We start from the raw sequence: 72,089 nt of genomic DNA, 5'->3' as shown, positions 1-72,089 counted from the left end.
AAGTCACTAAGTTGCCCAGATGGGATTCCAACTTGCAATCCTCCTGCCTCACCCTCCCAGGATACTGGGATTACAGCAGTGTGGCACCATGCCTGGCTCCAAACCCTCTGGTCACCTGCCTAATTCTTTGGCTTAAATGTGAAACCTTTCCACGACCTTTGACCCCACACTGCATCACTGTCTCCCATCCTCTTTGCTGCAGCCTCTGTTGATCTTCAAGTGCACCAGTCCACCCCAACCTCTGCTTCCCGTTCCCCTGGCCTACAGTGTGCTGCTCCCAGATAGTCACAGCTGAATTTAATTCACACTCAGCTCACAATACCTTTTCAGAAAGCCTCCCTGGCCACCTTGTCTAGAACACCTTCTCTGTTACCTCCCCACCTTGTCCCAGAGCGTGCATTTTCACCTGACATTGACTTGTGGATTGATTTAATCAATTCATAAAAGTATAACTCCTCTATATTTTGTTCATTAATGTGTTCACACCCCTCCAGATGAGTTCCCAGCACATAGTAGATTCTCAATTAATACCTGTCTATGAACAATTCTTGCTTGAGTACCTCCTATGTGGCAGGTGGTACTTCTCAGAGCCACCCCATGGCAATTAGTCCCAGTCTAGAGTTGGGGAGGCAAAGGCTAATACACAAGCCCAGGCTCAGATGCCAGCAGTTCTGATGGTCCCCCAAAGTATGCTACAACACCACCCCTAAACTTACCTATGGTTTCATAACTTGTCATCCTGCTCTGTAAAGCATTTTCTCACGTTCATAGTGGCTCTCAACAGTCTTTGTGGGTGGCATTTCTCAGGACTGCTATCTGTTCTCTCACTGGGAGCTCTCCCATTTGCATTTCTTCACTTTGCTGCCTGGGCCAATGAGGCACCTCCCCTGCAGGGTGGTGGAGCTTGTGATGCACTCTGCCTCTGCAGGTTCACCATTGCCACCAATAACACCCTAAAGGAGCTGTCCCTGTGGGTGTAGCAATGCTGCTTCCAGGACAGGGAGCAAGCCTCAGCCCCAGTGGGTGAGGGAGAATCCTCTGAGAGAGCCTGGGTCTGGCGGGTGGGTGGGCAGTCTCCTCTCATCAACATCAGAGAACAGCTGTGACCAGGACTCCCCAGGTCCTGACACCAGGGCTCCATGTGACCAAAGCTTGATTTGTCTTCAGGGATAGATCTCAACTGGCAGATGAGATGCAGCCTGGAGACAGGCAGGGGTGACAGGCATCATCCTGGCTGGCCTGCTCCGAAGACTTGTGCTGCTTCTGCAGCCTTGGGCGCTGTGCCTGATGATGGCAGCTACTGCTGCTTACTGAGCCCTACTGTGGGACTGAGCCAGGCGGTGACGCCTGCCCTGGGTGCCAGAGGCCTTGGGTTTAATCTTCATGTCCTCAAGGACAGCTGAGGAATCCTGTAGCTATTGAACCAAAACCATCTAAGAAATGGACTCGCACAGCCTCTGGTGCACTTGAATGAGATGAGAAGTGTGAAGTTACGGTTTTCAACTGAGATATAATTTAGAGGCAGTAAAATTCACCTCTTTTTGGTATCATTCTCTTTCACTACAACTGCCATAATCAAGATGTACAATAATTTTGTCTCCCCCAAAAGTTCCCTCACCTCCTCAGTAGTTAAACCATTCCCCCATCTCCAACCCCTAAAAATCCATCTGATTTCTGTCCCTGTCATTTTGCCCAGAATGTCATAATGGAGTCACTTGTGGCCTTCTGATTCCAGCTTCTCTCACTTAGTGTAATACATTTGAGCTTAAGTAACGGTTCTGTTCTTGTCGGTAATTTGTTCCTTTTCATTGCCACCTACTATTCAATTGTATGGCTGTTCCATTGTTTAGAACTCACCCATCAAAGGTCATTTGTGTTGTTTCCAGTCTTTAGCAATTATGAATAAAACTGTTATTAAGCATTCTTGTTTATATTTTTAGTGAACGTAAGTTTTCATTTCTCCAGGGCAAATAACTAGGAGTATGATTGCTTAACTTTTTAAGAAACCGCCAAATGGTTTTCCAAGGTCCATGTACCATTTAGAATTCCCACTGGTGATGTGTGAGAGTTCCAACTTCTCTGCATCTTTGGCAGCATTTGGTATTGTGAGGTTTTGGTGTTTTAAAAGTTCTAGCCATTCCTGTGTACTAGGAAGTTGTTTTTGCAGTGTGAATCACTAGTTCCCAGTGGCCGCAGGCAGTGTTGACATAGGAAACCGGGACACTAATGGTTGCAGTCAGTGTTGACATAAGAAAGTGGGTAGAAAATTGGGTTCTAATGTCAAACCATCTGGGTTCAGATCCTAAATTGTTAACTCTTTAATTTTTAGGTTTCTTATAGAAAAAAAATGAAGTTGTTAAAAAATTCAATATGAAAATGTATCACAAGTGCCTGACTTTGCCCAATACTAAGGCATTACTATTACTATTAGGACTGTTGTCTACCTTCCTCCATCTCCTCCAAACATCAGACTAGGTGTCACTGTTTTTTAGATGAAGACACTGAAGGTCAGAGAGGTTAAGATCTCCCTGGTGGCCTTACAGCTAATTAATGTGCAGTGGAGGTAAGATCGGAATCCAGCCTGACTCTGTATCCTTGCTCCTTTGCCCCACTCCCTTGCTCTGTTGGTTAGAAAAGCTTTTGGCTCCTAGAACAGGAAATTCATCCTGTAGAGGCTGAATCCATCAGAATACCAGTTGCTCACTTAATAGGGTAGAACTCCCAGGCCACTCATGGGGACTCTCTGGTCACTGTGCCCCACTGGCCCTAACACATTGGTGTTTCTTGCTCTTGCTTGACACCTTGTCAACACATTGACTGCTGAAAAGTTGACCCCACCCAACCCACCCTATCCCCCTGCCCTTTGTAATGGGACTTGGGGGTTTTCCTTTCGAGAGGTTGAGGAGTCTATTCCTCACTGGAACCTTGGTTGACCTTGTGATATGCGTTGGTTAGTAGAATATGGTGACATTGACTGTGAGTTCCAGAGTCCTTGTGCATTTCTGCTCTTTTTTGGAAACTAATTATGCCATGGGAACAGATCTTAGCTGATTGATGACAGTAAGTGGCTCAGTCATCCTAATTGTTCCATCAATTTAGCCAGGTACAGGATGTGTGGGTGCAGCCTTCCTAAACCGATCAGCTTGAGGCTAACTTGCCAGCTGTCAAAATGTACTCAATCAAGACCAACAGGTACAGTCAAGCTCAAAAACCACCCAAGTGCCCCCAAAGACTTGTGAGCAATATAAATGGTTGTTATATACTAATTTTGGGATTGTTTGTTATACTGCAATAGCTAACTGATACCTACCTCATGGCTGCCATGTGGTTACCTCAGCTCCAGGAAGGAAGAAATGAGAAGAGGAAGCAAGTCTTCTTATGCTTGTCCTTTTTTTTAAACAAGGAAACAAAGATTTAGGATCTCAGGCAAGTAACTTTTGAGAGCAATATGCTTCTCATCTGTAAAATACAGGAAATATTACCTGCCTTGTGGGTGTTTGGTGCAAACCAATAATGTGTCAGTTAAAAGTTAACTATGGAGGGCTGGGGATTTAGCTCAGTGGTTTCACCACCTGCTGCGCAAGTGCAAGGACCCGAGTTTGATCCCCGGTACCAAAAAAAAAGAAAAAAAAGTTAACTATGGTGTGTTCTGTGAATGTGAAGTCTGATTATTATCCTAGGAAAGCTGCTCAAAGAATTGGACATTCATTTGTATTTCTGACCCACAGAGGTACACAATAGCTTGGGTGGATGTAACTACTGTATTAGTTAGCTCTCACCACAATAATGTTGCTTAGCAAACCACTTCAAAACTTAGTGGCTTACAACAAGCACTTATCTTCATGACCACAGTTCTGCAGTTGACTGACCTTCAGCTGAGTCAGGCTGAGCTAGGCTAGCTGAAGGTCAGTCATTAATATCCCTCAAGATATTCCCCCCTGCTTTGGACACACTTATCCCATTATTCTTGACACTTTCTGAAGCAGTTCTAGAAATCTTTTTTTGTGTCTTTAGTTGTACTGTCATGGCTGCCTTGATGTTCCAAATCTATTCAAAACGTTTACCTTTTGTGATAATTTTGACTTTGAGGAAGACATAGAAGTCATATGGTGCCAGATGTGGTGAAAAAGGTGGATGAGGACACACTGAAGTTTTTTTTTGTTTTGGGGGTTTTTTTTGCAGTCCCGGAGATTGAACTCAGGACCTTGCACTTGTGTGGCAGGTGTGGTGCCACTGAGCTAAATCCCCGGCCACACACTGAAGTTTTAACAAGCCTACCTTTCTGTTGGAAGACTCCTAGCAGTATTATTCACTGTATTTTTAATCATACCTCCTAAAGACACTCAGGAAAGAGGCCTTTCAGAACTGCTTCAGAAAGTGGCAAGAATGATGAGATAAAAGCATATTTAAAGTGAGAGTTTTGAGGAGGATTAATGACAATGTGTCTCTTACTGTAATAAATTCTTAAAAAATTAAATATTCACCCTATATTTTGATCACACATTGTACACATGGAAAATTTTCTTGTTGGAAAAATGGGGGACCTCTTTACAAATTAAAGCAAAGCAAAATAAAGAGAGCTAATGCAGAAACTGAAAGATCTAACTTGAAATTTCTGGCCAGAGAGGGAGTTGGTGAACCTCTCAAGAATAAAGCATGAATTATTCCATTGGGAATCTTCTCCAATGCCTGGCACAGTTCTTGGCATAGAGCCAGGGCTAATTAAACATCCATGGATTCACACTGAATTCGACAGAGCCAGGGTCTTCTCCACCAAAGGTTCCATAAGGCTTTGGCTAGTTCAGCTACTACAGGTTTCTTTTTTTTTTTTTATTATAAAATTTTTTTTGTTAAATTCTTTTATTGGTACATTGTAGGTATACAACACAATTACATTTCTCATTGGGAATTGTACCTTTACATAATGCATCTTGGTTCTTATTTTTTCCCCATTCCTAGCCCTCCTTCACCCCCTCCACCCTTCCCTATTTACAAACACTTTATTTCCATTTTTTCCATTTCTCATCATTTTTCCTTTCCCTTCTTTCCTTTCCCCTGCCCCTCCCACTAACCCTACCCCTTTGGACCTTTTCTTCCTATTTTGCATTATCAATTATTCATTCTAATCATTGGTACATTTTTCGTATACAATAGAATGACATTCATCATTGGAAATTTGCACCTTTACATAGTCTCTCTTGGTTCTTATTTTTCACCCTTGCCCAGCCCTCCCTTCAACCCCTCTATTCCTCCCTATTTACAAAGCTTTTGTTCCTATTTTTCCATTTTGTCATATTAATCCCATTCCCTTCTATCCTTTCCCCTAGCCCTCCCACTTCCTTCCCCTTTGCCCCTTTTCTTCCTATTTCTTACCAGCACTATTACCACTATTGCAGCACTATTGGCACTATGGCAGCAGCACTACTGCCATCTTGGGACAGGCGATTCTCTCGTTGGGGCTGTCTTGTGCATTATAGGATGTTTGGCTGCATCCCTGGAAGCTGCCCACAGAATACCAGTAGCATCTTCCCAATTGTGACAATTCCACATATATCCAGATGTTGCTGAATCACCTCAACTAAGAGCTACTGATACAGAATGAAGAGGCTGCAGAAACCTCCCACCACAATGGTTCTTAGAAAAATGCCCGAAGCACAGAAATATAATTTAAAATTATAGAAATAACAAGTTGCTGTCACAGTGATACATCAAAAGAGCTGAGCTGGCTCTTTATACTTTCAGCTAAGTATAACTTGGAAGTCAGTTTTGCAAGTTTGGGAATGCTCTGTGCAGTTTCTCACAGTTTGAACACTAGAAAGGAGAGCAGATGTCACTGTGGGGCCATCAGTTATCTTGGTAAATGCACGGGACTTCCACTGGGCAGACAGTATTCCATGCTTTCATTTGACAAATGTTTTTTTGAGGGCTATGGGCTAGGGAGTGCTCTAGGTCCTTGGGAGAGAACAGAAAACAAAAAAAAGTCCTCGGCTTCATGGGGCTCACATTTTAGTAGAGGAGAAAATGACAGACATAAATAGATAATGTAATATAAAAGTGGTAGCTATAGATGCTCAGAAGGAAATAAACTGAGATTGACATAACAGAAGGTGAATGCTGGGAGTGGATTTGAACAATGACTGAGCAGGTAGAGAAGTGAACGTGTACAGCTCTGGAAGAACATTCCAGGTAGGCGACACAGCACTTTTTGCTTTTCAAGTGGCACATTACACAAGATTCAGAACTCATCTTCTCATCTCTCACTTCTGCATCTCCTCTATTGATTTTTAGTATTTATTTATTCATTTGTTGTAGAGCTGAGGACAGAACCCAGGGCCCCACACAAGCTAAGCAAGCACTCTCCCACCGAGCCACATCTTTTATTTTAAAAAATCAACTGAGATTATTAAAATCAAGAGGCTGCTGCCAAAACTCTTTTGTCCAAAAACTTCTGTCAGATAGGATCTAGGAAGTCACTCTCTGCTTCCCAGCCTCAGTTTTCCCCTTTGTCCATGATGAGGGTGGATCCAGATGCTCAGCAGGTCTTATAGAAAAAGGGGTTTTTGGTCCAATGTGGGTTTAAATATTGGCTTTACCAATTCCTACCAAGGCAGTTCTGAAACAGTGACTTCACCTCTCTGAGCCTTGTGTTTTAAAGCCACCCTGGTGGGGTTGGACCAAATGTCCTGCCTCTACTAGGGGTCTGAATCCCTTTTTCCCTAAACTGTCAGACTCCTAGAACACAAGAGATGGGAATACTATGAGAGGAGTTTATGAATGGGCATGAACAGCCACAAAACCAGGATGAAAGAGGTCCATCTTACCACGAAGATGGCCTGATTGAGGCTTCCTTGGCTCTTCAGAAGGGCCCTCAAGATTTGCAAGTGCTCGGGCCTAAATGATTCCAAGGGAGACTTACGTGTCAGGAGACACAGGAGCATCTAGTCCTCAGCACTGCTGAAAAGCAAACAATGTACACTACGTCAGAAACTTACACGGAAGGAACTGGCCTTCCACTGGACTTTCAGCAGGTCTAGGATCTGGGAAAGCACGCATTTTCTTGAAAATAAAGACCAACCATGGCTGCCATGCCTGAAGCAGACTCCTGTCAGAGGAGGGACTGATGAACTCTGTGCCTCAGTCTCCTCCCCAGGACCTGGGCCCATAGCAGCACTTGCCTTAGATGGTGTAGCAAGGGCTGCCATGTCCTAGCAGAGGGTACACACTTGCTGGACTATAATCCCTTACACTGGGTTTGTGGCAGTCTCTGGGTTAAATGCATTCTATTAATCAATTCAATTAATTTTTTGTGGTTCTGGGGATGAACTCCAGGGCCTAAAGCAAATGTTCACCACTGAGCTAAGCCCCCAAGCTCCTAAATGCCATCGAAAATGCCTCAAGATCTGCCGCAGTGCTCGCATTTTGCCCCTCAGTGAGGTCTCATTAACTCTGTTCCCAAATGAAAACACAGGCTCAGAGAGACTGTTCTGAAAGATGCCGAGCTCTGAGCCTCTGGCATTTGTAGCAGGAGGGTGACACAGTGGCCACCTTGTATGGTCAGGATTAGCGTAAATGTGTACCCTACAGGTGACCCTTGGCCCAGTCCCCAGTACAGGAAGCCATCTGTCATGGAGCAGTTGCTGTGTGCTCTCATTACTAGAGATCTCAGTGCTGACCATGCACTCAGCTGCTTCATCACTACCCAGGACTCTGAGGGGGCACAGGTGGCCTTACTGCAGGCTGAGCAGAGGTTGCAGGGGTGGAGGCTCAAGCCCTGCCCAGCCCTCCTTCCAGATGCTCTGGACAGATAAAGAACCTGCCTGGGCCAGCCCTACTGCCTAACTGTCCAAGGTGTTCCAGGTGGAGAAATTCCACCTGGCAGGCCATGACCTTGTCCCTTCCCTGTGTGGCAGGGAGGGTGAGGGCCACAAGACACACACAGGCATGCGCGCGCACACACACACACACACACACACACACCATGCACACTCACATACTGTCTCACACGCACATCCTATATGCACTTTCACATATTCACACACATAGAAACTCACACACACCACATACCATAGACTCTTATACACAGATGATACACAAACCATATATCTACTGTCTCTCCCTCCCTCCCTCTTATTTTGCTGTGTGGACTCCACAGAGCAGACAGTGCTTGCCTTGCCTTTCCATGTGGCTTCTGAGTGCAATGCAGTAGCTTAGTGGATGGACGGATGGGTGGATGGATGGATGGATGGATAGATGGATGGATGGATAGATGGGTGGATGGATGGATGGGTTCATGGAAGGATGGGTGGGTGGATGGGTGGATGGATAGAGGGATGGATGGGTGGATGGATGAAGGGTTGGACAGACAGATGCATGTGAGAATGCCCAGCCTGTGTATGTTGTGCCTATGTGTGGAGACCATGCTACAGGCCCTGCCTGCACAGTGCTTGTGCTCTCAGGCCCCATAGGCCAGCTGGGGAGAAAGGGGAGAATGAGTCACAACAGCCTGGAAAAAGGGGCTCTGGCACCATGGCCCCCATTCCTCCAGAACAGAGCTGGGACCAACAACTCCGGAGATGGTTGCATCTCCTTCCTCTGGGGGCAAACGCAGTGCAGGCCTCAGGTGAGGCAGTGAGCTGCCTGCCCTGGCACGAGCCTGAGTGTGGCCACCTCCTGCAGTGTTGTGCCCGGCTCCTCCCCGCCCAAATGCTGGTTGAGAAATCTCACTGGCCCACGGGCTACCAAGCTGCGGTGGCTGTCTCTGGAGCTGCCACTTGAGTTGTGGGACAAAGCAGAGCCATGAGGCACTGAGAGGAGGAGGTGGACAGTTTCATACTGATGGTGTGTCAGGGCCAAACCCAGGCCAGCTTATAGATTGCTCAGCTGGTGACTGTGATGCCACTAGCCTTCTGCTGAACAGACTGCTCAGAGAGTGCAAGTGACTTGCCATAGATCACACAGCAGGGGAGAGGTGGCCAGAAGGGACCCCTCTCCTCTGCCTTTTGGCAAATGTGGTTAAGGGATGGTGAATGGCAAAGGGTCCAGGACCACTCTCCAACTGACACACACTGGGGTTCAACTTGTGGACATGTAGTCACCTGAATCAAACATGATGATGGGGGAAAGGGGGTTTTCTAGAGGACTGCAGCCCTGCTCAGCTGAGCCTGGCTGATGCCTGGCAGCAAGCCCTGACCCTGCAGTGTCAGGCTGAGATGCCCACGCCTGGAGAAGAGGCCCAGACTGGGAAGTGTGTTGCAGAGCCATGAGCCAGTGTTCTCCCATCACGGAGCACAGCAAAGAAAGTGAAGCCAAAACACAGTCGCAGACCCAAGCAGAGTTTCAGGTGCCCAGGTAGTATAGTGTATCACAATAAAGAACCCACTGGTGCTCACACTTGGTGTCTTGTAGGCAAAACAAGCAGCCATGTGACTTTAACTCCCCTTTACACCTGACCCCGAGCCCCAGTCCCCTCCTCCACACAGCCGCCTGACTCTACCAACACACCCAAGACTGAGGGAATAAAACCCCCAGGGAACCCTAGGCCTAACGCTGAAAGTCAAGTTGCCAAAACAAACTTCTTTTGTCTTTCTTAGTTTTTTCTGTTTAAATAATAATCTCAAAATGAAGTCATTGTCCTCCCCTGCCATCCCGCCAGCCTTGTGGTTAAGAGGCAGCTGTCTGGAGGGGCCCCGGGGGGCTGTGTCACTGGGGTCCCACTCCCGGGCAGGTCCCCCCACTTTGGCATTACCTGCCCTTTTCTGGCCCTCTGCTCATCAAAACTTAGCCATGGGTTTCCCCACGCCTCTCACTCTTTTCCCCACCCCTGCACGTAGCCCCGGGGTACAGACTCTGGAGCACAGTGAAAGGAGCACTGAGAAAGGAGCACCCCTGAGCGAACTGTGTAGCTGGCCATGAATGGTCGGGTTCTTCCACCCTGGATGGAAAGGGTCCCAGGGAGCCAGGAGGGGCCCCATGCAGGGAGAGGAGCCAGAGTGGATTGGGGCACTGGGGCCGAGTCAGTCACCCTTCTGCTGATGGGAGTGATCACACTTCACCTCTCAGTGCAGGGAGCAGGAAAGGATGCAGTGAAATGCTCATAATAGCTCCAGTCCAGAGTAGGAGTTCACTGTGGAAGGGCTTGGCTGGGGCTCCACACTTAGCCCCACATGGCACTGTGAGGTGGGCCCTATGACCATCTCCATTTTACAGAGAGAAAACTGCCTGGCTAAGTGGTTAAGCAGGACCTGCACCAGAGTGCCACGGTCACATGAGGATGAAGTCTTTGCAGCTCCGGAGCTGACCCTGATGGCAGGTGTGGGTGGCAAGCCCACCCCCCATGGTCAGCAGGCACTGAGGAAGAAGGGAGGGAGGGCACCCTTGGCCCCAAAGCCTGAGGCCAAAATAATACAGCACAGACACACCTGCATGTGCACAAACACATGCGCCTGCAAACACTGCAAACACAGGCACAGGGACACACACAGGCACTGTGCTATGGACACACACAGACACACATAGGGAAACATGAAGGCATGCAGTCTCAGCACACAGACACAGCAAATGTGCACAGCTGAGCATCCACACATGTGCACAAGTATACACATGTACACACAAACAAGCACACACAGACACACACACATGCCAGCAGGCAGTGAGGGCTCTCGTGAGCCAGTCCTCAACAGATGTAGGGGCTTTCTGGGCAGCAAAGGAAGGGCCACTGTTTTTATTAGCTGCCAGTCTCTGCCCAGGGGTGGGAAGGTCCCAGATGGGTAGATAAAATTGGAGTCCTGGGGTGGGGTGTCTGGTTGCCTCTGGAGAGTGGAGAGCCAGCTGGCCTTGGGCCACAGGGGTGCTAAGCTCTGCAAATAGGGGCCCAGCCCAGCCAGCTGCTGCTCTCTAATCTCTCTGAGGCACTGGGCAAGTACATGCTTAGGGCTGGTCCAAGCTTGAGGCGGGAGAGGCAGAGGCGGCCTGGGGAGCTGCATGTCCTCCCAGAGCCCCACAGCCCAGAACAAGGATGGTCTGGAGGTGCCTGCCACCCCCAACCCCTAATGGCACAGTCACCCACCCACATCCCCTCCTCTTTCCTCCCCTAGCAGTGGGAAGGCTCAGCACCCCGCTCTGCACTGTGCACTGGAACTTCCCCAAGCAGAAAGGGACATCTGCAGGCCCATAGCCTGATGGAGGGGCTGGGTGTGGCTCCAAGCACTGGAATAGAGTTGGTGCCACCAAGGGACTGGGCTCTGAATTTGATTGAATTCAGTTTCACATGAAATAGCCACATAGGCTGGTGGCTGCCACAGATAGGCCAGCTCTGACACAGCCCAGCAGTTGCATGAGCCTGAAATGCCAGCTCAGCCATCGATGGCTGTGGCCTTCTTGTGCCCACAGAAGCACACTCCATGGTGGTCAAGACAAGCATGAGTGTCCACGCTGGCCGAGGCTCTGCTCACTAGCTGGCTGCAGATGTGTCTCAGTTTCCTCATCAAAGGGACAGCTCTTGGGAGAGTGTGGCCATCCAGTGTCTTGGGCTAGAAGCGGGGTGCAGGGACCGACTAGGGGAGTGTGTACATGTTTAGCATTTACCAGGAAATCCTGAGCAGGGGCTCCATTTACATAGGTCCCATTTCACCTCATCATCCCAACTCCCAAAGCACATCGTTGAGAAGTGGGAGGACAGTGTTCATGAGCTTCCAGTAAAATTCCTTCCCAAGCTTGTCATTTGGGCAAGCAGGAGAAAGGGCCCCTGATCTGCTCGAGGAAGCCAAGGTGGGAAAGGAAGGACTGGTTTCTGTGGGGAACTGAAGCATCCGGGGACTGGGATGGGAAGCTGGCCAGGGATCAGGAATCCATCAGATTCGCCTTACAGTCTGGTGTCCTTCCCTGAGAGAAAGACCTGGCATCTCCCCACTAACTGACCAGTGGGAATTTCCTTTATCAGTCTCTACGGGGGACTGGGGCTCACAGTGACCACATCTCTTGCCAAGCCACGAGTTGCTGGGCTGGTTTTCACACCCAGGTCTGCTCGACTGTCAGATAGCTTGAGGATGCCCGGTCCGCTTGGCCTGAAGTTCCCCAGGTGCTGTGACTGGGATAGGCTTTTGCCCAGACACATGACACACGCCATCATAAACCAGGAGGAAATTTTTTGGTTTTATTTTTTGGTACTGGGGATTGAACTCGGGAACTTGCGCTTGCAAGGCAGGCGTCAGAACCACTGAGCTAAATCCCCGGCCCATGTTTGTTTGTTTTAAAGAAAAGAAACAGGGTAGAACCTCCCCATCCATACCCACAGGGCCCCTCCTCTCAAGCCTCTTCTGAGGCAGGACACGCTGTCTCTAGTGGCCATGGTCGCCATCAGCAGCCTCCAGGGTTTTCTTAGGCAGTAAGTAATGCTCACCTCTGAGCTTACAGCCACACCTTGCCCAGATGGACCCGCCTGGACCTGGATGAGTGAGTTAGCTGACAAGTGACAGCCAAGTGTTTTGAGTATGCTATTCAAAAAGGACCTGCAGGAATTCACATTGTGGAGGTGTTGTGCCCTGTTATGGTCCCCCTTACACCACAACGCCATCTTTATTTGGAACCAAAAGAGAAATTTTCTTCAGATCTCAAGTTCAGGAAAGCCTGAATTTCTGGAAGTCAGCTTGTTTAAATCATACGGAATCAGCCTTGAGGCTATTTTGCCTCTTTGCTTTGGCCACTAGGAAGCTCATATATTTAGTTTACTTCCAGTGTCATAATGTGTTTTTATTATTGCCTTTGCACTGCTTTTAGCTTGTACTTTCATCCCCCCTCCCTTTTCCCTGTTTACTTTCTTTATATTTTCTTGTTCATACACTTAAAAAAAAATCACACGTGTAGGGAAAAGATCCAATAAACAGTATTTCAGTGGACTCCATAAAAGTTGAGAAGAGGGCAAGGTTACAAGGGCCTGAATGCATTTTCAAAGACTAAAACAAAAGGTCGGGAGTTCAGGAAATGAGCTCTTGGTGGTTTTGTGTGGCGTTCACCAGTGATGCTGCCGGACATCTTCTGGAGCACAGACACTGTGCTCGGTGCAGGGAGCCAGTGTGAAGGAGCCTGAGGCAGCGGCATGTGGGAGGCCAGTGACCTCACCGCTCCTCAGAGGCACTGGGTGAAGGCCTGAGGGTGAGGGAAGCAGTGAGGGACTGGGACAGGTGGGCTACAGCAGGCAAGGGGGAGCCAGGGCAGAGGAGCTGCCGCACCAAGGAAGGAGCCCTGACTGAGATCTGAGGGTCAGGAGTTGGTTGCTGAGGACAGAGTGGGTGCAATGGCAGGAGGCCTGAGCCAGCAGGGTGAGCCCCCAAAGCCTGCACAGTCCATGGAGCCCGGGCTGAGGTGTGAAATGGCGGAGGTGGGCAGGGCCAGCTAAACATAAGCCACAACCGAAAGGAAACCCAGAGAAACAGTAACCTCAACCTGACAGTGGTGTTTGCTCACATGGGAAAAAAGTTGAAAAGTTCAAGATGACCAAACTCATCAGCCCCTGGGCAGTGAGGGGGGTGCAGGCAGTGTGCCCAGAGCCATGCCCTTCTTTCTGCGGCTGGTGGGATCCAGCAGACGGGCCAGGCCCTCCCAAAGGAGGCCAAACACAACACACCGGGCCTCACCATCTGCTCTCTGACCCTGACCCTAGCTGCTCTCCACGGCTGCTCTCCAGGCCTGCTCTTGGTTAGGAGCCCTGTCCTGGCCCACAGCCCGCAGACTCCCGAAGGGCAGGATCTATCCCTGCTGGCTCCAGGACCTGGCACCTGTCTGGCACCTTGTGGGAGCTTGCTAGATGTGCTTTCAACCGAGGACCGGGGACAATGGAGCCAAGGCTGTGAGGGTGGGGAGGAGTTAGGTGCCACTACCACTGTCATGGACTCTGCTGTCACATGCTCCCCCCGAGAAGGCATTGAGGGTTTTTTTCCTTTAATTTTGAAGTTGAGGGAATTTCTGTGTGTGTGTTTTTTTAATGGTTTCATTGAGGGTGTCAATGACATGCAAAGAACTGCACAGATTTGAAGTATATGATTTAATTTTTAGCCTACATCCTTTCTTGGAGCCACATTGGTCACACACTGGAGACAATAAACACGCACTTCACCTCCAAGAGTCTCCTGTGTCCCACTGCAATCCCTTCCATCTGTCCCCCTCTCCACCCCACGTTCTGGCCGAGGACTGAGGCCAGGGTCTGTGCATGCTAAGCAAGATCTCCACTGCTGAGCTGCACTCCTCGCCCTAGCTTTGCTTTCTTGCCTGGCTTCCTTCACTCAGCACAGTTACTCTGAGACTCATTTGTGTTGTGCTGTGCACAGCAGGTCTTATCATCACTCCCCTTTGAAGACCCTGGGGCGGCAGGAGCTAAGTAATTTACAAAAGTCTCCCTGGCCTGCGGTGACAGGGGCAGACCTGGATCCTGCCCTGCATGGCCATAGTGCCCACGTCTCTCTTTCTATCTTATCACTGCCTCTAAGAGTAGGCTTAGCGTGAACCCCGCTTCTCCGGGGTCACTGCTGCCACTGAGGTTCTGCCTGGCAGACCAGCAGCAAGCCAGTCCCTGCCAGTCCCCCTACATCATCTCCCCCCCCTCTGTGGGAGGATTAGTGCTAATCCTGGGAGACTCTGAACAGTTCTCCTTCCCACCCTCTTCTCTCTCTCTCTCTCCCTCTCTCCCTCTTTCATTCATTCACTCACTCCTTCCATCATTTACCCAAACCTCAGGCCCCAAGGGAGGACAGACCCAGTCCAGAGACACTGTGCACAGCTGTGCAGGTTACTTCCTGCCCAAGGACACTAATCAAAGGAATTAGGGTCCCGTTCACTGAACCATTCTCCTAGATGTTATGGAATTTCATTCTCCTAGAGAAACATTGCTGTGTGGTGGCCATGATTCTGCCTTGGTCCTCAGAGAGTCCAGTGAAGACCCCAGCACAGGACTGGAGGCAAGTGGGAACACAGTGAATAATTCTGAGTGGCAGAAATAAGTGTGGGGTGCTGGGGCCACTCAGAGATCAGCAAAGATGCTCGGGGGACTTTAGCCTGGTGAGTGGGACCCTTAGTTTTTGCTCCCAGGCCCAGGGCCTGGGCCTGGCTGCCCCTGTCTTTCCAGGGTGTGGGATGCACTCAGCACATTCAGGTCCTCAGGGCTGGAGGAGACACTGTGTGCCCCTAGCCAGGGGAAGGGCCATGCCACACTGGCTAGGCCTGGCTGGCACTGCCTGCCAAACTCCCTGCCCTGGTGCCCTGCCTGGTGGGATCAAACAATGAAACCAGATCTCAGTACAGAGAAGGGGAGTGACATGCCTCTCTGCCACCGTACCCCAGCCACAGGCTGTGACTCTGACACCTGGCTCACCTCCCCTGGCATCCTGCCCTTGAAGCAGGGCCAAGGCAGCCAGGCAGGGCAGGGCACGGTGGCATGCATGATGGCTGGGCCCCCTGGAACTGGCAGCCACTGATGGGAGAGGCACCAGGGGAGCTCTAGCCCATAGGTTACCTCTGTGGCTTCCGCTCTGCTTCTAGGGCACATGGCTTTCTCTCCATCTGCAGTCGGCCTGGCCTGGGCTCAGCCAAGCATGGGCAGGGATCTCAGCTACACTGTGCCCTCTGGCTCAAGGCTCCCATTGGCATCTGCCTCCACTGCTCTGTTTAGCAGCTGTCAGTGTCAGCCCAGAAGACTGTGCACAGCTGCAAGTAGGCAAGGCCACTTGTGTCAGCCACTTCAGTGTCAGTTGTTTTTTTGGTGCTACAAGAAATACATAGATAGATAGATACATACATAGACAGTAAAAGAAGGAAGCTATAGCGATCAGCCTGTCACCTAGAGATAAACATTGTTAAATTAGCAACCTCACTTATCTGGGATCTTCACACATCTATGTGGGTGGATGTGTGCACACACGTGTGTGTGCACACACAGCTAGGAGTCATGCAGTTGTGAGCCTGGCTTTTCTCACTGTTTTCTCATGAACGTTTTCATCTTGGATTGAAGACGATTCAAAAGCACATTAATGTTTTATTGTGGAAATTAATAATACAGCCAAAGGTAAAGGGTGCCACCAAAGGAACCAGGTACCTGGCACAAGCACGAATATTTACCAACCATCTGCTGAAACTATTCCTCTTCTCACCAGTGCTTTTTTCTTTTTTCTTTTCTTTTTTTTATTGGAGTGTTTTAAAGTCAATTTGTATCATTTTTACCTATTACTATGAAAAGCATTTTTGAAGACACTGGAAGAAGTTTTGGAGGATCCAAGATGTTCCTAGCCTGGGTGACACAGACCAGCATTCAGCCCTGTTGAGGCCCTCACTGCTGTGTGAGCTCTGGGACTTGTCCTCTCTGTAGAGTCAGGACAACGGGACCTGTCCTGCCCCATGGGAGTCACGGAGGCTCAGTAAGTTTTGCTCCCAGCATCTGCATGGTGCATAGTCTTCACAATGCTCTGAGAAGTGGCTTCAGGGTCCTCATTCTATGAAGGAAAACAGACTCAGTGGTTAAGTGACTTGAACCAATTCACACAGATTCAAATTTGGATCTGTTTTTTCCCACTGCACCAGTTCATAATGGGTCAGAGTGGTATTGACCCCTTAAATAGCTAATTTTTGGTGTCTCTCTTATGTAGTTTGCCACTGCAGGAGGTCAGGAGGAGAACATGAGGGGCCTCAACCCCAACCAAATCTAGAAGCGCATTATCCAGAGGAGTTGCTGAGGGATTCCCGAGGGGATGTGGGGGTGGTGCAGGCAGGGCCAGGACACCCCCAAGGACCAGCTCAGCAGAAGTCTTGGGGGAGCTGTGGCCATGCAACGTCATCTGGACACAGGTCTGGCAGGAGGCACCAGGGAAGTCAGCAGCCACCCCTCTGTCCTCCCCTGGCGTAACCTTGTGGGGACCCTGGGGACCCTGGGGACCATAGGGGCCAGGGCCTGGGGCCTCAGTGTACAGCAGCTCAGCCTCCTGGGAAGAGGGCAGAGTGGAGACATGGGACAGGGACCTGGAGGGGAAGAAGACCCAGCTCAAGGGACCCACTGGGGAAATAGAAGCAGAAACAAGTTGTTCAGGGAGAAATGACAGGGTGGAGAGGGCAGAGTGCAATTGGTTTTGAGTATGGGCCCTACATGGATTTCTTTAATAAAAAATTTAGTAGCTATGAAAATCAAACCACCACATAGCCACTTACCCAGAAACCGGCCTTATATGGGTATTCTTACAAATGGTTAGAGTTGAAGCAGAAATATATGGCATCCTGGGTCAGCCTCATTCAGGCCAGGAGGGGACGGTCCATTCTCCCGTAACCACTCAAAGTCCTGGGAACTACTATGTGTCAAATTCCTCTTTTTTGACAGTCTGAGTCCTAGGATGAGTCCTATTTGGGAAAGGTCTCAGAGGAGCCTGACTGGAGTTTGGTCAAAGGCAGCATCTCTGTCACTGTCTAGTGGCAGTCTCTGTCCTAAGAGCAGCCTGGGAAAGGCCCCTTTCACAGACCACTTCCCAGCTGAGTGACCCTGAGGAGAAAGGTAACCCTTCACGTTAGTTTCCTGGGGCTGCCATCAAAGGACCACAGACCAAAAGTCTTGAAATGAAAGCACTTTACTCCCTCACAGCTCCGGAGACTGGAGTCTGGAATCAAGGGTTGGCTGGGTGGGTCTCTTCTGGAGGCTGGGAGGGAGACTCTGACCCTTGCCTCTCTCCCAGCGCTGTGGCCCCTGATGTTCTTGGCTTGGGCCCCATCACTGCAAACTCTGCATCTGTTGTCATAGGTTATCTTCTCTAGGTCTCTCCTCCGCATCCAAGTCTTGAATCTCCCTCTGTCGTGGTCTTATAAGGATACTAGTCATTGGGTTTAAGATTCACCCCAAATTTAGAATGACAACCTCTCAAGATCCTCATCTTTTTATTTTTTATTTTATTTTAGGTTTTGCCGAGACAAGGTCTCACCGTGTAGTTCAGGCTGGCCCTGAACTCTCGGCAATCCTCCTGCCTCAGCCTCCCAAGTGCTGGGATTACAGGTATGTGCCACCATGCCTGGCTAAGATCCTCATCTTAATTACATCTGCAGAGATGTATTTCAAAATGAGGTCACAATTACAAGTAGTGGGGCAGACAAAGACATGTCCGGGGGTGCATATTGAACCCACTATCCCCTGACCGCCCCAGTTCATTCCTCTGTGAGAATTGCAGGGAGAAGCTCCTGGGGTCAGATGATAGAGCCTGCCACTGGTGAGAGGAACTCAGGCTGGAGAGGTGAAGTTCCCCAGGCTGGCACATGATAAGGACTAGCTGCTTCCCTGGGCCGAGCCTGTCAACCCCAGGCAGGGGAAGAAAGAACAGGGAAAGTGAAGTGAGCTGCAGATGCGGTCAGGTGAGAGCTGAGATGATGGTGGGGGAGCCCTGTGGCCAGATGAGGGGCAGAGCAGGGGGCATCTGGGGTGGACACCCAGTGCTGATCCAGATCAGGAAGCACCTGGAACACTGGGTGGCTGAATTTGACAGCAGTGTGCAGGGTGGAAAATCAGTGTGAGTTTAGGATGTCAGATTCCTAGGTGACAAGACTCCTTCCTCTGCCATGAGAATCAGTGTCCCCAGAGCTGGTGACCGTGGACTGAAAGATAAGGTTCCTTAGCAGAGGGTCCCCACAGTCCAAGCTCCATTGAGAAGAGGATGAGCCAGGGTACAATGACCCCACTGTGAGACTTTTCTATCCAAAGAGGTTTCTGTCTGTGTCTGTCAACTGTATGCTGCTGTGATAAATACCTGAGGCAATCAATTTAGGAAGAGGAAGGATTTATTTGGGCTCATAATTCCTGAAGATTCAGTCCGTGGTTGCTTGGCCCTGTTGCTTTAGGCTGTGACAAGGCAGCACATCATATGGGAGTGTGGCGGAGAATCCTGCTCACCTCATGGTGGCTGGGAAGCAAAGAGAGAAGACAAGGCCCAGTGACCTCACTTCTTCCCACTAGACCCCACCTTTTAAAGGTTCTGCCCCTTCCCAGTAGCACCAGGCTAGAGACCAAGCTTTCAATAGAGGGACCTTTGGGGGACACTCCAGATCCAAACTGTGCCACTTCTATGTCAGCTTACCCAGCCTGCTGAGGGAGGAAGGAGCTACAGGGTGGTGGGCCCAGATGCCAGAGGGGATCACCCAGGAGGCCTCCTCCACCTACAGTGTGGTAGACTTTCTGTGTTGCTGCATGTTGATCTATCTCTTGTTTTAGTACTTAGGATTTTTTTTTACAGCTGTATATATGGTAATTTATCAATTTCCCTACTTATGGACACAAGTTATTTCTACTTTTCCATTCAAACAATGCTGCAATGCATGTATGGTATATGTGTCTTTTTGTGTGCGTATAAGTGTATTTCTGTATGCTAGATACCTTGGAATGAAAGTGCTTGGTCAAAGGGTATTTGCATTATATATATAGTGCAACACTGATAAGTTATTCTCCTGAGAGACTTAGCCAGTGACCACTCCCACCCCATTGTGAGAGGCCTGTTTCCCCACTCCATACTGACACTCCCTAGAAGCAGTATTGTTCCTTTTTGCCAGTTAAAAACTCTCTATTGAATGATTTGCATTTCCCTCACTCTTGTACAGTTGAGCATCTTCGGTCATTTGTATTTACTCAGCTGCAGATTGATTCTTTCTATACTTGCCCAATCTTCTATTAGGTTAATTATCTTTTTTATTCATTTCTTTGTAGGGTTCACTTCCTTTCTATAAAAGGACTCATGTATGTGACTTTGGAAATTCAATTAAAACAACAGGTACAGAGTGAAAAGGAAATCTCCCTCCTCCTGCCCTTCCAGTTGGGGTGATGTTTCTATTGAGCCTATGTCACAGCAGCTGTGACCACATCATTTTCAGGGCCCCCCTGAAAAATGTTTTCATTTTACTTTTATTAATAGTCAGAACATGTAAGGATGATTCCAGTCCAGATCCTGTTTGCCTTTATACCAAGGCAGTTACTATATATATATATATATATATATATATATATGTGTGTGTGTGTGTGTGTGTGTGTGTGTGTGCGCGCGTGTGGTGTTAGGAATGGACCCAGGCTCACACATGCTAGGCAAGTGCTCTGCCACTGGGCTACACCCCAACTCTAATTGTTAGTATTTTTAACAGAGGCAAAATGCCCAGGAAATCCATAATGCATAAAGACTTGCCAGTGACAACTATTAAAGTTTCTTGGGACTCATTCTAAACATATTTTATGCACATAGGTTTAAAATATTTACTTATAAGTGATTTTCCTTCTTTTTATTTTGCAACATTTTAAACAAGTAGAAAATAGAAGAAATACTATGACACTCATTAGCCAGAGTTAGTAGCAAGTAAATACAATTTTACCATATTTGCTCCAGAGCTCTTTGTTTTTCCCTTAAAAAAAAGAAAATAGCTCATCTCCTGTGGTCATTGGCTCCTCTCTTACCAGTGCTGCCAGGCAGTTCCTGTGCATGGCTCCACATGAGCTTGTGTGAGGACCATAAACACGGCGCTAATCTGATGGTGGGTCACTGGTTTCCTGGAGAGCTTGACAGAGCAGACTACTCCACCCTGTAGGATGCTTTGTCCCCTGCTGCCAGGACCCCAGCGCTCCTCCTTCCCAGTCTCTCTCATTCCTTCCCCCTCTTCTCCTGACTGCTGGGTCTCCTCAGCACCATCTCTATCTACTTCCTCAGTGCCCTATCTGGTCTCTGGACTTAAATACCATTTATATGCTGAGATCCAAATTAATATCTTCAGATCAATGCTTTCACCTAATTCCAGGCCTCTGTATGCAACCACCTGTTGGACACACGGCCTTAGATGTCTGGCAGACATTGCCAACCAACGGGCCAGAGTCAGCCTGTGGACCTGAGCCTGCCTGCTCCTCCCAGTCCTGGCTCAGTAAGTTGATCTCCATTCTCGTGGGTGAACCTCAACCTGGGCATCACTCTGCGTTCCTCTGTGTCAACACAAATGTGCAAATGCTGCTGGCTGAGTCTTGGAAACACATCTGGGATCTGCCCCCTTCAGATCCCTCCCCTGCTGCTACTCTGGTCTGAGCTGCACCCAGCACCATCTGCTGAGTTATAGTCACCTGTTGGTTCAGGCATCACTTGTCTCCCCCTGTGGAGTGGAAGTTGCAAGAGTTCAAGGACATAATTTGTTATGTTTGTTTGTTTGTTTATTTATTTATTTTTCCCCATTAAGTTTATTGGTACATTTTCGGTGTACAATACAGTTACATTCATCATTGGGATCTTGTACCTTTACATGAGTATCTTGGTTCTTATTTTTTCCCCATTCCCCTGCCCTCCCTTCATCCCCTCCACCCTTCCCTATTTGCAAAGATTTTGTTTCCATTTTTTTCCTTTTCTCATATTTTTTCTTTTCCCTTCTTTCCTTTCCCCTACCCCTCCCACTTCCCCTACTCCTTTAGACCTTTTCTTCCTATTACACAATATCAATTATACATTTTTAAAATTACAATATCAAGATCTAGGAGACATTACCACAGATTTTACAGAATTTAAAAGAATATAGCAAGCACATTACAAAAATCTTTTTTTGAAATAAATTTGACAACTTCTAAGAAGTACCTTGGAAGACAAATTAATGAAACTAACTCTGGAGGAAATATGAAATGTGAATAGCACCTATTAAAGAAAATATATTCCTAGCTTGAAAACCTACCTATATGACAACAGCAGGCTCATAAACATTTTAACTGATAAATTATATCAAACATTTAAAGCAGAACAAAGAAGGAACACTTCTCCCCTCATTTTAGGAAATGAACATTGTGCTAATCCTAAAACTGGATAAAGATAATAGAAGAAAAAAGTATGAACATAGATAGAAATTTGTTTAACAAAACAAACTCTTAGAAGTCAGATCTGGCAGGATGTACAAAGTGGTTTTATTATAGGGATGGCAGTGTTGGTTCAGCATTGCAAGATCCACCCTCATAAGTTATCATTTTAACAGAAGAAAGGAAAAAGCCATATGATCCTGTCAGTAGTTGGAGAAAAACTATTGGACTAAATTCTATAGCTGTTCATGGTAAAAGCTATCAGGAGGCTAGAAGTAGAACGGAACCTTCTCAACAGATCAAAGAGCAGGTATTCCATACTTCCAGCAAGAACGCCTTATATGAATGGAGAAGATACAATGCTTTCTCCCTAAGGTGGGGAACAGGGCAGAATGCCTACTCTTCATCTGTCCATTAAACTTTGAAACATAGGCCCAAACCAAAATAGTCTGGCAATAAAATGACACAATTAGTATAGGATTGGCAAGGTAGAAGTGAAATCTTTATATGTAGATGAAATGATCATCTACAGAGAACATACTAAGAAATCTCTAGGAGCCCCTAGAACTTGTATTTGAATTTAGCAGGATTAGAAAACACAAGGTATATATAAAAATTCAGGTCTATTTATACTTGCTATAAGTGAAGAATTGCATATTGAAATTTAAAAGTTATGTAGGAGTACAAAGGACCTAGAAAAGTAAAAAGAAAAAGAAAAAAAAGCAGTGTTGGAAGATATTACCTAATTTTAAGACTTCCTCTAAAGCTACAGTAATCAAAGCAGTGTTGGTGTAAGGAAAGACATATAGATCATTGGAATAAAACAGAGAATCTAGAAATAGAACCACATATATATGGTCCACTGAGTTTTGAAAGATTATTTAACAGTAACATTTTATAGAACATAAACTCAATTCAAGAGCCGAGGAAAAGATAGTGTTTTCAGCAAATGTTAGAACACCTGGTATCTGCACATAAAAAATTAACCTCAACCCTTTATTTCCATACATAAAAATAACTTGAAAGGATCTATGAGCCTAAATATGAAAGCCTAAAACTATAAAACTTTAAGAAGAAATTATATGGGAAAATGTTTATGAATTTAGTGTAGGCAAGAATTTCCTAAGATGTAAAAAACATGATGTATAAAAGAAAAAAAATTATGAATGAGATTCCATCAAAATTTAGAACTTTAAATGACATTGTTAAAATGAAAAGTAGTCCTTAAACAGACCATATTTATAATGCATATAACCTATGACCAGAATATATAAAGAACTCTTACAGCTCATTAATAGACAACCCAATGAAAATGTAGACACAAGAAGATGATAAATAGCCAGTACAGCACAAGGAAAGGTGTGCAACACTAGAATCAGAAAAATACTAATCAGTACAATAACAAAATTGAATTATACACTCAGGGAGATGAAGTTAAAAGTTTTAAAAGAACAAATGTCAGCTTAGGTGTGAACCAGTTAGAACTTTCTAATACTGCTAATGTGAATGTAAAATGACAAAACCATTTTGGAAAACAATACAGAAATTTCTTGTATTACTGTTAAGAACCAACAGCCCTGTTCTTAAGTTTTTACTTGAGAGGAATGAAGACACATGTTCACAATAGATTTGTACATACAAGTTGAATATTCCTTATCTGAAATTCCTGGGACCAGAGTGTTTCAGATTTTCATTTGAAATCCACTTGATCTGCAACGAGGATAGCTACTCCTGCTTTCTTTTTTTGGGGGGGGGTTCCTGTCACATGGAGTATTGTTTTCCACCCTTTAACTTTCAGACTATGAGTTTCTTTTTGAATTAAATGTGTTTCTTGTATGCACCATGTTGTTGGATCTTGCTTCTTGACCCATTCTGCCAGTCTATTTCTTTTGATTGGTGAATTGAGACCATTAACATTGATGGTTCTAACTCATACATATTGATTTATCATTGTCATGACTTTTTCTTTTTGTTGGATTCTCCCCCTTTGCGTTTAATTTCTTGTTGCACCCAACAGATTCATTCTGCTGAGCTTCCTGGGGTTGTGATCCTCATTGTCTTTTCCTAGGATATTGTCTAAAATTTTTTGGAGTGCTGGTTTGGTATTCACAAAGTTCCTAAGGTGCTCTTTGTCATGAAAGTATCTTATTTCTCCATCAATTTTGAAAGATAGTTTTACAGGGTACATCAATCTGGGTTGGAGGCTGTTTTCTTTTAGGGCTTGAAATATGTCACTCCAAGCTCTTCTTGCCTTGAGGGTTTGCGTTGAGAAGCCTGCTGTGATTCTGATGGGCTCTCCTTTGTATGTGATTTGTTGCTTTTCTCTGACTGCTTGTAGAACTTTGTTCTTCTGTTGTGTTTCTGGAATCTTAACAATTATATGCCTATGTGTAGATTTTTTTTTTTTTGATCAAGGCTAGTTGGAGTCCTATATGCCTCACTTAGCTGTATGTCAAGTTCTTTTCCCCTGCTTGGGAAGTTTTCTGCCATCATTTCTGGGAACAGTTTTTTTATGTCATCTGTACTCTCTCCTGTTTCTTCATTGACTCCAATCAATCTTACGTTATTCTTCTTTGCATTGTCTAGCAGCTGCTGGATTGATTTCTCATGGTCTGGTACAATTTTAAAGCAGTTTTTCTTTTCCTGGTCACTAATTGCAATCTTATCTTCTATATCTGAAATTCTGTCCTCACATTGGCTTATTCTGCTCCATAGACTTTCAATGGAGTTTTTAATCTCTTGGAAATCTGTTTCCATCTGTTTTATGGATTCCATTTGTTTCCTGTGTTGGGATTCCATCATGTTCCTCAGCTCCTCTATTTTTTTTTAATCTGTGTCCTCTCTAGATTTATTAATCATGTCTTTCACTATGGGCACAATCTGTGCTGTTATGTGAGAAATTATTTCTGATTTCATTTTTTCCAGATTCTCTTTTGTTGCTATTTCAGGGAGTCCAGGTGGTAGTGTGTCAGAGTGTTCCATCTCATTTCCCTTTGGGGTTGCTGTAGGTGATCTGGAAGTCTGGTTTTGAGACTTGTTTATGTGTCTTCTCATTTTGATGGGGTGTGGTGCTACTGGTACCTGCACAGCTCACCTCCTGTATGCTGCCGGGGATGGTACAATAGCCCAGAAGACTCCTCTTGTGCACTGGAAGAGGCTCACCTCCTGTGTGTTCTCATTTTGTTTATTCCTATGCATTTTGTTTATTCTTAAATCCAAGATGATCAGGACAATATCCATTTTGGTTACTCTTGCACTCTTACATTTTGTTTGTTCATACCTGTTTTGCTGTTCTTACCCATTGTGTATCCATTCTAACAGTGCTGACAGAGAAATATTTGTTGGATGAGTGAACATTTTAATATTTAGCTTTATTTCTGTACTTTATTCTATTTCATTGAATGATTTGATTTGTTCTTGAAACAATACCTCAGTAGTTTAGTTTCTTATTTAAATGTGTTTTAAAATATATATTAAATTTAATTAACTAATTAATTGGGGTGGGGATTTAGCTCAGTGGTTCTGGAGCCTGCCTTGCAAGCACAAGGTCCCAAGTTTGATCCTTGGTACCAAAAAAAAAAGTCTCCTAATTAACTAATTAATTATTTTTTGATGGTTGTGGGGATTGAATATTGAATATTCAAAGGGCCTTGACCATGCTAAGCAATCACTCTGCCACTGAGCTACACCCGAGCCCAATATATATTTTACATTGTTTTAGATTCACTTATGGTAATTATACATGTTGATGGTGTTTAGTGTAATATTTCAACACAGGCACACAGTATGCTCTAATCAAACCCAGCTGATACTTTATGGTACTTTATGTACTTCCTGATTATTATTCTTTTACAAAATCTACTTTGTTCTTCTCATGCATTTTCCAATCCAGATGAACTTTAAAAGAATAATCTTGACATGTTTTTCCCAAACCCCCTTTGATGTTTTGTTTGGAATTACTGCACACCCTTAGGAATTGATTTAGGAAGAGTTGGCATCTTTATGCAGTTGAGTCTTTCTGTTTGACCATCACTCTGCACAGTCAGGTCTCTTACATCTTCCATCTAGTTGTAGAGTTTCCTTTATATCAATCATTTACTTTTCCTTGCACTTCTGAGAAAAATTCTATTGATTATGATGCATTTTAAATTTCAGTAGCAAATTCATGATGCTAATATTTAAGATATCTGCATATCAGGATTATAAAAAGAGAAAAGAAGATGCAAGTTGGTTAAGGGACAATTTATATCACATAGAGGCCATGTCTTCCTCAAAGTGTTAGTAGAACTTGTCTCTAATTCTTCCTGTCCTGCTGTCTTTAAGTATAAAATATGTCATTCACTATCTTTCCAATTGCTTCTTTTTTTTGGTACTGGGAATCAAACTCAGGCCCTAGTGCTTTCCAGGCAAGCACTGCACTGCTGAGCTACATCCCTGGCCCTCTAATTGCTTTTTGATATATGTCATATGTGTTAATTATATGTTATATATAACATATGTTTATAATATACAACAATTACATATTATACACTTATACATATATATAGATATACATATATACACACTTTATTTTTAGAGCAATTTTAGAGTTGAAAGAAAATAGAGCAGAAAGTAGAAAATTCCCACATATCCCTTGTCCCCACATGTACACAGCACCCCAGTGACACCACACCAGAGTGCTACATTTGTTACAGGTGATGAATCCATGCCAACACATCATCATTCCCCATGGTCCATGGTCTGTATTAAGTTTTACCCTGGTTTTGTATCATCTAGGGATTTGGCAAATGTGTAACAACACGTATCCATCATTATGGTATACCATGGAATAGTCTCACTGCCCAAGAAATCCTCTCTACTCTGCCGATTCATCCCTTCCTCTCCTCTAGCCCCTGACAACCCCTGATCTTTGTACTGTCTCTGAAGCTTTATCTTTTTCAGGATGTCACATAGTTGGAATCACACAGTAGGCAACCTTTTCAGAGTGACTTCTTTCACTTTGTCACATATATTTAAATTTTGTCCGTGGCTTTTCATGGCTCAACAGCTCATTTCTTTTTAGTGCTAAGGAGTCTTTCATGTCTGGATATGTCCTGCCAAAAGATATCTTGGATGCCTCCAAGTTTTGGCAATTTTAAATAATGCTGTCATAAATATTGGTGCACAAGTTTTTGTGTGGACATAGTTTTCAGCTCATTTGGGTAAATTTCAAGAAGTGTGAGTGCTCGATTGCATGGTAAGACACGTTTTGCTTTGTAAGAAACCGTCAAGTTGTCAGTATTTTGTATTTTAGCCATTCTGATTGGTGAGCAGTGATATCTCATTGTTTGAATTTGAGACTTGCCAATGACATGATGTTGAGCATTTTTTCATCAGCTCACTGTCCACCTGTTTATCTTCTTTGGGAGGTGTTTGTTTGGATAGTTTGCCCATTTTTAAATTCAACTGTTTATTTTATTGTCGAGTTTTGAGTTCTTTTGGTGTATTTTGGATCACAGCCTTTCATCAGACATGTCTTTTCAAATATTTTTCCTAGTTTGAGACTTATCTTCTACTCTTTTGAATAATTTATGTTTTCCTAGAAATAATTTTAATTCTTTGGTTGAAATTGTTTTCTTTTTGCCTCTGTACCTGCACTAAGTCCCCCTTCTTGGGCATCTACTGTATTCATGTCTGGATTCATGTGCTGGATTTTTGTTGTTCCAAAGGTATATTAATTCCCTCTTCTGGCAGCATATGTTTTCCTCTGGGGAGCTACTCTTTACTATGATGTAATAAATCTATGGTTCGGTAGGATTTGCACACATCCAACATCAGGGTAGGCCTAGACTGGATTAATCTAATCACTGTATCTGATGTCTTCTGCTGAAGTTTGGGGGTCTATAGACCCTACTGCTTGGAGCCACCTTGAGGCCAAGAAGGAATAAGTCTGAAGAAAAAATCTACAGTGCATAGCAGAGCTTAGAATATGGCCAACAGAGTGAGCTGGATCCTTGATCAAACCATACCTGAAGTTTGTGTGACTCTGGAATTTTTAGTTTTCATCAGCCAGTAAATCTTTTAAAATTTTATTTTAAATTTCAGGTAGCTAAGAAATAATTTTTTATCCTGAAAGTGTCAGACCTCCCAATAAGTCAAGAATGATACAAAAATCTCCTTCATACTCTATATTCAGATTCCTCAATTGTTAGCATTTTGCCACAATTTTCTCTCTCATATTCCAGTATCTCCCCCAATAGAAAGACTGTGTTCTACATTAAAATTATTTCTCAAATCTCCCATCTAATCCATAGATCTTACTCAAACTTCACCAACTAACTCATAGACATGCCTCTCTTTTGTGGGTCAGGGTCCAGTTCAGGGTCACTCATGGGGTTTTTCGGTCTTCACTTTCCCCCATCTCCCTGGCTGGGAGAATGGGAAGAACACAGGTTCCGAGTTGATTGCCCCCCGCCCCCTCCCCCCCATCATTTGATGTTGGCTCGAGGCTCTGCTCCGGCAATAACGTCTGGCAGAAGCTATAGAAACAAGCTGAGCTCTTCCGGGTGCGTCTGCTCAGTGCCTGGCACCAGGGGACACAATATGTCCTCTGCCCCACCTTCATCACGTGCGCAAGCTGGTGCGCTCCACAGTGGAGTCACCTCCTCCCTGTGTGCAGGATTAGTGCCATGTGGGGAGATAGCCTGGCATGGGGCTGATATCCTGTTCTTCATCAGGCCTCACCCACGAGCCTCAGGGTCACTTCTGGCTCCTCCCTGCACCAACTGCCACTTTGATGGTTGCCAAATGGTGACTGCTGACTTCTTCCCACCATTCCTCTTTCATTAGTTGCATTCTGTGGTAAGGAAAACCCCCTTACTTGTTCATGCCTCATGCCTGCATTTATTTGTATCACCATGGGCCCATGAGTTCCTATTTTATTCTGCAAGCTGTCCTCTAAAGATCGCAGCTCAGTGCTGCTTGGGAGGGCTGTCATTGCTTCCAAACTCTCTCAGGAGCATATGCATACCTCAGTATGCACCTGCACATGTACGTCTATATCTGTCTTTGTGTGTATAGTTAAAAGCTCCAGAGTTTGTTTAATATTCTGATTCCATTTCAACCCCTCAGGCTCTTCCTAGCCGTCCCCATTCTGATATCTCTAAATCCCTCCTTGGATGGTAGAAAGCAGGTCCCCATGGTGATCCTAAGAGAATCACCTATTTGCTCCATCAATTTACTACTGATCCTCTGGCTACCCCATTCCCCTCCACACCTGCCACCTCTGTCCCAGGTCCTCAGGGCCCCAGGGACACTAATGCCAAACCCAAGTCCTGCCTTCCCTCACCACTCTGCCTCCTCAAGGGCAGATTTTGCCACACTAGGAGGGCCAGCATTGGGAACATGGCAAAGAACAAAATGATATGAAAGAAGTCTCCTTTTCAGAGCAATTTTTAGATGGATTTCTTATTATAGGATAAAATCCTCATATCTGGTATTAGTAGTTGGGCCTCGTTGAAGAAGTTGGCTTAAGGAGAGTTGCATAAAACATATTTCAAAAGCCTTGTGCATGTCTGTATACCTTAAACTTTGGATTTTTACTTTCAAAACACAGAAGTACCTATTCTTTTAATGTAGGACTAAGGCTTTTGCTTTGATGTGAGTCTACGCTGAGGTTATGCACCATCTTGCATACATAAACTACATCTTTGGGATATTGTTGACAACTTCTGGTTTCTATTTCCCCAGCGTGAGCCTTAAAGGTGTTTCAAAAGCTCTCTAGATGCAAAATTATTCTAGATTGGTGCCATGCCGCCAACACAACCTTTCACAACTGTCTTCCCTCACTCAAGTTAATGGCAGTTGTTTTCAGTGATTTGTGTTTATTGAATCTTTTTAAGGCACTGACCCTAATTTTCATATCAATAACACATTTTTCACATTTTTATTTTACTGATCTATTCATTATGCAGTTAAGTTACATATTTGCAATAATAAATATACCTGGCACAAATAAGCTTGGAACCAGATGCAACTAACTGGCAAACCCGCAGTTGGTAGGCAGATGTAGGCACAGTGATGGTTTCATCAGACCAGGAGATTTTCATGAATAAATGTTTTTTGACTTTGCAGCATTTATGGTCTCTGTTACAACTACTTAATTTTCACTGTAGCAAGAAAGTAGGCAATAGAGAAAAAGATGGGGCCAAACTGTGTTCCAAGGAGACCACATTTTCCCTGCCAGAGTAGCTTGTGGGCTGCACGCATGGGTGTGTAGTGGGCATTCGCTGGTATATCTTGGAGCCTGTACTTCCTGCCTCTCAGCCCAACTTCCTAGGTGGAGAAAAGGAAGCACAGAGAGAGTAATGGATTTCCTCACAGTTAGTCCCTCTGAGAACTGGGGTAGTGACTCTGAGGGACCCTTCTTGACCCCTGCCCGAATTTTCAATAGGAAGCATTGGTTGGTTACATGGGCATTTGCTGTTTGAATATTTCCTGCCTTGCCCCAGAAAGCATCCTATCTACACTGCCTGGGGCTTCCTCTGCAGACCTTCCTAAACCTAAGCTATGGTCAACTCCCTGATATTTTCCTGAGGACATCTATTATTTATGTTTTTAAAAAAATGTTTACAAGGTTGGTGATATAGCTCAGTGGTAGAGTGGTTGTTCAGCATGTGTGAGTCCCTGGGTTCCATCTCTAACACCAAAGAAACAAAATAAAACACATTTATTATGAAAAATTTCAAAGATGCAGAAAAGCAGAGAGAATAATAAACAAATTGCGTGCAGCCATCACCCAGCTGCAGTGGTCACTACTGTGACTGACTTTCTTCTAGAAAGAGAGTGGAGCCTCTTTTGCCTCCTCAGAAGTTTTCTGCCAACCACAGAAGCACTGTCTGGGGAGGGCAGCCAATATGGTAGCATCCTCCCCTTTTCTTGCAATACTGGAATTGAACCCAGGGCCTTCACACTAGACTACATCCCCTGCTCTTTTTATTTTGAGATGAGGTCATGCCAAATCACTAAATTGTCCAGGTTGAGCTCAAATTTGCAATTCTGCTTCAGGCTCACACAGTGCTAGAATTAAAGGTGTGTGCCACCATACCTGACTACAATGGTGTCCCTTTATCTATGGTTTTACTTTTCATGGTTTCAGTTACTAACAATCCACCATGGTCCAAAAATATTAACTAGAAAATTACAGGAATAAGCAATGAGATATATTTTAGAGTGACAGTACATTGGCGTAGCTTGTTATAATAATTTTCTATTTTATTGTTATTTATTGCTTTTAATCTCTTACTGTGCTGGTTTATAAATTAAACTTTATCATAGGTGCTATGGTTTGGATCTGGAATGTCCTCCAGAGGCCCATGTGTGAAGGTTTGGTTCCCAGCCTGTGGCACAATTGGAGGAACCTTGAGGAGGTGAGGCCTAGTGGGAGGAAGTGAGGTCATTGGAGGCATGGCCTCAACGAGGATATTAGGATACCAGTTTCTTCCTCTTTCTCTTTTCACTTTCTGGATACCACAAGGTGAGCACCTTTGTTCCACCATGTGTTCCCTGCCATGGTATTTCTGCTTTGCCATGGGCCCAAAAACAACTGGGCCTACCCACCCCAGACTGAAACCTCTGAAACCATGAGCCAAAGTGAGCTCTTCTTTGTATAAATTGCTTATCTCATGGATTCTGGTACAGTGATGGGAAGTTGACTAACCACATAGGTATTGGGGGAATTGTGGTGTATATAAAGTTCAACACTCTTCATGGTTCAGGTCTTGAGTCATATTCTCCTAGGATAAGGGGGGCCTGGTGAACTCTGCATACCTGGAATAAGGGGCACTAGAGCCCAGCAACTGAGAGACACTGACCCAAAGATCTCGTGGTCTTGAGCTATATGTCTGTCCCATTTGTGATGGGATGTTATCTATATTTCAAGGACTCTGACTGAGGACATCAAAAGCTAAACTTTCCAGGTAGGTCCTGAGATCTTCTTCTATCACCTTTACCTTCACAAAGCTCTTTCCTGTTGTCCTCTCTGTAAACAAAAAAGCTCAAATGTGCCCCTGGCTTCAGAACAAAGATTTCTGTACAGGCCGTATGGTACAGAAATCAAGAGAGGCCTGTGGCATCAGACTGTCTCCCACTGAGCAGCTGTGGGGGACATCACTTAACCTCTAGGTGCCCCCATTTCCCTATCTGGATAATCCTGCCTTATAGGAGTTCTGAGAGGACCTGCAAGTTAGGTAATACTTCTGACAGGCACTGGCATTTGTCAAACATGCAGTTACATTATTAACATGAGACAATGATACAGAGAGATACTGGCCACTGGCTGCTGGTAGTAAAAATGCTTTTTGCCAAAATACATAAATATACTGACTGTAGAGAAAGGGCTACTGCAGGGACAAGATCTGACCCTTGGCCACACTCATAACCAGCATCATGACCATGGCTTGGTCCCTGTCATTTTAGGGCCTCTAAGTTTCCACCTATACCAGAAGGTTCTTGAACAATAACCCATACCTTTTATGTTTCTTTAGTCTGGAACTTGAAACGTCTATGCATTGAAGACTTTCCTACCATGCTGTGTAGGAAATAAGCCCTTACACTGTTGGGCTTATGCTTAATTAACCAATCATGAACATCAGGAACACAAAATTCTTACAGGATAGACATGGCAATGGAAAGGTCCTTTCTGGCCCACTGCATCCTGGCCACTTCCCTGCTCCATGCACTGGTGCACAGCTAACTAACCATGGGCCCTTCTCCAGCTGGTGGGGTGGCTGCCTTTTCGGTTCAGCAGATTGGTGGCTGGACAGTTCCTGGGGAGTTTAAAGGAACTGGGAAAGAGCCTAGCAGCTAAGAGGAGGGTGGGCCACCGCTTCTCCCAGAGAGGGGAGGAGTAGAGCACTCCCACTGGGCCAGTCAGCCCTTTTTATGTTTTCTTCTTCTCTTTAGACTTGAGATTCTAGAATGTTTCTTTCATCCCAGGCCTCAGGTCCTCCAGAATCCAAAAGATACTCTGCAGCCCTTGATCCTAAGTAAAGAAGTACCTTGGGGCTCTCCCATGATTTTACTTCTCTGTCTTTGGGGCTACTCCAGAGCTCTCAATCCTATGGAATAAGAGAATGGTGCTAACCACATGGCAAGTGTGTGTCTAAATACATCCAATGAAACAGAAGGGCTCCAGCCTACTCTCCAGGGACATGAGCCAGTGAGGTAATGACAGTGGCCCCAGTTTCTCTGAGGGACTTTCATCTTTTTTTACCATGCCACCTTTCCAGGAATGAGTTCATGATCTGCAGAAGAGCACAGCTCAGACAGCAGCAGACACTGCACGATGTATTTCTGCAATCTGGTTGGCTTCCGGTTGAGTCTGGGCCTTTCTCTGTGCTGCTTTCAGGCCCTTCCCTTCTTGCATGGTCTCCACCTGCACCCTTCCATGGCCAGCTTCCCCTTTCCATTCACTCAGCTTGTCCTTCACAGTCTCTCTGCCTGCTACTGCTTCCAGGATCTCAGGCTGCAAGCTGAGGAGACAGTTAGGTGTAACTCACCCCCTAGGTTTTTATGTGATCACAGGTGGCCTAGAGTGACCAAGAAACATTTGAGGCCCACAGAATAGAGTTTATCTGATTCATTCCAGGCTGTGGGACTGAACATAAGGTAGGCTGATCATTCCCTAAATTGATCCTAGGATCACATTCATCATGTGGCCTCCACAGGTCAGCCCAGTGCATCTGGGAGGAGCCCCTAAATAAATATACAAGACAGTTTTCTCTCTCTCTCTCTTTTTCCCTTCCTTTTTTCTCTTAAATCAATTTTCTTTCTTTCTCTTTCTTTTTTCCTTTCTTCCTTAAATCAATTCTTTCTTTTTTTCTTTCTCTCTTTCTTTCTCTCTCTTTCTTCTTCCTTCCTTTCTTTCTTTCTCTCTTTCTTTCTCTCTCTCTCTTTCTTCTTTCTTTCTTTCTTTCTTTCTTTCTTTCAGATTGAACTCAGCACTGTCATATAGAGCTGCATCCTCAGACATCCTAAGGCAGTTCTAATGGGTCTGGCTTGGACATCCTCTACAAACTCCCCATCTACTCAGAATCCCCTGAACTGGGCTTTCCCTACTTCACCTCTGTCACTCCTGGTTAGGGACCAGGTCACTTCAGCTCACAGATATTAGCTGCAGCTTGTGGAGAACTAGGCTGTTTAGTTTTCTTCCAAGATCTTTGCCATAAAACCCACTTAGTTCCCAATTTCATCATTAATCATTGCATTCTCTGACCAATTAATATCAGCTTGTTAACCAAACTAGTTCTATATTTGCATGTAGATGAATCAACTATCCTAGGGCATCTGCCCAACATTTGCCATATTCTTTCTACCCTACACATGCAGTGGCTAGAGGTAAGAAAAAGGCATATGCACTTGGAATTAAATTCCACTGTATGAGCTTGGGCCAGTTACATGATCTTTCTAAGTCTCAGTTTCTTTACCTGTACAATGGGAATCATAATAGTGTCTCTCTTATAGAGTTACTATGACAGCTGAAAGAGATGATGCATGCATGGTACTTTGCATGATGCTTGACTGAATATATTTTATTATTATTTGTAGTCCTTTATTCCTCTTACCTCCATCTAAGTAGTGGAGCAAACAGAACAGCTTAAATTATGTTCTGGTAGCTTCTATTTGTAGAATGATCTATTTCTTAGGTTACACATTAATTCAAGGTTTCATTAAGTAGCTTAATGCCTTGGGCAACAGATTACTTATAAATAGTATAATATTTAGTGGTTCCTTAGTTTTGCAGTCAGACATTATTAATGGTCCATGACTTTGAATCAGGATGAAGTTTGAACACATGCCCTGCCCTGCTTAATACATATGAACACATTAGGTGACAGAGCAGGAGACCCCCAAAGCTGTGGGTTAGACTCTTGGTGATTTCTGAAGAAAGTAAGATCAAAATGAAAGAAAGGAGACCAAATCTTCCTTTCATCAAAAGATATAGACAAACATATTCCCGGTGCTGGAAAACTGGTTCAATTTTGCTTATGCATAATTATGGCCAAAATAGCCTTTCAGGGCACCCTTTTGCAAATATTTTGAGGCCCTGTGGGTAATTTGCTGTCTTCTACTTGCCAAAGGAGATAATAATTTTCTCAGAGCTAATTTCTTCATTAGGCATTGTAGGTGGGAAGGCGATGGTGGGAGTTTGGTGCTTTCCACAGTGAGCACCCAGGCTCTCACCTGTTTGGTTGCTGTGTGTGGGAGATTTAGATGCATGGGCTGCAGACAGCAGCATCAGTAGAGAGAGTATCACAGCAGTGTAGACCCAACCATGAGAACACCTGCAGCAACCTTGGCAACACCATGGGGACTCCTGAGCAAGGGCTCTGAAGGTGGTCCAGGAGTTTAAAATGTGTCTTGGCTGGAGCTCCATACACACTATACATTTGGGCTTTTTCACTAAAAACAGAGGACACTGGCGTGCTAAGGTGTCCTGAAATGATTAAAGAGATGGCTATCTGTGGCCGTTCTGCCCTAGTCACTCTCTGAGCCTGAAGATCTTCCTCTCCATTCCTCATCCTGCCCCTCACGCATGACCAGGAGGCTCAGGCTCCAGCCACCCTCCAGAGACCCAGCAGCAGGCCCCCCTATGAACCTGGTCCACATGGAGATTCTAGCTCCTGCCTCCAAAAAAATATGCAAGAAAGCCCTCCAGCCAAGAAGGTCTATTGCTCAGCTTTCTGCTGAGAACCCAGCTTGGGACATCTTCATGGAAAACCTGAGCATCAGTGGTGTCCCCTGAGTTCCCAAGTCACAGAAATGTACAACTGGCATAGCCCTTAAAGACCATGTAGTCAAACCTCACAGAGAAACAGAAAGAAAGCAAAGGCCATGGTTATGGGCAGTCCCAGAGGCTCTGCCCCTCCCCAATCCCAGCCTTGTCCTCTGCTCCTGGAGCTGCTTCCTTCTCCACTACGCCCCACATCTACATCTGTGTCCAGTGGCCAGAGTCAGCAAGAATGACTTGAGTCACATCCTAGTCCCTTAGCTCCACATTGCCAAAGATACTGAACAAATTCAGAAAATGCCACATAAACCAAAGCCTCAGTGAACAGACTATTGGTGCTCTGATTGCTTAGGACATCCTCAAATTCTTTTTGTTCTGTTTTCTAGGAGGAGCAGGCAAATGACAAATCCATACTGGGGCTACTGGACAGCAGTCCTGGTGTCCAGGGCCCAGATGCACCTCAGCCTAAGCACTCCACCACCCCACATGCCCAGAGAACTGGGCCCTCAGGCACTGGGAGTCCTTCTGCGCAGCACGTTCTGGAACATGTGATCTCCGGCGGTCTCTGTCCCTAGCCCTCTGCACAGTGGATGGTCTCCCCTTCCTGCATCAGTAAATAAGCAGTGGGGAGCAGCTCGGTTCAGAGCCAATCATCGTCAATTACTCCTGGGCCAGCCCGGCACTGATGAGGGGTGACTGTGACAGATGAGGGGTGGTCACAGGAGAAAGAAGCCTGAGCTGCACCTGTTTTAGAAACTTTGATCTTCTTCCTGGCTTGTTCTGTGACAAAGGGCAAGCACAGCTTCTAAAGGCCCCACTTCCCAGGGACCCCAAATTCTGTAGGGCAGCTGTACACACCAGACACTGTGTGACACTGCCAGTCACATGAGGGCTGTCCAAGAGCACACAGGATGTGCTGGCTGGAAGCTGGTGAGGGGGAGAGGGCCCCATGCTCCCCCCTGCAACCCCTGCCCCCTACTCTGCTGTCACACTTCCTCCTGGCCACAGGAAGCCAGTGTTGGCTGAGCACCATGGCTGCGTGCCCCACGGCCACTGCTCCTGCTGACCATCCTGCCAGGTAGGTGTTGTCGAAACATCTTCCCAGAGGCAGCCACATCCCTTGTCCCAAGATCAACCAGCAGGGCAGAACTGGGTGAATACAGGGACTTTGTACGAAGTTAGAATTTAAAGAACACTCGGCCCTGCCTGTCTGTCAGGGAAGGGGGCTTGGAGTTGGGGGTGACAGCAGGAAAGATTAGATGGGCAGAGACAGAGATAGACAGACAGACAGATGAGAGGAGAGTCCATCGGGGGCAGAGAAGGGCAGCACAGGGTTACCAGCAGCGTGATGTCTGGAGAGACATGGTCAGCGTGGAAGGGAGCTGGCCTCCAGCTCAGACGTCCTGCACCTTGACCAGACTGCCGTGATCTTGGGTTGCTGGATTCACCCCTGAGCCTCACTTTCTCCTCATCTGTACAACAAAACTATGGATACCATCGTCATGGCAAGGAGAAATGACGTAGTGTTCAAGAAGGTACTAGCACACTGCTCTATAAATGCTGTCTCTTTCCAGGGGAGCAAAAGAGGCCCGGGCATCATCATTTCTTCTCAGGACAACTGGGGAAGGTTAGTTCGATGTCCCCAACAAGGGGCCCCAGACAAACCCTCCTAGGGCAATTAAGCCTTCAACAGCTCATTTGCATGCCTTGGCTGGAAACTGCCCAGCTTAGGAATGGAATGTTCCGGCCCCACGATTTGATTTTCAGATCACTTCCTTCTGAGCAGTAGTTTCCCCCTGAGCAGGGCCTGGCTGACTGAAAGAGGTGGGGAGGAGAGGGGCACCGCCTCCCTAGTCCCCTCACTGGCCCTGGTCCCAGAATGTGAGCGTACAGAGCAGAGGCCAATTTGGGGAGAGGGCAGGGTCCCTGCTCTGGGGGATAACTGATTGTGAGTGTTGCTGTTATCTCAAGTCTCGATCCTGTTTTTCACCCCAACGGGCTATCGCAGACTTCTGTCCCTGGGAAGGAAAACTGGCAGTGCCTCCGTCGTCCAGCTTTAGCAACTTTCCCTTGACCCTGAACTGTGCACCTGCAACCTCCTTTCCTGATAAAGCCAGCAGAGGGCGCCAGGAACCTGACAGGCCAGCGTCCAGGCAGAGGAGCAGCAAGTGCTCTGTAAAATGCAGGAGCTCCTAACCCAGCTCATCTGTTGGTGGCACCAGGGTCCCCCTGGCTGTGATCACTTCAGAGAATGGTCCATCCACCTGCACAAATGTCCTTCCACAAAAAGGGAGAGGAAGCAATGGACTTGCATGCATTTACCCAAAGCTGCATGTGAGGAAACTACAGAACTACAGCTCGGAGTGGTTAAGCTCCTGCCTGGCATCTCCAGCTTATAGCTGCCCCTACCTGGTTTTGAAACTGAATGGATTCTTTTTTTTTGGTGCTGAGCATGGAACCCAGGGCCTCACAGGCAAGGCAAGTGGTTTTCTGAGCTCCAACCCAGGCCCTGCTCAGACTCCTAATGCTGCTGTTCAGTCTACTTATGAGTGGGATGTCTTAGAACCCAGACACACCAGAAGAAGGGGGACTTTGGGGACATGTGGGCATGTCTGCATCCTCAGCCTGCTGGCCCCACCCAGTGCCTCTCCTACCTATCCTTCCACCCATGCTCTTCTCTCCCTCCAACTAAAAGGGCCAGACAAGAAACCTTTCTGACAAGGCCATCCTGTCCCCAGCCTGAGACCCCTGTGAACACAGTTACGCCTTCCACTCAGAGGCCGCTTAGTTGTGGAAATTGGCTCTGGTACAAAGACAAAATTCAAAGGATCACAGAATATCATGTACAATAGCCACACTGAATTCATGCTGGAAACTCAGCTCCATAAAACCTTGGTTAAGATTCTGTTGTCCACAGCTCCCTAAGAACAAACTTGAATGACAGGATTTGGGTGGCAGATGTGACACTCCTACAAATGGGCCGCCATAATAGAATAAGGGACAGCTCTGCTGATGTGTCCAGTGTGTACCAGAGCCCTTGGCTGAGGTGGGAGGGACCTTGGGTGTGTGCCAGGAAGCCCACCCCCTTTGGTTTTGGGTCAGTGAAGAGTGAGTTAGAGATGAGTGTTCTGTGCAGTAGCCACTGATTGCCAGGTAAGGCTGCATGGTGGCACAGTGACCATCCCCATTCACAGATGGAGAGGAGGAGAGGAGGCGCTGCTTAAAGGCTTGTGGCTTCTCAGTTGCTGCTCTGGTAGCCACCTCTCAGTGTCCATGCACTCAGCAAGAGCAATGACCACAGCAACTTCTCCAGCGTGGTCACCACATTAGTTTGTGTGACAAATTACCACCAACTGTGCAACCCTGCAGTTCTATAGGGCAGAATCTTCCTGGGCTAACATCAAGGTATGTGCAGGGCTAATTCCTCCCAGGGGTTTTAGGGGACAGTTCATTTCCTTGGCCCTGCTGGCTTCTGGCATTACCTACATCCTTTGTGTTATGGTTCTTTCTTCTAGCCTCAAAGCCTGCAGTGTGACATCTTCAACTCTCTTTCTCTCTCTCTCATGTCACTCCTCCCTGCCTATCTCTTGGAAAGACCCTGGAAAGACCTGACATCAGGCCACCCAGATAATCCAGGATCATCTTCTTATCTCAAGATGTTGACTGGCTCACATCTGCAAAGTCCCTTTGCCATGTGTGCCAGTCAGTTTTATGTCACTGTAACAAATTTCCTGAGATAGTAAACTGACAAAAGAGGAAAAGTTTGTTTCTGACTCCAAGTTTTGGAGATTTTTGTCCAGCTGGTTGGCACCATTGCTTTGGGCTTGTGGTGGGGTGGCACATCAAGGCAGAAGTGTGTGGTAGAGCAAAGTCTGCTCCCAGCTGGTCATGGCTAGGACATGTAAGAGAGGAAGAAGAGGGGCTGGATCCTGCAGTCCCCTCAAGCCATGCTCTCAGTGGCATAAGGTCCTCCCACTAGACCCCACCTCTTAAAGAGTCCATCAGCTCCCAGCAGTGCCGCACTGGGGGATTCATGGACCTTTGGAGACATCCAGATCCATGTGATAGCACCATAGGAAGTAATGTATTCTAGGGCCTGGGGATTAGGACTTGGGAGGCCATGGTTCTGCCTACTGCGATCACCCTTTAGGTTAGGAAGAAAAGCCTCAGCAAATAAGCTGAACTTAGGGGTTGATGGAGTCCTTGGAACTTGGCCAGTTTGATCTCCTTGCAGGCTGAGTGAAGAGGTGGGGGAGGATGCATCCCTTGTGAAGACAGAGGAGCTGCAACACTGAGACTGGCTGGTGGCCACTGGCTAGTGGTTCTCCTTCCTGCTGGCTCACTCTGAGATTCCTCTCACTTCTGGTGCTGTTAGTCACTGATTCCCAGCGTTCCTTCATAAAGCTTTCTCTTCATGAGAACATAAAGAGTGAGCAGTGTCCAAAGCTCCCCATAAACATCTGAGTCAGGACAGCACTGCACCAGATCACAGCATCACTGCATGATTTGTGCATCACTGCATGATTCATGCATCACTGTATGATTACTTGCAGTGGGGTGGCAGTGGGAAATCCACTGAGAAGGCCACCCTAGAGAAGCCTGACTCCACCCCCTCTGGTAGAGTCCAACAAATCAGAGGCCCGGGCATGGCCTCTGTGGTTCTGGTGGCTGGTGGCATCCTGTGCCTGCAGATGGAAGGTGCTTCCCACAGAGGCATTTGCTTTGAGAAGCTCACCTTTCTCCCCTGCTCAAGAGGGTTTGGTGGGGAGATGCAAGCCACGGAAGGAACGGAGTCAGGGATTCTGTGTGTGTGGCTACAGAGCCTGGCTGCCCTGAGATGTTGAGGCTGCCCAGGTAACCTGGAAGAGAAAGCATCAGCACCCCCCCCCCCCAAGATGTGGACAGAAGGACTCCAGCCTGGGAGGGATGAATGTGGCCCTTGCCCCTTTGAACTTTGAGTTCACCTCTGCAAAGCCTGTGTACCCTAGTGGAACCTTCCACCATCACAGAGAGGCAGCACCAAGGTTGTAAACCATGTCTACCCCTAAGGTCTCATTTCATCCTCAGGCGAGACCAAGGTTGATGTGCCCTGCTCTGGACATGGCCTTCCTAGTCCCGGTGCCCAGGACACCTCCTAAAAGCAGAGGGTCAGAGTTACAAAAGCTTGGGCTATGTATCCCACAACCAGCTGCCCCGTGCCTGGGATTCCCTTCTGAGACCCTGCTGAAAAGAAGCCCGCTGAACTCCTGTAGGGCTGGAGGTGACCCTCACCCTCAGCCTGCACTGCCACCTGCTGGCCACCTGGGTTTGGGGCTCCTCGGAATGAAGAGCTGGGGATAAGGGAGTAGTTCCCCTGTCCTCAAGCAGCTTTGAGGCTGTGGACTTGCAATTTCCAGCTCTGCTTCTCCTGCACCCAGGATGAGGTCCTGAACCCCCACTCCAGGCTGTGACGGACCCACTATATTTCTCCTCTTTCCTCAGATGCTGTAGGTTTGCTGAGAAGCATTTGTTAGCATAACTCACATGGAGGGGCTATGGCTGAGGCTGACTTGACTTAGCATACTTTGTCCAGGCCATTTGAGAAAAAAAATATTTGAATTGAAGTAGAACAACGTTTATCCCAAAGAAATGATTTTCTAACGGTGGGATTTCAGGCAGTGCACTGGTGCTTTGGAGAGGTGGAATGTTTTCCTTGATCTGCAGCTTACCCTGAGTGTACAGGTCGTGCTGGTGAGATGGGTATATGATGTCTGCCAATTCAGAATGTCATAAAGCAATATAGAATTTGAGTGGCAGGGACCTAGACACCCTTCTTTGTACAGATAAATTCATGAATAGGGGCGATTATCCCATAGGAAACAGACTAGAAGAATATTTGCTTCCAACAGGTTTATGTATAGGTAAATTCCTGGATGACAAATGTTTCTAAACACTTAAAATGCTAAACTTTTTACTCTGCTCCCAATAATTTCATTCTATGAGGTCTCGATGGCCCAATTCTGATATTTGCTGTTTCTGCTGCTCCTGGCTTATGGTGGACTGTTTTCTCATGTTGTTAGCTCAGTCTTTACTGCGAGTTGATGTTTCACTGATCCTAATCTGTGGGAATCCCAGGGTTCTCGGTTGAGGGTCAGACCTCCAGAGAGATCTGTGTTTGTTTCTACCGGGAGCCCTGGGGTGCTGCTATCTAGAAAACACACTAAAATAACCCTCAGCTTGGCCACCCTTCAGAGAGTGTAACCCAGACCCCATGGGCTTCTGTTTTAAATTTCCAGTGGGGATGGGGAGAGGACAGACTCCTTCTCCACCAGCATCTTCTTTCTCCTGTCTTTCTGTCTTCTCTAGACAGAGCTGAGCTTGGGACATGCAAGTTTCTTGTTAGTTCATTTTTCTATCCAGTGAGGATGTATCTCTTCAAGGAGTCCAGCTTTTTCTAAGGATCTCAGTCCTGACATCCCACCTTTCCTTCTGAATAGCTCTTAAAACCAGTGGCTGTAGGTTCCAGGTATTTTCAGGTTCTCCCAGGACAGCCCAGTGTTGGAGATCACTTATCTCAGCTTTCAACTCCTATGGCTTCCCCTAATCTTATACTTTCAGGCACTCACTTAAAGTGACATTTGTTTTATTTTTATCGACAGATCTAGGTATTTGTAGTGCAATCTATTTTTCCTTTCAGTATATCTAGTCTAAAAGAAAAAGTTCTAATTTTATTTTTAAGTGTTTAAATATTTACCACATTAAATAGTTTAACTAACTATGAAACTGAGGAGAACACAGTCTACACAGGAAACCAATTTCATTTCTGACACCAAAATGCAAATGCCCAGGTTTGATAATTTGCTGCAAAGACTCACAGAGCTGACTGGACGATGTTACCTTTACATGATGCTCCAGGATACAGATTAGCACCAGCCAAGGGAAGACACACACAGGTAGAGGCCAGGGGCCACCTACTGCAGAGGTTCTGTCATCCTCTTCCCTGGACTCAGCCTGCTTCTCCTGTATTGATGTGTGACTGTGCAGAAATCTGGCAACCAAGGAAACTCATGTGAGCTTCGGGGCTCAGGGCTTGAACAAAGCTTGATCACATGGGCTTGGTTGATTGCCCACATGGTTGACTCAGACTCCAGTGCCCAGCCCCTCTGGCTGTACTCAGAGCACCTGTCTGACATCACATTTTTGGTCTCTCTGCTGTCAGTTCTCATGTTCAATCACACTGTTAGCCATCCAGTGTGACCCAACTGCCCCAGCAACCAGAGACACTGTCCTGCCTGATATTCCAGGGGCTTAGAGATCACCTCTTGGAGGCTAAAGCCTTGTCTTGGGCACGATTAAATTCCTTGCTACAGATCACAGTATTCTATAGTTTTTGTTTTGATTCATCTCCTGAGAAAGAAGCCTCATGAGGATGACATTCACTGAGTTTTTCCTCTCTACCATATTCCAGATGGACAACTGGCCTGAGTGCAGCATTCCTGATAACATGTTAACATTTCATAACTTCAGGCCCTGGATGCTGCTCTGGGAGGGTCTGAGGCTGGCCTGCTCCCAGCCCCGGACTCACTGCCCTCCACCACAGGGAAACTTGTCCCCATGCCCGAATGTGCAGATGTCTCTCTTCTCTATCTCTCTTTCTGCTAGTACTGGATATTGAACCCAGGGCCTTTGCACAGAACTATATTCCTACCCCTTTTATTATTTTTAACTTTGATACAAGGTGTCACTATGTCCCTAAGTTACCCAGACTGAACCCAAACTAGTGAGCCTCCTGCCTCAGTTTCCCAGAGTGCTGGGATTACAGGTTTGTGCTACCATAGCCAGCTAGAGGATTATTTCTTGATGTTCAGTAGAATTATTGGGAATGTCTTGTGGACTCGGTTATACATTTTTTTTTTTTGGTACCAGGGATCAAACTCAGGACCCTGTGCTTGTGAGGCAGGCAGTGGCACCACTGATCTAAAGCCCCGGCCCCTATACATTTTTAAAAATTTTATTGGTACATTTTAGGTACACAATATAATGACATTCATCATTGGAAATTTGCACCTTTACATAGTCTCTCTTGGTTCTTATTTTTCCCCCTTCCCCTGCCCTCCCTTCAACCCCTCCATCCCTGCCTATTTACAAAGACTTTGTTTCCATTTTTCCATTTTCTCATATTAATTCCATTCCCTTCTTTCCTTTCCCCTACCCCTCCCACTTACCCTTCCCCTTTGCCCCTTTTCTTCCTATTTCACATTGTCTATTATACCTTTTAGTCCTTATTTACACTTTCCATTTCTCACTCTAGAGAAAGTATTCGGTATTTACACATGTTTGTCCTGTTTATTTCACTTAAGAGAATCGCCTCAATGTGCATTCATTTAGCCAGAAATGTCTCTAATTTCTCATTTTTTCTGGCTGAGTAGAACTCCATTTTATTTAAAAAACCACATTTTCTTGATCCAGTCTCCAGTTGATGGGCATTTGGGCTGTTTCCAAGTTTTAGCTATTACAAACTGAGCTGCTATGAACATGGGTATGCATATATCACTGTGATATGATTCTTTTAATTCTTTGGGGAAGATCCCCAGCAGGGGACTAGCTGGGTCAAATGGAACTTCCAGTCCTAGTTCTTTGAGGTATCTCCATACTGATTTCCACAGTGGATGCACCAGTCTACACTCCCACTAGCAGTGGAGCTGTGTTCCTCTTTCCCCACAGCCCCACCAGCATTCGTTATTGTTTGATTTCATGATAGCAGCCATTCTTTCTGGGGTGAGGTGGAATCTCAGCATTGTTTTCATTTGCATCTCTCCAATGACCAGTGATGTTGAACATTTTTTCATATGTTTATTTGCTATTTCTACTCCTTTCCCTATACATTTTTATGAGAGCATGTTAATAATCAGTGTGGTGAGGTTCATTTTGAAAAATTAGTACATACATATTGTGAGACCAGGATGTACCCACGAAACGGCATCTTACAAAATGCCATCTTGGCCTGTAGATGAACTCTCCTCATACCCCTCCCTTATAAAGTAGACGTATTCGTAACTGCTTGTTCTGCTTCTCTAAACTTGCTTCATCACTTCTTAGAAGGAGATAGTGCCTGGTGCCCTCCCTCCACTGTAAAGTGCCCTAATCTGCTGAGTTGTGAGAAATATTTTTGCAACTAGTCAAAAACATGTCAACCTCCCCTTGAACTTGTCTTCTTAAAATAACACCTATAAAAGCTATGTTGCTATAACATCTTATATAAACTGTGCTGTTCTAGGATTCAGGACTTCACTTTGCTTACGGAGTGGAGTCCACACATGTGAATAAACTCCTTTTAACTTTGTCTTTCGTCCCAGTGTTTGGTGATTTACCACCTCGCTTGGTACAACAATTTTGGAGGCCCCAGCGAGATCTCACCATCAATTGGTGACTTCTGTCTGGTGGACGGCCCCTGTCTCAGGCCTCTGTGGCCTGAGAGAGGCCCGGGGAGGCCACCCTGACCATTTGATCAGGGCCCTGGGGGCTTGGGTCTTGAGTGGAAGATTCAGGTCATTCCAGCAATACTGAGAGGAGTTTATCTGGAAAACCTCTGGAGGTCAGGTAAGAATCATGATTCTCAGTTGTCAGTTGATGGATCCAAAAGAGGTTGAAAGGGAAGTCGGACACGATGTAATTCCCGCGCCCAGGGCTGATGACAGGAAGCCTTCTGGTCAGTTTACCCCAGGGTCTGGATTGTCTGTCTAAATATTTGTGGGTATAGTTTGTCTAAATTTCTTTGTATCTGTTGTCTGTTGTCTGTTGTCTGTCAGCTTGCTCTGAGTGCCTTTTGCTTCCAGTTTTGTTTTACAGAGAGCCATGGGATCTGGATTGTCTACCCCATCAACCCCCCTTAAGTGTGTTCTACAACATTTGTCACAAATTTATACCCCACAGAAAGCAGATGAATACGACATCAAATTCTCAAAAGGAAGACTCCAGACCCTGTGTCAACTAGAGTGGCCATCATTTGGGGTGCAGTGGCCGAGTGTGGGAAGTTTCCATATTCGGACTACCCGGCAGGTTTGGAACAGGGTCACAGGGAAGGGAGGGCCTCGTCATCCCGACCAGTTTCCCTATATTGATGTGTGGATGGACCTCGTAGAGGACCCTCCTCCCTCCCTTGATTGCCCGGGCTTGAGACACAGGAGGTTTGTGGAAGATAAGATTCACAACAGACGAGGACAATCTGAAATAGTTCTTGTCACCAAGCCCCTTCCAAAGTGCAAGGTTTTTCACTCACCTTCAGATTCTGTCCCCTGTGATTCCTCTGTCCCCTCTGTGCCACCTGATTCCCTATCCCCTCCTCATACCCAGTCAGGACAGTCCTATGAGTCTCAAGGGGCAACCAGCCAGGTAATGTCCACTGTCCTTCCTTTAAAACAGGTTGAACCAGGTGGAGGATTCATCTATGTTCCTTTCACTACTAGTGACCTTTATAATTGGAAAAATCAAGTTGCTCCTTTTTCAGAAAAACCCCAGGCTTTAATTAATCTTCTAGAGTCTGTTTTCCATACTCATCAGCCCACCTGGGATGACTGTCAACAACTTCTCCATACCCTCTTCACCTTGGAGGAACAGGACTGAATTTTTCAGGAGGCTGTCAAGGTGGCCCTAGGTCTCAACCCCAATCCTGGCCCTGGTACTCTGGCTTATCTGCAGAGAGCAGAGGCTGAAGTGCAGACCCAACAATCGGATTGGGACCCCAACACAGTTGCAGGTAGGAGCGACCTGGCCAGTTACCGCCAGCACCTTTTGCAGGGACTCCGCCAGGTGGCTAGGAAGCCGACTAATCTGACTAAGGTGAGTGAGGTAAAACAAAATAAGATGGAGTCCCCCACAGCTTTCCTGGAGTGCCTCCTAGAGGTGTATCGGGTCTATACACCCATTAATCCTGATGCTCCAGAAAATGCAGCCATGATAAATCTGGCTTTTGTGTCACAGTCGGCCCCAGATATTAGAAAGAAACTTCAGAGATTGGAAGGGTTTGAGGGAAAAAACAGGTCTGAGCTCCTGAGCATAGCACAAAAGGTTTTTAACAACTGGAATTCCCCAGAAGAGACAATCTCCAAATGGCTAGGAAAAGTTACTATTGCCACCCTCAAAAACTATGAGACAAGTAAACAGACTGGGAGACCTAAACCGGAGAGACTCCCACGGCCTAGGCTTGGAAGGGACCAATGTGCCTATTGCAAACAGACTGGACATTGGAAAAGTGAGTGCCCCCTCAAGAAGGAAAAAGAGGGACAGGACCAGAAAAAGACACAGGAGGTCCTAACCTTTGAAGATATGGAATAGGAAAGTCAGGGTTCATTCAAACTGAGCCCCCGTGAGCCCATGGTAAAATTAAAAATCGGGGGCTCACCAACTAATTTTCTGGTAGATACTGGGGTGGCCCATTCAGTACTGACTAAACCTTTGGGAAAATTGACAACACAAGAGACTTTGGTACAGGGGGCTACCAGCAAGGGCGCTCAAGTTTGTAAATGGACAACTGCATGAATGGTAGACTTGGGTCACAGACAAGTGACCCACTCCGTTCTGGTGATTTCAGAGTGTCCATACCCCTTGCTTGGTAAAGATCTGCGAAGAAAACTGGGTGCAACAACTACCTTTACAGAGGAAAAGGCAGACCTGAAACTAGGTATCCCACAGGGGACCATCAAAGTTATGGTGACTTGTCCATTGGCTTCCAAATACCTGATGCTCTCAGAACCAGAGGACAACTCAGCTGGGCTGATTGGTGACCTACAAACAGAGTTTTCACTTGTGTGGGCTGAGACTAATCCCCCTGGGTTAGCTGGCCATCAAGTTCCAATAGTGGTAAATCTAAAATCCAATGCCCAGCCTGTTTCTGTCTGACAATATCCTATCAGAAAGGCGGCAAGAGAAAAGATTTGGACACACATCAACCGACTCCTAGATGCTGGAATCTTAAAGCTGTGTCAATTGCCTTGGAACACCCCACTCCTGCCCGTCCAAAAGCCCGGCACTTCTGACTAGAGACCTGTCCAAGACCTCCGGAGGTAAACAAAAGAACTGAGACTGTACACCCCACTGTGCCAAATCCCTACACCCTGCTGAGCCTCCTGCCCCCCCCCCCAGCGACAAGTCTACACTGTGCTGGACCTCAAAGATGCCTTCTTCAGTCTGCCATTGGCCGAGGTGAGTCAGCCCTTTTTTGCCTTCGAATGGGTGGATCCCGAAGGACGGTACTCGGGACAGCTGACTTGGATGAGATTGCCACAGGGGTTTAAAAATGCTCCCACCCTGTTTGATGAGGCTCTAAATAAGGACTTGGCTCTGTTCAGAGCGTCTCATCCTGAAGTGACCCTTCTCCAGTATGTAGATGACCTTCTAGTAGTGGCTGATAATCAGGACACCTGTATGGCAGGTACAAAGGACTTGCTTGGATTGTTACAAAAATTGGGTTATTGAGTGTCAGCCAAAAAGGCTCAGATCTGGGCCTCCCGGCTCACTTACCTTGAGTATGAGATTGATGAGGGCACCCGACAACTGTCTCAGAGACAAAAACAAGCTATATTACAGATCCCAACACCCACCACAAACAGACAGGTGCAAGAATTTTTGGGAACTGCTGGTTATTGCAAACTCTGGATTATAGAGTTTGCAGAGATTGCAAAGCCCCTATATACAGCCACAGCTGGAGGAAACACACCCTTAGTGTGGACAGAGACTGAACAGAGGGCGTTTGAGACCTAGAAACAAGCCCTTGTTCAGGCACCAGCTTTGGCCCTCCCAGACATCGGAAAATCTTTCCAATTGTTTGTGGCTGAGAAAAATGGAGTGGCAAAAGGGGTCTTTACCCAAACCTTAGGACCCTGGAAAAGACCTGTGGCATACTTATCCAAAAGACTTGATCCTGTGGCCAATGGCTGGCCACCCTGCCTCAGAGCCATTGCGGCAACAGTCTTCCTTGTAAAGGAGGCAGACTAACTAAACTTGGGTCAGGGGCTCATGATCAGTGTACCACATGCAATGTCCTCCATGTTGCAAGGAGGATCTGAGCGATGGCTGTCAAATACCAGACTGACTCAATATCAAGTGCTCCTGATTGACCAGCCCCAGCTCAAGTTCACAAAGGCCACTACCTTAAACCCCATGATCCTGCTGCCTGCCTCAGCCCCAACGACCCCTCTACATGACTGCCAGGAGACCCTCCAGGACATAACCACAACTGGACCTGATCTGCAGGATGTGCCCCTAAAAGACCCTGAGGAGACATTCTTCATGGATGGAAGCAGCTTCATCGAACAAGGAGTCAGGTATGTGGGGGCAGTGGTGGTGGATGGCCAGGGAGTGGCAAGGTGGGCTGCTGCTCTGGGATCTGGAACTTCAGCCCAATGAGCAGAACTGATGGCTCTTACTCAGGCCTTAAACCTGGGTGAAGGGAAGGTTGTCAACATCTATATGGATGGTCGGTATCCCTTTGCAACTGTACATGTTCATGGAGAAATATATAAAAAACGGGGCCTGCTTACATCAGGAGGGAAAGACATTAAAAACAAACATGAGATTCTAGCTCTACTAGAAGCAGTATGGAAGCCTAAATTAGCGGCGATAATACACTGCAAGGGTCATCAGAAGCCCTGGAGGCCATAGGAAATCAAAAGGCTGATCTAGCTGCTAAATTGGCTGCCAGAAAACCAGTGGGGACAGCCCCCACCCTGCCCCTTAAAGCTTTTCCTGAGCTGCCGGCTATGCCACACTATTCATCAGAAGAAGAAAAACAATACGCCCAGGTAGGGGCTGTACGAGGTAAAAATGGATGGTGGAGTCATCCTGAAGGCTGAGTTTGCTTGCCTCAGGTTCTTGACCGCCAGCTAATTCAACAGATACACCAGTTTACTCACCTAGGAGGAAAGAAACTCAGACAATCGATAAGTTCCAGGATTTTAACCCCTAAGTTGGCTGCCGTGGTCCAGGATGTTTGTGCCCAATGCCAGGTGTGTGCCCAGGTAAATGCCAAAGCAATGCTCAGAGGTGAGGGAACCCAATGCTGAGGTGAGCATCCAGGGGAAATTTGGGAATTGGATTTTACTGAAGTCAAGCCCAGCCGCGGATATAAGTACCTGTTGGTTTGGGTAGATACTTACTCTGGATGGGTAGAAGCCTTCCTGACTAAAGGAGAGACGGCTATAATAGTTAGTAAAAAGTTGTTACAGGAGCTCATCCCTCAATTTGGCCTCCCCCATGCTCTGGGGTCTGACAATGGCCCGGCCTTCACGGCCAAGGTATCCCAATTGGTGGCCAAAGCCCTCAACATTGATTGGAAACTTCATTGTGCCTATTGGCCACAAAGTTCAGGGCAAGTGGAGAGGATGAGCTGTACCTCAATAGAAACATTAATTAAGTTTGTTTTGGAAACCAGAGGAAGCTGGCCAGACCTCCTCCTGCTGGCCCTCTTGTGGGCTAGGTGCACTCCTTATATAAAAAAGCTAACTCCTTATGAAATCATGTTCAGGAGACCACCTCCCTTACTGCCGAGGGTAAATTTGGAAAATGTATCAGAATGTGAAAATCATACTTTGTTGAATTCTTTAAAAGCCCTCCAGGTAATCCAACAGGAGCTGCGGAATTGAGCTCAGGAGGCCAGGCCAGCCCCTCAACCTGAGGTCGTCCATCATAAATTTCAGCCTGGAGATCTGATACTGGTAAAGAGACATTCATCTAAGGTTTTGGAGCCACATTGGGAAGGGCCTTTCCAAGTGATCTTGACGATACCATCTGCTGTGAAGGTCGTGGGGGAGACACCATGGATACATTACTGCCACATCAAAGTAGCTCCTGAAGACACCCCAGAGGTCAAATGGAAGATCATCAGTCAACTGGACGACAAAAAGTTAAGACTAAAAAAGGACAAATGATGCTTGCTGTATTGACCCGTAATTCAATATTTGTTATGATCATTATTTTTAAGTCATTATTTTCTGAAACATAGGCAATATTACCCCAAAGACAATTAGATGTTACTGGTAATGTTTGGATTCAACTGGCACAATCACTTAATCTGTCTGAGTTCTGTTTAAATATAGATGTAAATTTCCATTACATACTAGGGAGTTGTCTCATCCCAGTATGTACTTCCTTAAATCTGATACAGCCTTACACCCTTTTAAAGACATCTCAGGAAAAAATCTTTCGTATGAAGATAGTTACAATTGGGGAACCCCTTCTTATTTTAAACCAAAAAATGCTATTAAGTTATATACACCTCGGGTGATTATGTTGAATCATACACAATGTGCTTTGTATAAAAATTGTACTACAAGATGTCTAAGATTAAAAAGATCAGAAAAATTGACCTGTTATGAAGAACAAGAGATCATATATGGTGAGGGTTATATACCCTTACCATTAGGATGGTTTTATACATGTGAAGGGGTAATGTTTAATTATATTCCTGCCTACTTGTCTGAGACCCGATGCTGCTTAAATCGATTGGGTGTGATATTGCCAGATCGAACTGATTTGATAGTGCCCAACAGAGTTAAACAATGGTCACCCTATACTGAACCAGGATGTGATGATGATGTAGGTCTTTTAACAGATACAGAAGTAGTATCTATGATAGTATCTGTGGTTGCTCTGCCTTCCGTAGGGGTTCATGCTGAAAAGGCAGTACAAAAATTGGCATGTAAGGTGGTCAAAGGTTTAAATGCCACCTCATCTGCATTGACATTGATTAATTAGGAATTACAAGAACATCGACAAGCCATACTAGACAACAGGGCAGCAATAGATTACTTGCTCCTACTTCATCATCAAGGATGTGAAAAAGTAAAAAATATGTGTTGTTTTAATATGACCGACAACAGCCCAGGGATACAAGAAAAAAATAAAACAATTAGAAAAGTTGGCAGAAAAAGTACACAATGAAAACTTGGGATGGGATTTGTTCCACTGGTTAACTCAATGGTTGCCTGATATGCAATGGTTAAAACAGCTTTTTCTTGTGGTCATAGTTGTGATTGTACGCTTATTATCATGTTGTTGCATGCTGAAGGTTATAACCCGGTATGTGTCCAAACAAATAGATAATGTGAAAATCATGTTGTTAAGCCATATGTATGAACCATTGTCCCAAGAAGAGGAAGGATATTATGTAGAGCTGAGATGTAGAAATGAGATGATGAATCAAAGGTTTGATTCTGTACAAAAAACAGTGGGGATTGTGAGACCAGGATGTACCCATGAAATGCCATCTTATGAAATGCCATCTTGACCTGTAGATGAACTCTCCTCATACCCCTCCCTTATAAAGAAGATGTATTAGTAACTGCTTGTTCTGCTTCTCTAAACTTGCTTCATCGCTTCTCAGAAGGAGATAGTGCCTGGTGCCCTCCCTCCACTGTAAAGTGCCCTAATCTGCTGAGTTGTGAAAAATATTTTTGCAACTAGTCAAAAACATGTTAACCTCCCCTTGAACTTGTCTTCTTAAAATAACACCTATAAAAGCTATGTTGCTATAACATCTTATATAAACTGTGCTGTTCTAGGATTCAGGACTTCACTTTGCTTACGGAGTGGAGTCCACACATGTGAATAAACTCCTTTCAGTTTTAACTTTGTCTTTTGTCCCAGTGTTTGGTGATTTACCACCTTGCTTGGTACAACACATATTTTCCTCATTTTCAATCCTCCTTCCCCTCATCCTCAATTTCCTTCCCCTTCTCCAAAAGTCTATCATCTAGTTTCCTGTAATCTCACCTTTATTTTATTTATTTATTGTTAGGGCTTAGATCTAAAATCTGCCTCAGAAGCATCACTTGTTTGGAAGGTGATTTGATCATGGGGTGCATGATTCTAGAGAAGAATTGGAAGGATGAATTTCAGATTAGTGGTTCCTGGAGTTGGGTCTTTAATTTGAGAGATCTCAAATTGCCATAGTCTCTCCTTCTGGTAATATAGGGAGTTCTGATAGTCCAGGTATGCTCTGATTTGATTATCCTAATTCACCACTTGTGAGACACAAGATATCTATAGATATATAGATATATAGATATATCTTTTGAACATTTTTGGAAGAGTGAGAAATATAATGCTGGCTGATTGATCCTAGTATCTCTGGACAAACTACTAAAAGAAAATAATGAGTCTGAAGATTCAAATTCCCAGCTCTCGACAGACATAAAAATCTAAAGCCTTATAAGTGTGTTTTGAAGGAGAATTTTCCCTCCTCTAGCCATAGGGCTGAAATTGCTGAAAACCAAACAGCATACTTATGACTAGCTGAATTACAGTGCAAATTTAATACTCAGCCTCAAAGAGTGTCTGCAGTTAAAGTGAGGCCACTGATAGGAAAATAATGGGATTCCTATAAATTGTGATGGAAATATTTTAGAGGAACCTAATGAGCCTGGAGACATTGAATTCCTAAATTCTGATGAGATTGTTGTGTCAAAGGAGGGTATTTTCCCATCCTCAATGGCAGAGGGATCAGCACCCTCAACCACTGAAGTGTTGGCCTCTCCTCCTGTACCTGAGGAAACTTATTCTGTGGTTCAGTAGGAAGCAGTAATGACTTTCCCTGATGCAGTTACCAAGTAAGACCATGCCAAGGCTCCTCAGGATCCACCATTACCACCCCACTCCTGGTACCTAAATCTGCATTAAGATTCTCTAGATGAACAGAATCAATAGAAAGTATGTGAAAAATATCTAATAGAAACTATATAGAAGAAAGAAGTGTGCCCATTTGGAAGAGCTCCAGTCCAGCAAGTGCATCCTCTGCTGTTGTTGCCTTCAGACATCCATCTCCAGGTTCTCCAGCCTTCCAGTGCAGACTCTTAGGCCCACATGGGTGACTCTCCAGTGAGTGTTCAGGCCTCTGACCTTGTACTGGTGTTGTGTCCTTGGTCCCTCTTGTTCTAAGGTTTCTATCTTGCACTGAGCAGCTGTGGGATCCTCTGGCTTTCTGGCATGCGGACTGCCATTGTGGACGCTCCCACCTCCAATTCTGTGATACTACTCAGTAAATCCCCTTGCATAATTATACACATTTTTCTTGATTCTGTTCCTCTAGAGAACCTTTATTTATTTATTTATTCATATAAGAGAAACCACAAATGAGTGGCTTATTTTCCTTAATACAAGGACCTCCAATTCCATCTATTTTTTCCTGAAAATGATGATTTCATTCTTCTTTATGGCCAAACAATATTTCTTTGTGTATATATGCCACTTTTTCTTTACCCATTCATCTGTTGATGGGCATCTCAGCTGTTTTCACAGCTTGGCCAATGTGAATTGTGTTGCTATAAACATGGGTAAGCATGTGTCACTATAGTAAGATGTCTTTCATTTGGGAATATACACAGAAAAGGTATATCTGGATCAAATGGTGTTTGTATTTTTAGATTTTTGAGGAATTTCCATACTGGTTTCCATAGTGGTTATACTAGTTGACATTTCCACCAACAATGTAGGAGAGTTCCTTTTCCCCACATCCATACCAGCATTCATTGTTTCTTGTATTCCTAATGATACCCATTCTGACTGGGATGAGAAGAAATCTCAAATTAGTTTTGATTTGCATTTCCCTAAAGATGTTGAACATTTTAAAAAAATTGTTCAAAAGTACAATTGGCCATTTGCACTTCTTTTGAGAAGTGTCTATTCAGTTCATTCCCCCATTTTTGACTGGGTTATTTTGGGAGGTTAATTTTTAAAGTTCTTTGTGTATTCTAGAGATTAATCCTCTATCAGAAGTGTAGTTGGCAAAGGTTTTTCTCCAATTCTTTAAGATTTCTCTTTACTCTGTTGTTTGCTGTGCAGAAAATTTTTAAGTTGATGTAGTCCCATTTGTTTATTCCTGCTATTGTTTCTTCTGCTATTGGAGGCCTTTTTGGGAAGACTTTGCTTGTGCCTATGACATCAAGCATTTCCCTTTTGTCATTGTTTAGCAATTTCAAGTTTTCTAGTTCTATATCTGGGCCTTTTATTTATTTTTAGTACAGAGTGAAAGATAAGGATTTAGCTTAAATCTGCACGTGGATAGTCAGGTTTCCCAGCCCCATTTGTTAAAGAGTTGGTCTTTTCTCTAGCATATGTTTTTGATCCCTTTGTCAAAAATAACCTAGCTGTAGGTGTATGGGGTTGTTTTTGTGCTTTATGCTCTATTCCATTGGTCTAACTTGCCTGCTTTTGTTCCAGTATCATGGTGTTTTTGTTACTATGGCTTTGTAATATAATTGAAATCTGGTATCATGATGCCTCTCACTTTGATCTTTCTGCTCAGGATTGCTTTGGGTAGTCTAGGTCTTTTCTGATTCCATATGAATTTTAAGATTGCTTCCTTTAGTTCTGTGAAGAACACTGTTCACATTTTAATAGGGATTGCATTAAATTTGTAGATCGTCTTTGGCAATATTTGTTCTTCTGGTCAATGAACAAGGCTACCTTTCCATTTTCTAATGTTTTCTTCAATTTCTTTCCTCAGTATTCTGGAATTTTAATTGATGAGGTCTTTAATTTCTTTGCCTAGGTTGATTTCTAGATATTCAGTTTGTTTGAAGATGTGGTGAATGGAATTGTTTTCCCAATTTCTTTCTCAGTGGATTCATTATTAGTGTATAGGAATGATACTGACTTTTGGATGTTGATTTTGTATCCTGTGGTTATAATTTTTCCTGGGATGTGATGTTTATCTTTTTTGTTACATAAGTTTCAACCTTCTGTAAGGAAGTTTTTCTTCCACTAAAACCCAGGCCTTGGGAGTACACTCTGGGAGCCTGAGGTAAGAGGATGGCAAATTTGTGCCCAGCATGGGCAGCTTAGTGAGACTCTGCCTTTAAAGAGGGGGCCCAGGGATTTAGCTCAGTCTTTCCGCCACCTGCCTCACAGGCACAAGGTCCCTAGTTCAATCCCTGGGTACCAAAAAAAAAATGCTGATGTAGCTCAGGCCAAAGACCCTGAGTTCAATCCCTAGCACCAAACTTTTTTAGAAAATTCATTTGTTCTGCTTTTTGTTTTCAGAAAGATAATTCTTCTATAATTATTGTCTCTTCAAAATTGCTTTTATTTTACTCTCTTACTTCACCTTGTACAATCTACTTCTTTTAGGTTCTAATGTGACTCTTATTTTTCTTTTCTGAGACCTTCTAGACCATTTTCTTCCTCCTTTGGATATAATCATATCTCTGCTCTAATCTTGTTCTTATCTATTTTAAGTCCCTTTTTTAACACTAAGAAGCAGCTCTATCTTTATTATTTATTTGTTTGTTCATTTGTTTATTTTTTCAGGCAAGGCCTCACTATGCTGTCCAGGCTGGCCTCAAAATGCTGGGCTCAAGTGATCCTCCTGCCTCACACCCTCATCTGCATCAGTAATGCAGAGAGGCAGACACTGAAGTGACTACTATTTTACTTCATTCCTGCAGTGGAATCCATTGCCACACCAGATCAGTTCTAGGCACTTTCTCTGAGAAGGAAGTTCAATTTATATCATCCTCTTCCAATGACTTCTATTCCACAGGTGGCCCATGGAGAATGTTGCAGTGAAAACTTCAGTTCAAATTGCAGAACCATTCTGAAAAGTGTGACTCCTAAGGGTCTGGGACTAGATGTGTGTGCCACTGTACCTGGCTTTTCATTGTTTTTTTCCCCCCTCTCTTTTCCTTTGTTTTCTTTCTTTCTTTCTTTCTTTCTTTCTTTCTTTCTTTCTTTCTTTCTTTCTTTCTTTCTTTCTTTCTTTCTTTTTTCTCCTCCTCCTCCTCCTCCTCCTTCTTCTTCTCTCTCTCTCTCTCCTTCTTCTTCCGGCCCTCCCTCTTTTATTTCTTCCTTTCTTTTACAGTCCTGCAGATCAAATCCAGGTCCTTGTGTGTTCTGGAACTCTCTACCACTGAGCTACATCCTCAGCCCTAATTTTTTTTCAATATGAAGAAGTACTTATCTGAGCTTTCATTTATCCCCTGGGCATTCTGGGGTGGGATTCCTCTTTGCATATGGCATTTACTTGCCTTTTGCTTCCCCTGCCATATTTGGAGATGGGAATTGTTGTGTTGCTCTTTGATACTGAGAACCTCACGCACCCCCGGCCAGTGTTGGGGATGCTGCGGAGGGGCTGGGAGCTCCCTGAGGGCCTGCAGCTGAGGCCCCCTGCCTCTTCCTGCTCTGTGATCTGTTTTCTCACCCTGGAGCCAAGTGAGGCTTTGGCATGAGCACTGCAGGCTGCTGCTCACCTTCCTCCATGGGACTCACCTTCCTGTCGGTAGAGGCCAGGCTGGGACATGGCCTCAGACACTGCAGTGCCTCTTGCAGCCACTGCCCCAGCTTTTTTGTGACATCTGATGATGTGCCATCCCCTTCTGCAGCTGTCCGGTTCCCCTCTCCTCTGCCTTTCCTCTTGTTCTTTCTCTCCCTCCATCCTTCTCTCTGCCTTTTCCCCCATACTATGCACACCTGGGTGCTGCACAGAGTGAGGGGAAAAGGCGCTGGGTGACAGTGGCTAGGGAGGTGGGAACTCGACTCTGCCATGTACGAGGGCTTGATATGAGGCCTGTTTATGAGGCCCCTCTGCCTCAGTTTCCTCTTCATAATGTTCTTCCCAAGACAAATGAGGAAGATGTGGAGAGCGCTGGCTGTGCTGCAGGGGCCATGGTACCTGATGAGTAAATAGCAGCTGCGTTTTTACATCAGCTTTTTGACTGGCTCTTTCACTTGATTCTTGACTTCTAGACAGCTGATTCACCTTGTCGCTGCTTTCACATGAGCTTCCCGAGGGCAATGACCCTACCTTGTGCACCCCAGCGCCCAGTTCCCTGGCTATGTGCTACGAAGCATGAGGTCCAGCCAGGCCGACACAGAGCTGATTCTGCGGGAGGCAAGGGCCCACCCTGTCCAGGTCCCTGTCCCTGTCCCTGTCCCAGCCAGAGCTGCCTTGCAAGGGCTCCCACAGCTCCTCCTCCTGGCTTGAGGCTCCCTGAAGCATCTGTCAGGATGTCTCTCAACCCTCCCCAGCCTCTGTCCACTCGGTGGGGCCAGCAGTATCCTGCCCAGGCTTCCACTCCAGGACACCGGGGGTGAGGGCCCTGGAACTTGGCCTGCGTGAATAGAAACTGTCATTCTGCAGGCAGTGTATGACGACCTGTCCCAGCCTCCCCCACACGCCCTGTGTCATGGCAGCATGAGGAATAAAGGCAGCTGGCCCGAAATCTGCCTAAGAGCTGGGCTGACTCCAGGGAGCCACTCAGGCTGCTGAGGGAAGGGCAGGAGTTGCAAACAGCTGCCTGGACATCTGCAGAGGGCATAGTTGCCACTACCTCCTGGCTCAGAGAGGCAGGAAGGAAAGGAGCTCTCTAGTCTCCTGGCTTCTGTCTGTCTCCCTGGTAAGATTTTCCCTTCCTCACTCCAGCTTGCCACGTTAGGTGTGGCAAAGCATGTGCTCACTTTCTGCAGCAAGCAGATGTTTCCTTCCTGCATGAAGCACCCCAAATACTGAAAGATCCTCACATTTCCTGGGCCTGTGGGGAACAGCCCCATGCCCAAGACCCTGCCAGGGCTTGGTCAACCTGACGTGCTGAGAGACATGGATTTCATATCACAGTGTGGTATGAAGACCAATTATTCCCCTGGTCTGTCCCCGCTATGTGAATCCAAGGAAGGTGGCCTGCACTGCCGCACTAGGGAGGCAGTGAGTGGTTTGGACATGTGGGTGACACATGTGTCAGGTCCCTGGAGGAGTCACTGTGGTCTAGGACACAGGGAGCCTGTCCCTCCTGGCCAGGGTGGTGAAGGGCTGTGGTCCTGCCACCCCTGTCATTCCCAGGTAGGTGATTTGGGCTTCTGTGCTGAGGGTCGGACACTGCTGCCTCCCTGGTGATGGGGCACGGGGCAGTGGTGTTTGGGAGGAGTGGAGAGGAGGAGGTGGGCTGATTCTGGGTAAAGGTGCACAGTGAAATCCCATGGAAACCTGCATTTCCAATGCACAATGGCTCAACTCCTGCAGAGAATCCATCTCCTGAGTGTGAGGACAGATGCCAGACTCAGCCACTGACCACACTCCAGCCAGCCCTGCCTGGACTCCTTCAGCTCCCTGCATGTTTCCACACCAGGGTTACTCAGCCCACCCTCCAGGAATAGTCAGATCTTCAGATGTGGTCAGATCATGTCTACACAGCCTGCCCAAACTTCAGAACTTTGGTCATTTCCGAGTCCTCAGAAACCCCTTGTCACCCTCAGTTTTCCCAGGCATCAGGCTGGCTGCCCCTCCATGCTGGGCCCACTGCCAAAGCCATTTCTTCTCTTCTCCAACTCTCAGCTGACCAAGTTCTCCCATAGCCCTGCTTCCTTCTGGGCAGTCACGCTCTCTGCACTGCGCAGGCACAAGTGCAAGTCCCACCTCCATGTCCTGCAGGTCTCTCAGAGAGAAGCTGGGTACAGGGGCCACAGCCTCACCACACTCTGGTGCTCTTGGGGGTACCTGGCAAGGGGTCTCGGAGGAAGCCTGTGTCCCTGAGTGATTTTTGTTGGCTAATAGCCAGTTTCCTGCAAGATGTCTCATGGCCCTGGAAAAAGTGTCAGCATGTGAACCTGTGTTTGAGATTCCATGGGGCTTTTCTTTATTGCATATTTATCTCTAAATATAGAGGTAGGGTGTAACTCAGTGGTAGGGCACTTGCCTGGCATGCTGGAGGCTCTGGGTTCAATTCCCAACACTGCAAAAAAACTAATAAATCTATAAAGGTAAGTATGTATATTTTCATGTGTATAGTTATACGTGTGTGTATATGGATGCCCATGACACACACATACAGAGAAATGGACAGATGGACATTTCTGTCCTCTAGGCAGGCATAAGGCCCCCTGCACTGATCAGGGTTTCCTAGACCTGTGGGGAGGCACATGCTCCACGCTTGAAACCCTGCTGTGCCTCTGTCACCTGGGCACATTTGGAGAAACAGATGGCACAGTAGGGTCTGGAATAAGGTCTATTTATTCCTTTGGTGGGTTCCTGTCAGGCAAATCTGGGAAGGAGGTGTGCAGAAGACATGCTAAGGAAGGATTTTGGGTGGTCCTTGTGCATAGTGGCCCTGTTGTGCCACTCTGGTCTGAAGACTTTGGGAGCATTTTCCCCCAGGTGGGAGTGTGGCTGCCTTGGTCATTCCAGTGCCTGTGCTGGTGGGGCTGATTAAACCCTGCTTGAAAACAGCAGAGGAGGGTAACAGGTGGCTTGCAGGTGCCTTTCTACAGACCTCAGGGGGTCAGTTCCCGGCCTATAATGGCCTAATGACAAGGGCCGCCCACCTCCCCTCTGCTCCCAGCTCTGGAGAAGGAAATTCCAGTGTGGAATGGGAGGCTCCCTGGGGTCTTGCTGCCTCCACGAGGAGCCAGCCAACCACACATCTTCCCTTTGCAGGAACAGGACCTCTAAGTGCCTGGGGTCCATGAAGGTCATAAGACAGCCCTGGTCCCCTGTCCAAGCCCCACTCGGCGCCTGTCTTTAGCCTCAGAGCAGAGCATGTTAAGCCCTGAGGTTACCTGGGGTGTATGGTACAACCTCTGGCAGATCCTATCTTGGCAGCAAGCAGCATGGGCTTCCTGTTGAGCTCACTCTGCCTAGGAAGGGACAAGACAGGGGCCAAGAGAGGTTTGTAGCCGAGGTCCCAGCTGTAGCTATCCTTGGATTTCAGGGTGCTGTGGTGTGTTGACAATATCGATGGGTTTTCCCCATCAAGGATCAATCTGCAAAAGACAGAGGCTTCTGGGAAAGAAGTGTCCTTAGAGGGAGAGAGTTTCACACCCTGGCTTGGTTTGGGAGACAGCCTGGCAGCTAGGGGAGTCCAGGGCCGACAGTGGCTGTCAGTGACACCACTATGTGCTCACCCAGAAAACAATCTGTGGTGGCCATGCTGGGGCACATGAGTTGGGTCATCCTGGGGCTGAACCACGCAGGGAGCTGTGAGAAGGCACAGGGACCAGAAATGGGTGTGGGGGGGGGAGCACAGCACACACGGACTGGGGGCTCAACCAGATGTAGATATGGACCCCAGTGAGACAATTTGCCGGCTGTGCGACCTTGAGCAAGTTAATCTCCCCTTCTGCATCTCCCTCTTTTCATCTGTAGAGTGTGGGTAACCCCTTACAAGGCTATGGTCAGACACAGGCTCACAGCTTAGTCTAGTGCAAGCCAGAGGAGGTGTCCCTTAGAGGTGGCTGGGCTCATGGCTTTTCTTTTTTGCCTTTTATCCATTGCTCATCCCTGAGTCACTTGGCCCTCTGAGCTCATTCAAATCCAAGATGAGTAGAGTGGGGTGAGAGCGAGGAGGAGGAGCGAAACATCTCTCCCCATCCCTGCAGTGCCCTGCCATGGCCACCTGATCCTTCAGACTCAGCTGGAGGGTTGATGCTGTTGTTGACAGAAACAGGGGACCCACCAAGGAATTAATTCTGAGATTGTTATCTCAGCACCAGCACCATCTGCATGTGGTAAAAGGCAGGGGAAGGGTGACATCATATAGTCCACGCTGCACCCTAAAGGCCGAGCTCACAAAGCCTGGGCCGCTGTCACTAGGGTACTGGATGGTTTGGTACCAGAAGGGAAGTCTGGCTGCCAGGTTAGCTTTCCCTGGTCACAGAGCAGCAGACCACATGGTTCCCTTGCTGTGGCTTTCATTTTCCCTCTGCTCTGGCTCTGGTCTGGGTCCCTGACGTCAGCTTTTGCTTTGACCCTGACCAGGAAGGTGGAACATCTTGGTCAGGAAGAGCTGACTTCAGAGTTGGGCAGGTCTGAGTTCCAGCCTCAGCTCTGTCATTTACTCTCTGAGTGACCCTGAGCAAACCACTTAACCTCTCTGAGCCTCAAAATATCTTCCTCGTGGACTTACAGTGGCACTCAAGTGAGATATTCACCTTCTGCTGCTCAGAAGTATAGCTGCTATTGTCTCGGTTGGCATCCAAGAAGCATTCCCTTCCCTCCCTCCCTTCAAAAATGCCCCAAATATCTGGCACCCCCACTAAGGACCCGGGGCAGAGACATTACAGCTGAGAGCTCGGATGCTGCTCCCAGGCGTGACGGGGCTCAGCAACACACAGGGTCACAGCAAAGACGGCATTTCACACTAGCCTGGTGTTTCTGAGCAGCCATTGTTTGCACACGGTTTTCTCTTGGACTTGATACTGAATACTATTTATTTTTGCATGAAGAACATAATGTGTTTTCCAGGGGGCGCATTTTCAATTTGTGCACACTGACAAGCTCTTACAATTGACTCCCAGATACTCATGTCGCATTGGTTTGTTGTTACCCCTTCTGTGTGCTCTGCTGCCTGGCCTCGTGGGGCTGTTGTGAAAAGTCTCCTCTGGGCCCCGACCAAGTGCTGAGGCAGCAGCGCTGCACCTTGATGCTGCTTGCAGGTCATCACTCACACCCCGCCTCCCTCTGGGGGATTTACGGCCCCTACTCATCATCCAGCTGAAGTGTCAAGGATTTCCTTTCCTGAGGAAATTAACTTGCATTTTACACTTTCCACCTATAGAAATTTAATCATCCACCAGTTTTCAGCCTGACAGAGAGATGGCTGCTGCCTGGCTCCTTTCTATGAAATACGGCTTCCCTAGAAATCCAGGGAGCACAAGAGGGGACTGTGATGGCCACAGAGAGGGAGGGTCTTGTCAGGAGCCGGAGGAGCTGATCCTGTGGGTGGAGGCTTGCAGAGGGCAACAGTGCACAGTGGCGATGCGGCAAGGGAGAGCAGCAGGTCTGGGAGGAGAGGGGCAGCCCCGTCCCACAGCAGGAGACGAGAGGCCTTCAAGTGCAGGGCTTTCCCAAGCTCTGTTGTCAGAAGGGATTCTGGGCCCCAACCGTGCTCTGTAATTGGGAGACTTTGGGCAAGTCGCTTAATCCTTCCATGTAACTGTAAGGTTGTAGAAAGCATTTGATGAGTTAATGCACCAGGCACTGTAAGTGTTCAGTGATTGCTGTGATTATGATTATTAGGGTTGCATACTGTCGCCAGGCCCTCATGTCTCCCCAGACACATCAGCAACCTCTTGGCTGACCCAGCCCCTGTCTGCCCTTCTCATCCACTTCCCACCCAGCAACCAAAGAATTCTTCTGAAGGAAGTCCCTGAGAGGTGAGTCCGGCCACATCCCACCCTGGCCCCCAGGATGCTTCCTGCAGCCTGGGCCTCTCAACTCTGCCTTCCCAAACTTCCAGGGATCCCTAACTCCTAGCACCCTTCTGCAGAATGGCCTGGTCTTTCCCTCTACTTCACATGCCCCAGTCTACCCTTCACCCCTGCAGACTTCTCTCTGAACCTCACCTCTTGGTTTGGTTTTGTTTCTCCCTAGAGGCAATGTCCCTTGCACATGCCCCAAACCCTGCCCCCTCTCTTCGGATGTACCTGTGTGTGAGACCAAAGTGAACCTAAGAAACGCCATCTTGGCCTGTAGATGAACTCCCCTCATACCCCTCCTCTTACAGAGGGCTGAAATTCCCCTCATTTTCATAACCCCTCGCTCTGCTTCCGTAAACTTGCTTCATCACTTCTCAGAAAAGGTTGGTGCCTGGTGTCTCCCTCTAACCACAAAATGTCCTAATCTGACAAGATAGCAAGATAGCTGAGTTGTGAAAAATATTTTGCACCATGTTGACACTCCCCTTTGAACTTCTTTAAATAACAACCTATGAAAGCTGTGCTGTTATAACAACCTATAAAAGCTGTGCTGTTCCTGGACTCAGCGCTTCACTCTACTAGAGGGTGGAGTCCACACGCGTGAATAAACTCCTTTCAGTTTTAACTTTGTCATTTGTCCCAGTGTTTGGTGATCTACCGGCTCACTTGGCACAACACTGTGCTATCCAAATTCCTGTGTTGCAACCATATGGTACTGGGAGGTGGGGTATTTGGGGGTGAGTAGGTCACAGGGCGGCGTCTTCAGGAGTGGGATCAGTGCCCTTGTGGAGGAGGCCCAGGGAGCTGCTCTGTCCTTCCACTGTGTGAGGACACAGCAGAAAGATGCCATCTATCAACCAGGAAAAGGGCTTTTATTAGTCTCCACACCTGCCGGCACCTTGATTTTGGACTTCCAGGCTCCAGAACTGTTTATAAGCCGACCCAGCCTTGGTGTTTTGTTATAGCAGCTGAACAGACCGAGACACCCTGTGTGGCTTCAGTGCCCAAAGATCCCAATGAATCACTGCCCAGACACTCCTGGGCGCGTCTGTGAGGGAAGATTCTGTTTCTGCCGCTCCTGGGGACAGGACCAAGGCCTGCCTTTGTCCTGGTGTTCAGGGGGGTGCAGGACGTGCTCAGGAAACCACAGCACAGTCTAAGATGCATGATGGTGATGTGAGTCATACCCAGGACTACAGACTGACCTCAGCAGGGACACAAACACAGGGGTGTGCGGGAGTGGCCATTATCTTCTAGGCAGGCGATTCTTGATGGGGATCACTCTTCAACTTAGCAGCTGCATGAAGCAACTTGTCTCCCCAACACTCAGACATCTCCCCAGGCAGCCAGAGGGGTTCAGCTCCTGTGCACTGGGGCCTCTCTAGGGCTCTAGTCCAACCTGACCTGCAGGTCAAGCAGGGGCCCTGGGCACATGGGGGTGGCAGCTCCAGGATGCAGCCTGAGCTCACCATGTCGCTTGCCCTGAATGCTCACATCAACCCCTGAACTCAGCACTCTGGGCTCATGCCATCGGCTCCCAGCCCCCGGAACTACCTACATCACCCTTCCCCTGAGCACAGTGCCACATCGTTGCCTGGAGTGACGTGCTCTTACCCAGCTCTCTGCGCATCCTCAAGGCCCAGCTAAGGCGAGAGGGAGAGAAAATGGGGAGGAGGATTAGATTTTATTGACCACCTATTATGTGCTAAGCCTCTCAAAACGCACAATGTGTCTGAGCTTTCAACAGGACATTGCTTGGGTAAATCATGTCCTCCGGGACTAATTTCTCCCCCACAAGCAGATCAACCCTGGGCTCAGGCTTCCCCTCCCACTGCCAGGACGCCTGGAGTCCTTTGCAGTCCCCTCAGTCTCCACCCACGGAGACCTCGGATTTGACTCACTAATCAGGGTGCCAGCCAGAGATGTCGGTTTACCTTTTCGGGTAGCCATATTACTGAGTGTTAAAAATGAAATGGTAAAAATCAACTTCATTTAAAATTTATAAATTATTTTATGATTAATTTATTCAAAAAGCATATTCATTATATCGTCAACATATAATCAATACAAACAGTTGTGGGCCCATCCCGGAGGACCAGCCACCACACGGCTGCTCCTGGCAGTGGCCCATGCTGGTGACCAGGGCCTATATGCCTGAAATTCTCCTGCGGGCAGGACACCATCTTGTGTGGGAAGGCTCAGATCCCTCCTCTGAAAAGGACAATGACAGTCAGCCTGCATCATGCGGCTGTTTGGGTAATTTAAATGTTCAGTAAATCTTGGCTACTGTCAGGCACGAGTGTGTATGCACACTCATGTTGCACGTCTGTGACATGCTAGGACTGTTTTCCGTGTTGGGGTCTCAGCAGTGAACAAGAGGGACACATTCCTGTCCCGAGTGTGAGTAGTAGCACTACACATTTGTAAAGCTTGAGATTCTGCTCCTTCCTCTGTCCCCACAGCCCAGCCCCTTGGAACTTTAGCCAGAGAAACTTTCAACTTCGCTACAGCCTTTCTGACTGTAGTGTGCAGAAAGGTACACTAGGTGGCGCTATTTGGCCACATTCACCTTTTAGCTTTTTCCAAACAAGGGCTTCAAACTCCTCCAGAGCCTTAGACGTCCCCAGGCTAAGAGCTTGGATGCCCTCCCAAATTCTCAAAACTCCTATATTAAAGGCCCCAAATCCCTGTCCCCCCAGGTCCTCACTTCCCCAAATTCTGGACCCACAAGCCCCGCACTCCTTAGATGTTGGATTCTTAAACTCTCAAGCCATCCCAGAGTCCCATACTTGGAGGCCTGACCCCCAGAAAGCCCTAGACTCCACAACTGCCAAGCCCTCAAAATCCCCAGCTCCGGATGCCTTGCGCCTGGCACCTGCAGCTTCCCCAGCCTAAATCCCCAGAGCCCTGCATCCTTAGACCCTCCTACTTCTGGGAGGAAGTAGACGCCAGGCCTACAGTCTGCAGTCCCCTCCAGATACCCTAGGCCTTGGAACTGCCAGACTCCAAAGACTGTCCCCCAGTCTCCTGGCCCGGCAGAACCCTAAACCCTTATGTGCTTCACACAGCTACAGATGTCCAGACTCCTAGGTCCCCACTCTAAAGTCCAGCTCTCACAACTGCCCACCACTCTCTGACAGATTCATGCTGGGGGTTTGGGGGCTCCCACCCTCTGAACTAGAAAATGGGATCTCCCTCCACTTCGTGAGGGCTGAAACCCTAAGGTTCATGAACACCACATCTGTGAGTGACCCCATCTTGAAACGAGCAAATTGGGTCCTGGAGAAAGGAAGAAACGTGTCCCAGGTCCTCAGCATAGAAGTAGCTGGAACTCAAGCCCAAAATGCCCAGGTGCACATGGCACCTGGCATACAGTAAGTGGTCAACAATGTTGGCCATTATTACCATTGCTGTTACTTCACAACTAAATCACCCATATCCTAGGTCCTACCCAGGCTGACCTTTCTGAGACCCAGTATAGGACCATTCCTTCTTCCTGGGACTGAACAATCTGAACACCTCCTAATTTAGCAACATCTGCAAATTTAATTAACAAGCTGTTTATCTTCCTGGCTGAGCAATTAATAAAGGTGTCAGGGAGAACAAGGCTTACATAGCTCCCTGCAGTGCCCAGAAAATGCCCCTCCTTCTGCTCAAGGGGACTGACCATTTATCAGAGGGATGGGGAGGGATGTGCTCGAAAGGCCCAGGGATGAGGAGAAGAGAGAATGGGGGAAGCTGGAGTTACAGGGAGTCACCCCGAGATGTGCTGCCCTTGTTCAGCCATTCAGCAAGCAGACACCCAAGCCCTGCCATGGGCCAGGCACCATGCTGAGCTCAGACCTTCAACCAACACAGTGTGTGGATAATCTTTCCACCAGGGTGGTGAGCAGGAGGAGGGCAATGCAGTGTCGAGCTGGAGTTGTCTCTTCCAATATTGGAGCTAATCAGACAAACTGCTCACCAACCAGGACTGGCTGTGCCTTGCGTTTCCTGGGAGGGTGATTCGTTAGCGGTGGATTCTCTGCAATCCAGGTTTGAATAAACTTGGCAATGAGGAACCAAAGGAAGCTACAGCCTTCGCTCTCTGTGGTGGCTTCTTGCCAGTCAGTACAAGTTTGAATTTTACAGCCATGCCCCACCAAGATCTGAAGGATTCTTTTTTTTCTGGAAGCTGCTCAGATGATGAGATTAGGTGCTGTGCCATGTCCATATTGGTTACGGTCAAAACTAGGAGGCTATTTGACCACTTTGTCCCTGTTGCTTAAGGTCTGGCTTCCTGGATGTACAGAAATGGAAGTAGACTCACCTAGCCCAACATGTACCTTTTACAGGTGGGAAACCGAGGCACAAGTTGAGCTATGATGTGCCTAAGGCTATCTGGGGGTCAGAAACACAGCCAAGACTAATGTCACCACATGCTTTCTCTCCTGACAAAAAGTGAGCCCTGAGTCCTACCTACACCCTGACCCCGAACCTTGGGCTGACCTTCACACCTTGGACTGCTGAACGGGACACAGGCACATCCCAGGGAGATTAAGAGGTGCCAAGAGGGTGGGACACTCTGGGACCTATACTTAGCCTGATTGGAGGAGGAACCCCAAAGCACCATCCCACCATGTTCTGGAAGATTCTTTCTCATCTTTACTCTATCCTCAAAACTCCAACATCCTCTCCTTTTTCCAAACTAGTGACCTTGCTTCTTATTACATTGAAAGAAGAGTATTCAGAGAGAAACGACTTCTCACCACAAATATATTAGTCAACAGGGCCATGTCCTCTACTTCCCCGCTGTTAGAGGGGAAGGACTGTTTGCACTCCCATCAAAGACCCAGCTGCTTCCGCATCCATCACGTAACCTGCTCTCTCTTGGGTTTCTTCCCACCCCACCCCAGCAGTGCTTCCATGGTCCCCTGTTTGTTCCTGCTCATCTCTTGACTCTAAAGGGGTCTTAGGACTCAGTTCAAACACCTCATTTCTATGCTTAGCTGAGTCCATCCAGTGCATGGCCTTCATGTGGCCCTTCATGTGGTCCAATGGCTCCCAAGTTCATGCCTGCATTCCAGCATTTCCCTGAACCACAGATACGTAAATGTGCATCCTTGTGTGAGCTCTCCCTTTCCATGTTTGCCAGTAGGGCCCCCAAATTCTAGCCATTCTGCAGGCCTGGCTGACTGCTGTCTCCTGCCCCTGTCTTCTGATGTGACCAGTTCCATGTGGCTTCGGTCAACTTCATGTAGCTACAAGTGGACAATGCCTTGCATCCTGCTGACATGGGGCAGGGGTGTTGGTGGATACTGCTCAGCACCCACGCTGGTGCCCCAGGAAGTATGGAGGAAGTTAATACCATGGGCCACCCTTGACCAGGGTGGGGGGCAGCTGAATAGGTGCTCTCTCATCCCTCAACCCATGCTTCTGAGATGCAGGTGCCCGACTTGATAACGCACTTCACGCCCCTTTCCTGCTGGCTTTTTTGCCCTCCCTGCACAGCCCCAGCACTCAGCTGGGATAAGGAACAAGGATAAGCCCCAGCACTCAGGGAGACTGGGATAAGACTCGAGGAGACAGCTGTAGCCCAGCTGTGAGCAGTGTGTTTAGCACACAGCCAGCAGCTGTTAGCTTTGCCAACCTCTTAGCTGAAGTCACACTCCCCCGGGAGGCCCAGCAGTGAGAGATCCCAGGCCCCTTGGGCTGAGACTGGGCTCCCGGAGAACCGCACATTTTGCTTTAGCGTCCCTGCTGGCTGACACAAGTTCTGCAGGTAGGATCAGCGTCAAGGACCCTCGGCTCCCACCCACCTGCGTTTTCCCCTCTTTTTATAGGTGACACTCTCCAAAAAAAAACTTTTGTACCCCTAACTTCCTCTAGGAGTCTGCAGGAAGCCCCACAGTACTAACTGTGTGATAAAGAGTCGAGGGAGAGTAGCATGCCAGGAAACGGAAGTCAGACAGGGTGGGGGAAGACAGTGTTTAAATATTTAAGGTCCTCATATCCTTCCTGGGTGGACCCTTCTCAGCTTGCCCCGGGAGGTCAGAAGCCAGTCTTGACAGGCTGACATTTGGGAATGGTGAAGGGACATGGCGGAGGGTGGTGCCAGCTTGGGCAGGGGCAGGCAGCTGTGTCTGCAGCTGTGTGGATCAACAGGCAGAGAAGGCGAGGCTCACAGGCTGTGTCTGATCTTGCCGGAGAGTGCAGGTCACTGTCCCATTGCAGAGGGTGTTGTGACAGGATGGCTCCATCCGCAGGGGCAGATGGGGGACTTTCCTTCTAGGTAGAGCTCTGTGGGTCTCACACTAGTGGACTCTCATGCCTCTCCAGATCGGTCTCACGGCAGGTGCTCATCCTGGGCTCAGTGCCCCCTGCACGGGTCCCATGCCTGTCACTGGATATGGGGAGCTCAGAGGTCTCCCAGGGGCCAGCTCACCTCAGTGTGCTTGTAATAAATGCTAGCTTTGCGCCGGAAGGCATAGGGCATGTGGGGAAGAGAACAGATCTGCAGAGAGCAGAGCACACACTCACTTTGCCACACTCAAGACAGGTGCCAAAGTCCGGATCCACAGGGTCACAGAGGAGCCTGAGGGGCCCTAGTCCTGAGGGGTGGTGGGAGCCAGCAGGGAGGGGCTCAGGGCTCTAAGCAGGGGCTAGGATGCCCCAGGGCCCCAAGGAGGAGTAGCAAGTGGATGGCAGAGCGCAGGATGGGACAGAGCAGGATTAGACTTGGTGGGAGACGGGGAAGGGGGTGACAGCTTCCTGCAAAAACTGACGCTAAAAACGTTTGGATGCTGCCAAGGAGGCTCATGAGGGCACCAACAGAATGGAGAGGGTTTCTCTGAGCAAGAAGACAGGCAGGGAGCCAAGCTGGGCACTTCAGAGCTGGGCAGGTGCAGGGGCGCAGGAGAGGAGACTGCTGAGGGGGAAGGGTGGAGAGGCCAGGGCAGGGCGAGGCCAGAGCAGGTACCGAGGAGCAGCGGGTCTCCAAATGCTGGAACTGGGGGGACTTTCCCTCCCAGCTTCTCCATCCCAGTGGAAACAAGACCTAGCTCCTCTCAGCTTCAGAATCAGCAGCTATCTTTTTTGGTTAGCAATAGATCGCTAGAAAGTGGCTGGGAGAAGTAAGATTTAGCCTTCTGAACAGGCAGTGGGGAAGGAAGGGACCAGAAGCGGTTCCATCAGCTCATTTGCATTTCAAACAGCCCATTTGTTTTATCTCCTAATTAGCATACTCACCCTCAGCTGAAAACAAGTCCATTAAAGGAAACTCTGCTCCTGGCCTGGCTCCTCCTTTAAATATTTTTAAAGTGCATGATTAATACACTTGCTCAGTGCTGCTTGGACCGTCCTGGGGGTCAGGGGGCAGGTAAATGAGAGAGGATGGTGGGCTCTCGCTGACTGGCTGATTAATCACTGCCTCTTTTTTATAAATCACAGCAGATGGCAGGAGCTGGCTGCAGGCCCTCTTGGGGAATGAGGTGCTGCAGGCGGGATGGAACCTGGGCCAGGGCTGGAGAAGACCTACTCATCCGCCCATTTGTGTCCTCCAGTCATCAGCACCACAGCCCTTGGCGGTCTCTGCTCTGCACTTGGTGGTAGTTCCCAAGTTCAAGAGAGACTGAGGCTGTTGGGAAGAAACAGAAAAATCTCATCTTCCTCATGGAAATTTTGGGACCAAATGCAATGTAAATTTTAGGAATCACCAACTTTAGGGAGGTATGTCTGGTACAAAGTAATATTTATATAGATCCATCTTGAATTCTCCCCCAAACCCATTTTCCAGACAGGAATGTGAGACTTGGCGAAGTGGGCACAGGCAGACACAGGCATTGTCCCTGGCTGGTCCTGCCCAAAGCTTTTCCCTTGCCTACCTCTCTTGTGCCCTTTGAGGGTGAGCACCATGCAACCCAGGCCCCGAAGAGAAGGTCGGGGGTCCTTGCCAGGCCTTCCCCTCCCTAGGCCCTCGGTCCTCCATGTCAGCCTCTCCTGTGCTTCTGCACCCAGCTGGGAGTCCATCCTCGGGCAGCTGCAGGCTCTGTCTTATCTAAGGACAAGATGCCTTGCTTAGGTCCCTGTGGCTGCAGTCCACACTTGCTGCCATGGGTACTAAGTGACGTTTTCTCTTGGCCTCGCCTCCTTCCAAGAGGAGATGGACTGCTGGGGGACAGGGGGTATGTCCGCTGCCTGGAGTAGCCCGGGGCCTGCAGAGGATGAGGATCTGGGGAGGCATAACTGATATGTATGTGTATGCGAGGCGGGTGCATAGCTTCAGAGCAGAAAAAGCTGCAGCTGCAGCACCCTCTTCGCTGCCCAGCTCAGGTCGGTCAGCACCCCACACAGTTGGCACTTGCGGTGCAGGTGGAAGGGATGCGGTGGCCGGGCTTCCTTCCACACTCACAAAGCAAGGGCATCACTGTGGCACCCACAGGTGTTGCTGAGCTGCTGCTAAGGGATTTGGTGCCCAGCCAGCTGAACCACAAGGCTGCCAGCTCTCATCAGTCCCTCTGTGGTCTTTTCTGACTCCGGGCTGGCACTGTGTGGCTCCATGAAGAAGGCTCCAGCAGGTTCCCGTGTCCTCAAAGGTATAGGCTCAGAGGTGGAGACACCCACCCACCTCCCAGGGCTCCCGCCCAGCCTGTCCTGTTCTGTGAGTGCCTGTGCCCCCTTCATACCCATCTTGCCTTCCCCATGCCTGTCCTCCAGCTCTGAGCATCATACACTAAGCAGCAGCCTCCTTCAAGTGGGTTCGCTGCCTCTCACTATAGCTGAGGTCACGTCCCTGGGACAGATCACGCATGTGCACCAGGGCTTCTGCGTCTGTGTGCACCTTGACTGACAGGCAGGTAGAGCCTATAGCAACAGAGAAGGAGGAAGGTGGGAAAACCCTTGTAGGGCCGGAGCTGTGCTTGGCCTTTTGCAGAGCACGAAAAAGCAGAAGCTGGCATTCTAGGCAGAGGGCACAGCATGTGTGAGACCGGGGCCAGCAGGGCGTGTGTACTCGAAGAGTGTGGATCCCTGCAGGACCCCAGAGGAGCACAGGTCTGCAGCACAGCCCTGCCTCAGGCAGTGTGGCCATGTAGAGTTTTGCTGCAAGGGAGGCATCTGTGGCTGCAGCAAGATGAGGGGAGATGGGGGAGCAGGGACCCTTGGCTCTGGTGGACAAGAATGGCCTCTCAGAGCAGTTGCCATTTGAGCATGACCTAAATGCTTAGCAGTAGACAGAGTGAAAAGGGATAACACGGATGTCAGAAAAAGAGACAGCAAGTGCAATGGCCCAAGGGTGGGGTGAGCTTGATGCTTTTGAAAAAAGGCGCAGTTGGCTACAACAGGATGACTAAGAAGAGACCAGTGAAAGATAATTGGAGGTGT

At 47.1% G+C, this 72,089-nt stretch overlaps 1 long non-coding RNA gene across 1 annotated transcript; it reads left to right on the top strand.

The window, feature by feature from the left end:
• Positions 1 to 17,366: 17,366 nt before the first annotated feature.
• On the top strand, positions 17,367 to 52,178 carry LOC147829879 (uncharacterized). The gene is made up of 3 exons (XR_015446228.1): positions 17,367 to 18,013; positions 35,963 to 48,877; positions 50,160 to 52,178. It is a non-coding gene; the product is annotated as an uncharacterized LOC147829879 (long non-coding RNA).
• The last annotated feature ends 19,911 nt before the right edge of the window (positions 52,179 to 72,089 follow it).

The sequence above is a fragment of the Heterocephalus glaber genome, unplaced genomic scaffold (assembly GCF_053883595.1).
Source record: "Heterocephalus glaber isolate CG9 unplaced genomic scaffold, H.glaber_assembly_v1.0 deba00000347, whole genome shotgun sequence".
Taxonomy (NCBI): domain Eukaryota; kingdom Metazoa; phylum Chordata; class Mammalia; order Rodentia; family Bathyergidae; genus Heterocephalus; species Heterocephalus glaber.
The sequence above is the reverse complement of the archived record's forward strand: the minus strand, read 5'-3'. Positions and strand labels throughout refer to the sequence as shown.